Below are 72,089 nucleotides of genomic sequence, written 5' to 3'. Positions count from 1 at the left end.
TTAGTTACTGACATATTATTAGGGTTGGTCAACCTATTTAAGCCGTGTTCCATAACTTTTAAGGGCAGTACAACATTCATGTTTATTTGGATTCCTTAATTAATCCAATACATTTACTTATTCTAGGCTATAAGGATATTTTGGTCATTTTGGTGATCAATGTTATTCTAGTCATTCAAAGCTTGAGGATATCCAATCATTCCTGGAGTTGGTGATATTCTTGGGTCATTTTCATTCCATGGGTATTTTGGAAATTTTACAGATCCAAAGATATTCCAATCATTTCTTTTCGTCTGAATTATTTAATTCAAACTTCTAGTATCTTGTACAAGCCATATTGGGGTTAGAACTCAGTTATCCATATTTTCTAAGTAAAACTAGTATTTTCTATGCACATCAGTAGTTCCATCGGATCAATATGTCTTTTTAGAGTTATTATCCAACTTCTAGGGACAATTCTTATCTTTTTACAACATAAGGGTATTTTCGTAATTTTACCTAACTAAAGTATTCTTATAATTTCTCATCCAAGTACCTTTTAATGTGATAATTTATAATTTATAGATCCAGAGGCTGATTACTTTATCACTTAATCACAGAACTTAAAATTTAATTCTAACGGTCCCCCAATTTCTTATATTAGTCATTAAAGCTATATTCAGTTACTGAATTTTTACCGCATTTATATCGAGTGTAGAAATTAATTAACTACCCAGATGAGACCAAACATGCTCATTCATGCATTTACCAATACCAACATGTTCCATAAAGCATGAAAAGGTAGTAATGTATTACCTCTATTTTAGTGCCATATCGATCGACCAATAAATATCCATTTGATCACTTTCAAACTTGAAATCAACTTCCAATAATTCCTCAGATACATAACAAAAGAAATTTCATCAGAAACATAGCTTAATTGTGAAAACCGGATCGAATCGGGTGGTTAATCAGTGAAAAACATTTTTTCCGGGTTTGAATTTGGCGAAACGGGCTCAAAATATCAGAATAGGTGTACCAAAAAAGTCAACAACCAGTCAATGACGGTCAACGCCGGTCAGCTCGGTCGACATGATTGAGTGGCTTAGTCGGCTAGATCAACTCGACTTAGCTGGCTCGATCTAGCCGGTTAAGACCAGTCCAGTCGGTCAGCAGGTTCCCCAAGCTTCCAGACGAGGCCCAAACGCAGGGGGTGGCGCGTGCGGCGTATCTGGTCGGCGATTCGGCGTAAAATTTTCCAGATTGCTAGATCGGGACCTCAGGATTCTCATGCAAGTGTTATTTTTCAATGAAACATAACGGATTGCAGAATTTTAAACTTACAAACTTCTCTAACGGTGGACGATGAGTGACGACGACAAAGCAACAATGACGCAACGATTTCGGTCGGGTTTTGAGCGCATGATGACGGCGAGTCCAATGGTATAGAAGGTGTGATGAACGGTTGGTTGGATCGACCAATATCGACAAAAACAAATGACAGTCTAGTTAAAATCGATGAAGCTTTCGGTTGAGTTTTACGGCAAATGGCACCGATTCACGACGGGATAGAGGTCAGGTTTTGTTCACTGTTCGATGGTGAGTCTATTGGTGGTGTCAGAGCGACGAACGATGACCGGATGGTAGAGAATCAAGACGACAAATAGGGGTCGACGAAGAAGATAATTTTGGGGTTGTTTAGGGGGTTTAGTTTCTTTGTTTCTGGTTTGAAACCAAAAACCAAACTATAAGCATATATTTTTTTCTCTGTCGACACAAAATAGGAAAATTCAGGGCTAGGTCCATGCATTTTCTGTAACTTCTAAAACAACCTATAAGCTTCGATATTTTATAATTTAGTCCTCAATTTCTCCCTGGATACTGCTTTAATTCGATACTTTATATTTATTAAAATCTATACCTTAATTTGTGGTATGACAATTCTCCCCTCCTTAAAGAAATTTCGTCCTCAAAATTTACCCGAAGCACTAGCTGCAGAAATTGAGTCTTCATTGACTTCTATATCTCCTAGGTATCCTTTACGGGATTTTCTTCATTCTAATAAACTGTAACCAAATGAGTATGTTTTCCCATCATAACTCTTCTTTACCAAGTCTTCGGAACCTAAATATTATTCTTTTCATAAAACCAATCAGACCTTAATTACTAATCCTTAATCAAAATAACATTTGTTTACCTCTAGTGCAACATGCAGACATAATTGTTTTCTTTTATGCGAGAAGCAACACATCGAGATTTACACATTTACCAAGTATTCAAACACTTTTTTCCTGCACGGATTAAATTATTGAAGTACAAGCTCATCACTTATTGAGTTTCAAACTCATAAAATTGGAGCAAGAAAAATTCCAAAAATTCTTCAGTTCAGTACATTAGGGCAGAACCTTATGGGGAAAACACCTTATCGTAGCTTGGACCAGAATCATACTCTTCAGTACACACTTGGGTAGCAATTCTTAGTATCGGAACATCACTTATAAATTTTGGCTACAAATTTATCATCGCAAAATGTATCGAGGGTAGCAACTCAAATTTAGGTCGAGAGTCGGGTGAAAATCCTCGAACAAACAATCTACCATATTACTCGCGGGGTACTTTACAGAATTTAGAAAAATGCTACTGGTATTCCTTTATGAAAAGGTAGAGCCCTAACGTATATAAAACTTAGGTTCGCTCTTTACAGAGAGAGACTCAACCTTGGAGTTCATGCTTAACGAGGTACGATTGTAGTCTAGGGGCATGTACTGATGAGATATCTTTTGACATTCGGCAGGCCGGTCTATAAAAAAAAAGTGACTCAACCTAAGCTCTGATGCCACTAAATGTAAAATCCTCGATCCGATCCAGGTGACCCGATCCGATTCGGGTGACCCGATCCGATTCGGGTGACCCGATCCGATTCGGGTGACACAATAGGGCCACCAAAGCGACTCACCGTAAAAATCTCGAAAAATTAACGTTTTTATTAAAACATGTAAAATCATAAAATAATTTATAAATACAAAAGTAAAATTTTTTAATATTCAGAAATAACATAGATTTCCAGACTCAGATATAAAAACAAAATACAACCTACATGCCCCCTAGTTATATGTACCACACCCTACATGCAACGCCGGAATAACTCCGTTACTGATGTCGATAGATGCACTGGTACGATTCTTTTAACCTAAAAAGGTTAGTAAAAGAGTGAACTTTGGGAAGCTCAGTAATACAATACTACCAGTTGATGCTACAGGACATGCAGATAAATAGAAAGCCATAGAATTTGCTTATTAAATCAGACATATACCGATTTTCGGGATAATATAGGGTTCCATTGGTAGTTTATCGAGTAGAAGCTATGAAGATCTCAGTTCATAGGAAGCATTCATAGTATCATGTTTTCAGGAGGTCGAATAGGATGTCTAGTGTGTTTCAATCAAAACCAATGAAAATATATAAATCTTTTAAAACCATAGCGAAACCCTCAAACCAAACTTCATTATGCAGTTCCCTAGAACTGGGTCCGTAAGGCTTACACTAAACACATAGAAAAGGGAGCCAACCTAAGGGTATGCCTTGAGGCCTATGTGCCTACCCAAGGGTATACTTAGGTCCGTAAGGATTTACCAGCTGGATCAGGGTTGTACCTCCATACGCTAAAATCCTACCCATATAAAAAATCCAGTAGAAATCAGTTTTAGCCATAAAACGTAATATCTGGATCGTGATCTAGTAATATGTCATAATTGTGATAATGAAATAAATCGTATAACTGATCTCCACCTGTACACCGTAAATAGTTCAATGATTAACACAAGGGAGTGCCTTGGGGCCTACCTAAGGAGCACCTTAGGTTCGTAAGGATTTACTAGCTTGATCAGAGTTGTACCTCCAGTTTACCCATATAATATCCCAATAAAACAATTCGAGTATAACCAATGAAAACATAAAACCATAGTTCATAAACTAATAATATCCCTAATTTTATAAATCTGGAAAAATTCATATTTTTCGGTGAAAACCATAATCGGAGAATACATACCATGTTGCCATGGTTCATAAACCAATAAATCAATACTTTCGTTAAAACTCATTTCAAAACATATAAAACCATCAAGTAGTACATGTGGAACACACTAGAGGATCTAAGTATTTCTCAAAGACACTTGGTAGTTAACATAATGGATAACATGAAACTGATGTAATTGATCAGATTCCAGTAACAAGGTCCTATTGAAAGGAATCGATTACTAACCGATCTAATCAGACATTTAAGGTTGATACTTTAGAATCCCACTATGATTCATGTGCATCAGGAAAGTGTTCAAGAACATTTATACAGAATAATTCTATATTCAGATTTACTGAGAGTGATTCCATTACCCAAACAATCATGGGTATTCAGTAGTATACATTGAATTAATATGATTTCAGTGCAATTAAACCAAATGGGGTATTCAGAATCCTTTTCATATACTTGTGTGCTTAGTTATGACCGGAGTGATTTGAGCTGATAATAGAGAAACGAAGATTCATGACATTTACAATGCATGTCGATTGATTGGATTATCGAACAACTCATGCTGAATAACTCCCAGAACTAATGCTTGTTGTCTGTCAATTTATTACCTTTCAAGGGTATTCACTCTTTAATACAAAAAATTCTTGTCCATAGATCATCTTAAGAATCATCACTGAATAGATCTTAAGGAGACTAACAAATATTCCAATAATCTTTATTTTCTTTCCACATTGTAACAATATCAAGAATTGTCGATGTACTTAATTCTTGGTTTATAACCCATAGGAACAATGCATCATGAAAGTTCATTATTGTTCCCAGACTCATCCAAATCACTTACTAAATCCTCAGTCATTAAGGTTACCTAGTTCATTTAGTAGTCAATTCTATCTCGATTACTTTAGAGTTTTCCAGAGTAATTCAGACATTTCTGAATTTTGGAAACATATTATACTTCCGTTCAATTCAATTTGGTCATATAATAAAGTCATTTTGGTATTCGTGGTTGATTTGTCTAACGAATATCCACTTCTTAGTACTGAGTACACTCTATAGTTGAGTTGAGCTAATTAATTCCAGAATTATCATCGATCGAAACTTGAGGAGACGAACAAGCAATCAAGTGGTATCTATGTCATTCAGGTATTGGCATAATATTAGGGTTGGTTGACCTACTTACGTTGTGTTTCATAACTTTTAAGGGCAATACACATTCATGTTTATTTGGATTCCTAAATCAGTCCAATACATTTACTTATTCTAGATCATAAGGGTATATTGGTTATTTTGGTGATCAACATTATTCTAGTCATTTCAAAGCTTGAGGATATCCAATCATTCATGTGTTTGTTGATATTCTTGGGTCATTTGCATTCTAGTGGTATTTTGGAAATTTTATAGATCCAAAGATCTTTCAATTATTTTCTTCCGTCCGAATTATTTAATTAAAACTTCTAGTATCTTGTACAAGTCATATTGGGGTTAGAACTCGATTATCCATATTTTCTAAGCAAAACTACTATTTTCTATACACATCAGTAGTTTCATCGGATCAATATGTCTTTTCAGAGTTATTATCAAACTTCCAGGGATAATTATTGTCTTTTTACAACATAAGGGTATTTTCGTAATTTTACCTAACCGAAGTATTCTCATAATTTCTCATCCAAGTACCTTTTATTGAGATAATTTATAATTTACAGATCCAGAGGCTGATTGTTTTATCACTTAATCACAAAACTTGTAATTTAATTCTAACGGTCCCCCAATTTCTTATATTAGTCATCCGAGCCATATTCAGTTACCAAATTTTTACCGCATTCGTATTGAGTATAGGAATTAATTAACTACCCAGATGAGACCAAACATGTTCATTCATGCATTTACCAATAACAACATGTTCCATAAAGAATGAAAATGTAGTAATGTATTACCTCGGTTTTTGTGTCATATCGATCAACATTAAATATCCATTCGATCACTTTCGAACTTGAAATCCACTTCCAATAATTCCTCAGATACATAAGAACAGAAATTTCATCAGAAACAGAGCTTAATTGTGAAAATCGGATCGAATCATGTGGTTAATCAGTGAAAAACATCTTGTTGGGGTTTGAATTTGGCAAAACAGACCTCAAAACTGAACTCAGAACATCGAAAAATATTAGAATAGGTGTACCCCGGAAAAAGTCAACGAACGGTTAACGACGGTCAAGGTTAACGCGGGTCAGCTCAGTCGGACGGCTCGGTCGACACGATCGAGTGGCTCGGTCGGCTCGATCAAACGGTTCAATCGACTCGATCGGCTCAATCATACGGCTCAGTCGACTCAGCTCAGGCGGCTAGGTCCAGACTGATCCAGTCGGGTAAGATCGGTCTAGTCAGTCAGAAGGTTCCCCAGGCTTCCAGACGAGGCCCACGCGTAGGGGGTGGTGCGTGCGGCGTCTCCGATCATCAATTCGGCATGAAATTTTCCAGATTGCTAGATCAGGACCTTGGGATTCTCGTGCAAGTGTTATTTTTTTTTAATGAAACATAACAGATTGAAGAATTTTAAAACTTACGAACTTCTCCAACGGTGGTCGGCGAGTGAAGAAGATAGAACAACAACGACGCAATGATTTCGGTCAGGTTTTGATCGTACGGTGACAGTGAGTCTAATGGTGCAGAAGGTGTGATGAATGGTTGGTTGGATTGACCGGAATTGACAAAAATAAACGCACTATAAGAAATTTCTATTATTGTGACACATTTAATTTTCTCAAAATTAATTTTGTCACTATTAGTAACTTTTTTATGACAAAATAAATAATCGTCTCATTAGATTCAAAAAAGATATACAATTAAGACAAAAGCTAAAATCGTCATAATAATTTGTCACAATTAACAAACATGTGTAACATATGGTGACAAAATAAATTTTATTACTAATTTTTGTCACAAATGTTTCCCTCCAGTTTTTTGGCGCCAAATCGAAGGCATATAGTGACAACTTTTGTAAATAAAAGTTTTAGTAACTATGACAGAAAAATTTGTCACAACAAATAATGAGATTTAGATTTGTTGTGACAAATTTTGTTTGTAATTATATATTTTAATTATAGTGACAAAATGTATAGTCACAAATGATTATATCCAATTTTTGGTACAAAAATAAAATCATATAGTGATATGTTTTGTAACTATAAGATATAATTATTGTTACAAAAAATTGTCACAACAAATAATGAGATTCAAGTTTTTATTAAAAAAATAATATTTGTCGATATATGTTTTAATTATAGTGACAAAATATATTTTCAAAAATATTTTCCTCCATATTTTTTTACGCCAAAAAAGTCATATAGTGACAAATTTTATCACTATAAGTGTTAATAATTATTACAAAAAATATTACCTCAAAAAATAATGATATTCACGTTTTTGTAACAAATTATATTTGTAATTATAAATTTTAACTATAGTGATAGCATATATTAATTGTCATAAATATTTTTCTCCACTCTTTTGTTTCAAAAGTTATATTGAAAATTTTTATAATTATAATTTATAGTTATTGTTATAGAAAAAATTATCACATCAAATAATAAAATTCATTTTTTTTGTAATAATTTTTTTTTGTACTTATATATTTTAGTAATTATGAAAAATTTTATTATCAGAATCATTTCTCCCTATTTTTTAGTGTCAAAAATATTATATAGTAACAAAATATATTGTAATTAATAAAATTTAAGTTTTTTGTAGTTATATATTTTAATCATTATGAAAACTTATACTATTAGAAAATTTTCTTCCTATTTTTTGTGCAAAAATGTTATATAGTGACAAGTTTTGTAACTATATGTAATAGTCATTGTTATAGAAAAATTATCACAACAAAAATTTCTTTTTTTTAATTAATAAAAGATCCAAGTTTTTTTTATTAAAAAATTATGTTTGTAGTTATATATTTAATTATAATGATAAAATATAAAAATAGTAAAAATGAAAATTAAATTGCTAAAAAATTGAATTATATATATATATATATATATATATATATATATATATATATATATATATATATATATATATATATATATTGAGTTGGGAATGAACAAGCTAACTTAAGCCCTCAGGTAAGGCGGTCCATATAAGTCTTGAACAATATATATTAACCATAGTTGGGAAAATATCTTATTAAATTTTTTTACATTAAGTTTAGGTAAAGTTTACTTCCATTTATTATGTTATATTCACTACAATACTCTTCTTAGTTGTATAACTATTTTTAATATTTTTTATTATATAGTTTCAAAATGGTTAATAATAAAAGTTGTTGGTTAAAGGGTCATGTTAATTGTTTTTCCTTAAGTTTGAGGGTCGCATTGAATGCAATAGTAATTTGATGGCCAAATTGATTTTTTTTTGAAAAATGTACAAGAGCCTTAAGTATCTTTTTTTCTTCAAATTAATATAAATTAAATAAATATTAATCGGGTATCGATGACTCGAAAGTACTGGTACTTAGGTTTTATTTAGGAGGGAAATTTCTCTCTATTTTATTTTAAAGGAAATTGTTTATTTTAAAGGGAAACTGGTTTTTAGAGAAATTTATTTGTATTTATTTTATAAACATTTTTTTAAAACCCCCAGTTTAACTGTGTCAGGCCATTATTCCAACTCTATATTTCTTCTTTCATCGTGAAGGTAAAAAATAAAACGTGTTTTTTCTTTGATATTATGTCTAATTATTCTAGTAGGGATTTATTTAAAAGAAATCTAAACCTAAGGATTTGATCTAAAATTAAGATTCTATTACTACATTGAAAGGAATATAAATTATCCAACAAAATTAAATGCAAATAAAAAGAACAAAGGATTAAAATGTAATAAAATAAAAAGCAATAGTTAATTAAAAATAAAACATAATAGCGTAAAATGATGACTAAATTGTACTAAAACAAAACAGTTAGCCACAATCAGAAATAGTAAAGAAACATTCAGTGACTAAATTGGAAGAAAGGAACAAAGGGACAAGATATGAAAATATGTGATAATATAAGGACCTGTTTCCTAATTAGATCAAAACTTTTAGGAGAACACAAAAACCTAGCCTTTCACGCGTGTTGTTTTCACTTGGCCATTTCTTTTCTTTGTGCGTCGCATCTCTCTCCTCCCCTCTTTCTTTTCCTTTTTACCATTTGCATTGCATTTCAGATCATAAAGAATAATAATGCAGTGGTCAGCGCTGTCCATGAAGTCGGTGCCTTCTGATGATATCTGCTCGAAAAAGCCAACGACTAAGAACTTATAAAATCAACAGCTTTCATTCCGTAAACCGTGTGAATAAGTAACCAGTTTTGCACTCACCTACATATCATTGTATGCTTCCTGAACGGATCTCCTAAATCGAGCTTGCTTTCATACAACAGAGCCAAGTCACCACCTTGATCTTGGTGACCATACATGATTAGGTGATCAGAAGAGTTAGTAATGTCATATACATGCACTAGAATTGCTTGATTTCCAGCAAGTTGCCCAAGAAGATTCTCCACAAGAGACTCCACATCAAAGGCTCCACCAAGGTATCTGCTTCAGAACTTATTTTTTATGCGTAAGGAAAACAAAATTTGCTAATAAAGAAATGAACTAACAGAAACCATTAGCCCCATTTTTTAGTGCATAAGGTATATATGTTCGCCAAGACTATACTTTCGGATTTATTTATCTACGTTCAAATTACTAACATCATCGGCATTGATCACATTAACAAAAGTCTAAACCTTTTTTCCCATTTGAAGTGTCCATTCTAATACAACTCCATTAGACGTTTTGAAAGAACAACTATTTCAGACCTTTTGAAAGCCAAAGGTAAAGCTGCAGATGGCTCCCGACTTTGGTGCACTACAGATGACACTATTTACGATGCCGTGAAGTCGGTATGCAATGCATCTTTACAATTTTCGTAGATTCTCAGCTTCTTCATAGAATACTTGATTTACATGCTTATTGAGTTCAATCTTTTTCAGATGAATCAACACAATGTTGGTTCCCTGGTGGTGGTAAAACCTGGAGAGCTTAAATCAATTACCGGTATCATCACAGAACGAGGTAGTTAACTAGTACACCTTGATAAAATCAATTTGGACCCAAGGTTTTAAATGATGGATTTAGTATACTTATGCTAGGACTTTTGTGTTATTTGTCATGTATTTGTTGATCTGAATCAAGCAAAATTAAGTTATGTAAGATTGAAGTAGATTTTATAACCTATAAGCTAAAGCATGTTGATAGTTAGGTTGTTCCATCCCAATGTCACCCTTCACCTTTTCCATTGAATGCAGTTATCAACTTTGGTGTAGATTTTTCTTCTTGCTCTTTCATGTCAATCACATACTGCCCTTTTCTTGAGCATTGCATATACCAAATGTAGGGCGCCCATCAAATTCTTTCTGCTCTGCTAAGATTATAATTTGCTTCATTTTGCGTTTCTTAAATATCAAAGAAGAGATTTTGAAGGATTTTGTGGCGCGGTACAGTTTTGATTCTTAGTTTATTTCTGTTGTTTGATGTTATACTTGCAGTTTATCTTAGGAAGATAATAATACATGGAAGATCATCCAAGTCAACTAAAGTTGGGGACATCATGACTGAAGAAGTATTGGGGTTTTCAAGTGCATTCATAGGTTTACTTCCGTCATATATGGCTGTTTGTATTCCTTTCTTTTTTAATCAAGGGAGAGCCTACTCTTTTTGCATGCCCTTCGGAGGAGATTTTATAGAACCCTCAATATTACAAAAAATCAAATAATGAAATGAAAAATCTTTTTTTTCTTCCTTTGACTTGCTTCTCTTTGTTCTGCTCTTTTCTAGTTTGCTTGTGAAAAACTTGCTGACAGGTACGGCGAGAGCATGATCACCAGCAACAAAGGGCATGGGCACCAACATGGGATGCACCTACTATTAAGGCAGATAAAGACTGTTGTTGCATGCGTGGCAAGGAAAGGAAGATTGTTAGTGTGCTTCTCGGTTGTTAGGGTTGCTCATGAGTCATTGTTGGGACTATTACTAGGCATTAAATGTCCCAAATTTGTATTAAATTTCTTTTCTTTTTTAATGTATATATGGATAAAAAATGGTGATTTTAGTCACAATAACATATTAAATTTAATAAAAAAAATATATTAAATTTATTTCATCATAATATTTTCTCAAAATAATAATTATTTTATTTTTTGACATATTTGTTTAGTCATGATAACAATTTATAACAAATATTAATTTCTCAATATAAAAAATTATGACAAATAACATTATTTCACTATCACTATAATAAATTGTAACAAATTTATTTAGTTGCAATAACACGGTAAATTTAGTCAAAATAAAAATTTATGTCAAATTTATTTTGTCACAATATTTTGTTAAAATAAAAATTTTGACAAATTTATTTAATCAAAATAACAATTTATAACAAATATTAATTTCTCAATATAAAAAATTGTGACAAAGTAATATTATTTCATAATAATAAATTGCAACAAAATTATTTAGGCACAAAAAATTTAGTCACAAAAAAATTTATAGAAAATATTTATTGACGAAATAAAAGTAGTGAGAAATTAAATTTTGTTGTAACATGTCTTTTTGTCACGAAAACATTTTTTATTTGATATAATAATTTAAGTTAATTGTGACAAAATTTACTTTTTGTGATAAAATAAATATTTTATTTTAAAAAATATTTTGTCATTGTATTTTATATTTAGTGACGAAATAGCAACTGCGAAAAAATAATTTTTTTTGCCTTATGTATTTTAGTCACAAAAACTCTTTATATTTGATGTTAAAATATAAGTTAGTTATGATAAAATGTAGTCCTCTAGTGACGAAATGGTTAATTGATTGTGATAAATATTTTATTACGATAAGTTAATTATATTAACAAAATTTCATTGTTACAATAAATACTATAAAATTGTAACAAACATAATTTTGTCACAATATACTTTACATAACAAGGTTGTTCTAACAAACATGGTAACAAATAAAATTAGTCAGAATAAATATATCGTGACAAATTTAGTACGTTTAGTGATAAATAATTTTGTTGAAACAATCTAAATTTCTTGTAGTGACGGCAGTCGAGTTAAAATCGACGAAGCTTCCGGTTGAGTTTTACGGCGAACGACGATGTTTCACGACGGGATATAGGTCAGGTTTTGTTCACCATTCGATGGTGAGTCTATTGGTGGTGTCGGAGCGACGAACGGTGTCGGAGCGACGAACGGTGTCCGGATGGTGGAGAATCAAGCGACAAAGAGGGGTCGACGGGGAAGATAATTTTGGGGTTGTTTGGGGGTTTGCTTTCTTTGTTTCTGGTTTGAAACCAGAAACCAAACTATAAACATATTTTTTTATCTGTTGACACAAAATGTGAAAATTCAGGGCTAGGTCTATGCATTTCCTGCAACTTCTAAAATGACCTACAAGCTTTTAGATTTTACAATTTAGTCCTCAATTTCTCCATGGGTACTACTTTATTTCGATACTTTATATTTATTAAATTCTAGCCCCTAATTTGGAGTATGACAACCAGCCACCATCACACTTTACAACAATTAATATGGAAGCATTCAACGCTTCATAATTTTCCCACTTGTCACATATTGAGCAATATAATCAACGTAGTGATGGTGATCTCTATGTTGGAATGGATTTTAGGTAAATATAATGTTTTGATTTTTCATTATTTATTTTGATTTGTTTATTAGTAAGTTGACAATTTTATTTACTCTTTTTACGAATGACTTTTAGGACAAAAGAACAAGTTGTGGCTGCAATCAAGAACTACAACATACATCCCTCTGTCATGTCAACTGTGAAAAAAACTGATGTGAATAAGTACATCATTGAATGTTTCCACAAGAAGAAGGGATGTAATTGGAGGGTTCATGTATCACGGTTAAAGACGATGAACAACCTTTGGAAACTCACAAAATATGCCCAACCACATACATGCACCACCAACATCCTGAATCAAGATCATTGTAACTTGGATGTACATGTGCTTTCTGAAGCCTTCATTCCACTACTCAAATCAAATTCATGTGTTACAGTTGCGATCTGTATTGCTTCATTTACATCGCTATACGGGTACACAATTGACTACTACAAAGCATGGTATGCAGGGTATCGGGCACAACAAAAATTGTTCAGATAATGGGAGGAATCATACAATGAATTGCGGCCATGGCTTAAACTGAAGCAGAAACACATTCCGAGAACAATTGTGAAATTGGAAACAATCCCGATGTATGAAAATGATTGTGTTGTACAAGGTGTCTACCAATTTTACAGACTCTTTTGGAATTTTTTGCAATGCATTAATGTATTCTGACACTGCAAGCTGATTTTTCAAATCAATGACACTTGGTTATATGATCGATACACTCAAATAATGTTATTGTTGGTTGCACAAGACGACAACAGAAAAACTATTCCCATCGCCTTCGTAATTATCGAAAAAGAAGATATCGTCTCTTGGGAATTATTTCTTAGGAACTTACAAACATATTTTCTATCACATGTGATGCAGGATAGAGATGATGTGATTTGTCTTATTTCTGAAAAAGGCGCTGGTATCAAATACACACTCTGTCGTATGGGCCCGTTTTGCCAATCCCTCAATATTTATCACCAGTACTATTGAAGACATATTGCCACAAACTATTTGTAGAAGTTCAAGAGTTAAGATAAGCATCTAACAGTGCTTCGAATATGTATTTCTTTTACCCTTTTCGGTTTATCATATCTTTACAAAAATTATTTCAATTTAATTGTTCCACTTTTAATTAATAGGTTACACACAGTCCGTACGTGAGTTTGAGGATCTGATGCAGGAACTTCGACACATGAATTATGAGGGCTTCAACTACATTTCTAGAATCCCAAAGGATAAATGGCTTCGATCATTTGATGGGGTAGACTGTATGGTCACATGACAACGAACTTAGCTGGGGCAATAAATTCATCACTAAAGGGAGTGCGTCATTTGCCTATCATGTCCATTTTCAAAGAGACATATTATTGACTAACAACCCTTTTCACAACCTTGGAAAGGCAAACAATTTACTGGATGGTAGGTGGCCACCAAATACACCCAGATCTCATCAAAAAATTGCAAACATTTTATCAACATTCCAACGCAATGTGTACCATATGTTTTTCTTGCGAAATGTCATTATTTCGTGTATCAGAATTTACGAGGCCATTGGAAGACATACAAAACAACACATATGTGGTTAATTTAAGAGAAAAATGTGCAAGTGTGGATTCTTCCAAACTTTCAAATACCCATGTGCACACACCTTGTTGTTGTTTCTTCTGTCTGGATACCTTACATGAGATTCGTTGATCGGGTTTACTTACTTGAAACTATATTCAAGGTTTATGAATACGAGTTCCCTTATATTGAAAATGAATGAGATCCAAATGAAGCTGATGATGAACCTACAATATGACTAGATTATGCACTACAAAGAAAAAACACCCAATCGTCCACGGTCAACCCAGTTTTTTTTGTGAAGAGGATTTGGTCGAACATCAAGAAAGAACCAGATAACCAAAATTATGCTATATATGTAGGAATCCCGGACACACGAAAAACAAATGTCCCAATCGCTCAGGCCCACGTATCAATTAAATGAGCTTTTTGCATTATTTCTTTTTAATTAACAACACATATTTCTTAGTTTCAATTTCTTTTGATTTCTTCATGCACCAAATCATGCATTCCAACCTTTTCCAACACGATTTTTACCCCATTAAAATATCTCATTTGAGGCCAAATTAGCCTTAACATAAATATAAGGTGCAATACTATACCTCTAAGCGTATAAATTCTGAAATCACCCATATTTACAAGCCAGAAATAACACTCCAATATGTCTATCAAACCATTTTTTCTTCTTTCACAAAATCATGACTTCTAACAAATTTCAATGTCATTTCTACCCAAATCTCTTAAATATGATGATGATAATATAGCCACCTTAAAGATAAATGGCAACACTACAAGTTTATAATTAAAAATTAAAAATCAGTTTCCTACTCGAAAATAGTTTCCGAACAAGGTTATGGACACTAAAGGGGGTTAGGGAATCTGAAATAACCTCGTACTTTTTGGATCATAAAGGCTACCTATCTGCACAATGTGCGATGTCATTTTATCCAATTGTTTTATTGGCTTACCTAGAAAGTGCGCCCACGTCGGATGTATCTCGCGTGTTGGAGGGAGCGAGGACTTAACACTTGGTTTGTAGGCCCCGAGGTCTTCTTATGTGAATGATTTGGAGGTTATTCTTCCAAATAATCTTTGGAGAGCCCTATTTCTTTAAATAATTATTTGCCCAATATCTTTTTACTCTTTTATTTGCAAGTAAAAAAAAGTAAAATTACACCGCTAAATTTTAAGTTCTTTAGGCATCATGATTTGAACTCTAAAGTTCACTTAATGTTAAAGTTGGTTCATATAAACGAGTCGATAAACATTCTTGTAAACGAGATAATAAATGAGTTTGTTTATGAACATAAACGAACCAAACACACCTCTATTCATGTTCCCTCGTTTATTAAATGAATATATATTTTTTATACTTGTTTATCAGCTTCATAAATGAGCGATTCACGAATAATCCATCAAACAATATGTTCATTTGCGTTCTTATATATCTAGAGTGTTTTTTGATTAGTTATACAAACTAATATTAAAATTAATAATTTTCCAAATTGATATTTAATTTTTTAGGATACAAAATTTCATAAATTTAGAAGAATTCCAAAAACTTTATAAAGCTAAGAAGATTTGGTAAAATATAGTAGAAATAGGAAAAATTTATGAGAGGTTCATATACTTTTGAAAAAAATTCAATGTGGTTTATATATATTTTTTCTCTTAATGTAGTCCTTTGTCTCAGAAAATAAATCTAATTGACCAACATTTTTTTATTATTAGCTGTTACAATACTTGTTAGAGTATGCCCAAAGACCAATCATATGATGATTGTAATAATACTTTTATTTACCGATTTTATTGAATAAAGGCATTGCCGCTATTATTTTCATTTATATATATGTGTTTAACATAAACTGTAAGATAATAAAGTCCATATAATGACATAATTGTTATTATTAAAAGATCCCTAGTCAAGTTTTATTATGGGCATGGACAATAATAATACGCTTAAGACTAACATGTTATTGATTGATGACAATGAGTTGTCATTGACATATAGATGTCAGAATTGATACATGATTATATTGTTAGAGAACAATGTATTGGATTGACCGACCATGAGCATATGTCTTGTATTATTATGTGACAGTCATAACATTGCTCATGGTGATGACTATATGTATGATCATCAGACTTGAGATCAATACTATCCCAACATATATTGTTGTATGTTTTGATGCAACTAAACAAGCTCCGTAACTAGTTGCTCTATAAAGACTTCTAATAATTACTGCTAACGTTACAAGAACCTACAAGGTCACACCCTAGGATTGAAACGAGCAAAGATGTACAATTTGTTGTACGTTACTAAAATATATATCTAGAGTTAATTAAATATATGTTTTAATAATCTCGAATATTTAATTTCAATTAATTAAATATAGATTTAATTAATTTGAAATAATAAAATCCCTAATATGATTAGGGTAACTTGGATATAAAAGGATTATTAAATTCCAATTAATTAAATATAGATTTAATTAATTTGAAATAATAAAACCCTAATATGATTAGGGTAACTTGGCTATAAAAGGGTGTGTTAGGTCTAGCAGCCGTTTTAGAAGACACACACAAAAACCTTCAGCCGTTTTTCTCTCAAAACTGTTTTGGGGAAGAAAAATATTGCTCTTAATCGGGTGAACTGAGTAGAGGACGAGACATGATTTCGTGGAGGCTTACGATTCGAACCGATCTGCACCACTAGTATTCATTGTTGTCATTGCTGTTTTTCAAGGAACCCGCTGTAAGTATTCGCATCTCTTCCACCCGATTTCAGTTTTTCGTACTTGGATCGCTGGTGAGACCGTCGAGTTTTGTTTCCGCTGCGCCATGGGGTGTGTCGACGGTCCCAACAATACTGGCGTGTCAGTTCACGGCACCGACGTGGCAGTCAGTCTACTATGTTTGAGTTACCAATTTAGTTCATTTTCCTTGTCATCCGCCACATTAACCTATCAGCATGGATTACCACGCTAACTCCGTGAATTATTTATTAGTATCGTAATAGTCAACGACGAAAACACGTTGGTCAAAGGGTCACATTAAATTTATTTTTCGAGTTAGAAGATCACATTAAAAAAATAATAATACGAAAACCACATTAATTTTTCTAAAAGTTAAGAAACCTCTAATATTTTTTAACGTAAATATATAGTTTTAAGAGAGAAAATTCGAAAAAGATAACAATAATATAAAATCATATAATATTGTATTTTCTTGTTCTAAAAGAAAATAAGTGTTGGTTTCCTCCAAGCAGAAGGGAGGACTCTAAAGAGAGACCATTATAAGGAACGCAACTGTAAGGAAAGAATGTATACATGCATTTTTTTATATGACAATATTTATTGCGGTAATTAATTATATAGATATGACATTATTTAAAATCATGGTAATAATAATAAAAGAGAAGTAAATGTTTTCTTATTGATAAATCTGAAGTAAATATAAAATAATATATTTAAAAAATTTAATTATTTGTTAATGAATTCTTATATATATATTTTTTATATATGATAAATTCTTGTAGCCGAGTTTGAGCAGGAGAAACACATGTCCAAAGTCCAAAATCATGAACTCCACATATAACTAAATAAATGATAAATTATCTGTTTAATTACTTACCTATCATTTTATTTATGTCTTGGTCATCCAATTATTATTATTTCAAATCATATTTAAAGTTATATTTTCTTTCTTTATTTTGGTCACTCGTCATTAACAAATTAACGGTGATACTGGTGTGGTATTTTTTAAATTAATTTTTTTCTTTCCACTTAATTATTCTTTTACAATTTTTTTGACAATACGAAAAAGGTTAAAATCGAACTTACAACATGTAAATTTTGCGAAATGTAAGTAGGTTTCGTCAGATCTGTTGTTAGAGATATAATGACATTAATTAAACTGATTAAATTATAAAAGAAAATGATTTAGAGTAGGGATTTAAGGTAAGTTTGGTTTAAGTAAGAAGAAACTAAAAAAAGTGTTTTCCAATCGAATCGTGACCGAGAATGGAGGGGTTAATATAATCATTGAAGGGGATATCATATTTATCGTAAATCCATTAATCGATCTGTAATATGATATTTTGGTGATTAAATAGATATTCAATGAGTGTGAATATAGCTGGTACACCCTCAAAATTTCTACAATCTTTTTTCATTTAAATATGTAATATATGAAAAAGAAAAATTGACACCTCATAAAAAATTTGATCCTATATTTTTTAAAACTAGTTTATAAAATATTTAATAATAAAAAGATTTAAATTCTATTTTGACCCTATTAACACCTGTCCTTCCCGGAATATATTATTATTATTATTATTAATAATATATTAATTAATGTAAAACAAAAACGTAAAATCATCTCACAAATATAATCATATCATAAAATCTGTTTTTTTATAAATAAAATCGTTGTAAATATGTACAGTTAGATTAATGAGTTAAAACTCAAATAAAAATAGAGGAAGATATTATTTAAATATTTTTATAATAAAATATTATTAATAAATTAATTAATTTATAAACAAGTCAATAAAATAATTTTGTTCATGAACATAAACGAACTAAATACATCTTTTTTCATGTTCGTTCGTTTATTTAATGGATATAAAAATTTTATTCATAATTATTTATTTAGCTTAATAAACGAATATAAACAAATTGTTCACGAACAATTATTGAACGTTCTATTATTTTACATCCTTATTTTAATCATACAACAATAACAACAGTAATAAAACCCTGATTCCCATATGCAATGGGATAAAAGAGAAGTAAGGTAGTAGACTGACCCCAACATCAGATTGAGAGCAGTTTCCGTAGAAGATCTCCGGCAGTCAAATTATTTTAATCATAAAATACATTAATTTATGAGATATTACTATTGTGCATAATGTTTTAATTTCTTTAATTATGACATTGTAATTTACTCCGTCCCAAACATATGCTACTTACCAGATCTCCGGCTCTCAAAATTCACTACGTGAACAAGGGTAAACAAAACAGCACACGCTCACCGAGCTTTATGAAGGACCATTTTGATGAGCCAAAATATATTAAAAATGAAATAATTCTTCAATTAAAAAAATATAACAATTCATTATTTTTTTTAAATCATGATAGTTAAAATAATATAACAAATGATGAAAAATTCAAAGATAAATTTCAGATTTTTTAATAAGAAAATTAATTCATGTCTTTTAACTGATATTATAAATTTATTATATTTTTAACAAATTCTAAATTTAACTAATCTAGATTTAATCATAAGTAAAGAAAAATGGGACTTTAGGAGAAAGAAGGAATACTCCTGCCAATTGAGTGTTGTCACAAGTGGTTGAGATTCAGGAATTTAAGCTTGTAAGGCCAAGTTTGAATCCCACCACCGTCACTCTTGGTGGGCAATCTGTAAAGTCCTATGTAAATTCCAATTGGGTCTTAGGTATGCCAGAAGCCACCACTAACCTAAACTTTTTATGTACAAAAAAAAAAAGGAATACTCCTAGTAGGTCTAGAAACTATGATATAAAGAAATATTAGAAAACAAAGATGAGCAACTTAATCAACCAACAAAGCAAAAATGTTTGCTCATTAATATAATTCATGAATATATTATGACAAGGAATAGACATGTATAATATATATTGGATGAGTTTCAAGATCTACGTGGATGGTAGAAAAAGAATAATGTTAGTCTTGTGGGTGGCGGGACGAAAATTTTCCTACACCACCCGCCCAATCGACATGTCAGTTAAAATGGAATGCGGTAGCAGGGAACTCTCTACTCCTTGAAATGTCACCCTGACTAGGCCACACCTTAGGACGGTCAAACCATTCCAGCACCTGATAGCTCTAATACATGTCGAGTGATTCAATTATGTATTCCAACGAATAAAAGATAATTTGGAACCTATTGTTTATTTTTCACATACTAATAGTTTTCATATTTGGGCAAAGGACCAAAGAATCTATACAACAAACAATGTATGGAAAGCGTAATTGAATCCCTCGTACAACAACAAAGCTCTAAAATGAATTCAGATATACATAAAATACCATATGCCAAAACCATGACTTTCTTGGAATGCAACCACGATAAATGTAATTCTTCATGTTTAACTAAACATACTCTGATTTCCAGACACTGGAAGAGGTTGTTCTATGACCATGTCTCATGGAAGAAAAGCTGATATTTTACAGCATTTCAGTCTGCCAAAAATCAAATCCAAGTTAGGGTGCCATTGTACAAATATGACTACAGAAAAAGTATTTTCAAATTGACCATGAAGATACAATACCAAAAAAAGAATGAATGAATGAAAGTATTATTACACCATGTAAACTTATATGCTACAAAAGAACACATGTTAGTAGAACCACAAGATTATTCAAATTTCAAACAGATTAAAATGGAACAAAATTAAGATAGCAATATTGAATAATGTGTGACCATCGGAACTTGCTAGGAGTTTCTTCCACAGAAAATGATTTTAGCGTCACAAGTTATATATACCAGAAGTTTATAAATAAAATACATTTCTAGTGTTTTATTTCTAGCATTTACCACTACCTCTTTTCTCTTACAACTTATTTACATGATTTACTTTACCTTATTAGCTAAAGAGAAAGATAATATAGCTTCTTGTCTTATATTGGATGAACAAACTCCAAAATAGATAATCAGAATTCCATAAGAAAATCAAATGATCCTATAATCTCCTACAAAATATTTCTGAAAACAAATGTTGCTTCAGCCACCCATCTTTCCAAGCCCCTGCCCCCTGTGAGTTTCACTTTACTGAGCTTCAAATTAGTATTCAAATATATAACATTACTTCCAACCACTTCAAGCCTGAAAGATTGACCACCAAGCCATTCACAGTTAAAACTAGTTAACTACATAGTTGTAAGCATTAAGTTCAGAAAACAAACAACTTATAATACCGTCCAAAATCAATATGGCAAGTATCCACATAATGAAGAGAGTCCCCTTGAGAAAATTATTAGCAACTATATGTGGTAAATGTCGTGTGAAAAGTAAGTAAAAAAACCCTTTGTCATTACTGTAAAGTTTAGTTTCTATATTGGCAGCTAAAGCTACAATTCACTTATGAAGCTTAGCAGCTTAAACAAGTTCAGACTTCCCCCTTCCTTCAAACACTTGAGATAGGGATTCAACATGTCCAGTTCTCCACGGAGCAAAAAAATGCAAGAACCTTGATCTATACCTTTGTAATAACTATACTCCTATTATAGGGATGATGACCAAGCTGTATGTGTTAATAAGTGCACAAAGTGGTTAATCATCTCAAGTTTTTTCTCAAGCTCAGTGCCCCTAATTAGTATATTTTACAAATGTTTGGAAAACCAATTAATCACATCAAAAATAAACTCAAAGAAATAATATGAAAAAAATATTCAGGCATAACATTCGCCCACTTGGGACTATAAAAGAATGCATATATCTAATTACTTCGATCAATATTTTCTAATCAAAGTCACATAAATTATACATATAGTTTGTTAACAAATGTTGCAGAACCTACGACCCTCAAGGAGCATCATTATAGAGATGAAAATTTTGATGATATTTCATGCTTTAGAAGCGTTCTCATTCTATTCCCCACATTCCTGATTTCCTGTAGTCATGCTCTACAATGGACCGAAGGCCTATAACCAAAACTCAGATGACTGTCTTCATTGTGTATTTATGTAATTGTGTTAGCTACAAAACTAATTTGGTGAGCACGTTCACCATACATGGTACACTATAACCCAGATTTTCAGCACAAGCAAATTGAAAGCCACCTCAAAGAAAAGGATATAATGATTAACATAATTGTCAATAAAAAAAAAGGAACAAAGAATACTCACATTTCTCAATCCAAATCTTCTTGCCTGGTCTGCGCATTATCACCTGATCCTGAACCAGACCCACGGCCCCGAAACGGCCAAGGCAGCGATATCCTATAACTCCTCTCCACCGTCTGATTATCCTCAGACCTCTGGCCATTATCACCCTCGCTACTATTGTCGTCGTTACCTCCAGCAGTACTCTGTGCCCCATAAACCCTCCCCTCATAATCAGGATCATCAGTAGGCAACTCGTGACGACACACAGGGCACGAATTATGCATTTCCAGCCACGGCAATATGCAATCTTTGTGATAACGATGCTTACAGGGCATTTGCTTCGCTTCAGTCCATTCCTCGAACTCGTCCATACAAACCGCGCACTGGTTGAACTCTGAATTCAGGTTGTTCTTCGCTATCTTCACCGTAGGCAGCGCTTCAATGGCTGATTTAGATGCCGGTGGGGTCCCGTACCGGTTGGGATCGTTTTCGGCTAGCTGTTGAATCAGTTGCTCGAGCCCGGGTCCGATGAAATAATCCCCGAGGTTTGCTGGAAGCCGAAAGCCCGGATCGGAGGGATTATTCTGGATCACGAGCTCGATTTGGGCTCCTCTTGAATGGAGATCGTTAAGATGATTTTGGATGAAGGTAAACGGATCGAAAGAGAATGGGTCACCTCGGCCTGACCGGGTCGGTCCAAATAGGTTGGGGTTATGAAGGTCAATTGAAGCAGGGGATGGTGAAGAAGGAGTTGTGGAAGAAGAAGGAAAAAGGAGGGGGAGAAAGGCAGAGAACGGATCCGATACCGACAGTAAGGGATCGTTTGGGTTCGGATTCGGATTCGGGTTTTGGAAGGTGGAACCTGGATAAAGGCTAGGGTTTTCGTATTCTTCGAGGAATCCCTCGTTGCATATTGGACAAGACGGGTCAGCTGAAGGGGTGATTGTTATGGTCACCGTACGGTTACATTGGTAGCAAAAGAAATCCTTATTGGTCGCGCCGTCTGTGTTTGCACCGTCTGTGTTAGCGCCGCCACCGCCGCCGTCGAACGACATGTTTCAGGTCTAAGATGGTTTCAACGGGACAACCAGAGAAATGAATTTTGATTTTAATTTTTTCTTCTATATATATACACACACGCGACGGTTAAAAGAAGTGTATAAAATTTACTTTTTTATATATTTTTTATGAGTTAGTATTCATCTCAACTCATTAAATAATTTTAATATTCAAAAGATTATTTTTATTTAAAAAAAATTAAATTTAAATAATTACATCTACGAAAAATGTATTGTTTTCATTTTACATGTTGTTTGTGTATGTATATGTGTTTCTCCATATATTATGTAAGTATTATATGTGAAAATATAATTAAGGTTATGAATTCGACATTTATTTAAAACATTTATATAATTCATTTGTGTGTTATATGAATATTATGAAATTAAAAAGTTAAAGTCGTAGTTATCTTGTAAGAATAGTTGGCAACTAATCATAAGGTCATTAATGTTTATGGGTTGTATAGGGCGGGGCCGGCCCTGGGGCAGGAGAGGCGTCCGCCCAGGGCCCATAAAATTCAGTCGGCTTAGTATATATGTTTTTGACCTAAAAATTTTCAATCAATGCCTAATTTTCTCACTGAAAATTATATACACCAACCCATTTAATCAACATACAGACTGCATATATCTTTTATTTCATTTAAAATGATCAGATGATCTTGCTCAAGTATATCATCTGATAACTTTATTTGTAATATGAGAATCACCCATGTGATCAAATGGAAAAACATTTGGCATCAAATCACTATGAAAAGAAAAGGTATAATGTCAAATAAGTCTCTAACGTTCGATTAAATAATCATTTTAATCCTTTTTAATCATTTTAATTCAACGTTTTTTTTAAGATAAAAAACCTCTTAGATTTGACTAAATAATCACTTGATTTTTTTTAATATTTTGGTATCTACTGTTTCATTTTAGAAAGAAAATATGTATTTTAGAGCATTGATAATTTGTTGACTAACGGTTTTCATCTATGGAGTGATTTTTTTTATTCTAAAATAAACTATTAGATTAAAAAATGCTTAAACATGATGTTTAATATGAGAAATGCTTTTTCACGAGACAATCTTTTTACACTAAAATCAATGATTTTGCATTAGGAAATGCTAGAAGGCAATGCTTTTATAAGTATTTGTATACTTAAATATATTTTTAACATTGTATTAAATTTTATATTACATATTTTATTTTATTTTTGAATTAGGGGCTTATTTTTTAATTCGACTCGACCCAAAAAATAGTCAAGACTGGCCATACGGGTTCATTTTCTGAAATGAAAGTGTTTTTCTAAGTTAAAGATTATTTTTTCTCATAAGTTAGAGATTATGTTTTTCTCATAATAAATTAAGAGAAGCTTTTCTAAGATGAAATTGTTGAAAAATTACTTGAGGCTAACAATGTCACAAGAAATATTGAATGAGTTGCCTATGTTATGTAAAAAAAAAAAGATGTTGAAAAATATTGATGTTGACGCTATGATTTTGTTTCAAAAAATGCTCGGAGACAATATTTTCTATAAATTTTTGTGCTTTAATATTTTTTTGACATTTTTGAGATGATAATCAATTACTATTTGTTTATTTTAATAAAAAAAATTAATATCAATTTTATACTATATATTTTTTTAAAATTAGGGGTCTCTTTCATTTATTTCGCCCCAGGCCAGAGTCGGCCCTGGTATAGAGTATGGGTGTCATTAGGGTGCATTTTCCGGAAGTGAGAGTTGGGACTTTTGAACCAATGAATATGCGTATCATAAAAGTTACTATGTTTGAGATTCGGTAAATGAATCTGTTAACGTATGTACCATCCATAGATTATTGGGTTTTATACTCTGAAATCATAAAAAATGTTAAATATCCTATATAAATTAATTGTGAGAAATATCCTTATATTATGGTGACTATCATAAAAGTTACTATGTTTGAGATTCGGTAAATGAATCTGTTAACGTATGTACCATCCATAGATTATTGGTTTTTATACTCTGAAATCATATATAAATTAATTGTGAGAAATATCCTTATATTATGGTGACTATATATGTTATATTGTCTAATTTCTTTACTAAGTTTATAAAAAACTTTTTTTTATTAAGTCAAGGTGATTACAATTAGTATATGTTCTAAATATACTCTCAATCATTTCACAATGAATGCTCAATCACCTGCTGCAGTCGCTGGTGCTAGAAACGGTGACCTCTAGGAACATCAACAATTCTTTTAATCATTGAGGTAAGACGGTTCGTGCAAGTTTGTAAAAATTTATTTCGTGTGTGTTTCGACAATTTTTATATATTATAGAGAAATACATTTAGATCAAGATCACATCAAGATAAAGTCACAAGTTAACCTCTTTTTAAACTAATTTCTATTTTGTTGACTTATAGTGTTGGTGGCATACACTATATTGTGTTTTATTAGTTTTCTTTATTACATCCCATTGCTACATGATCATGTAAGTATAAGCTTCAAATGATTTTGTAGCTTTAATTGTGGGTGTGAGATTATTCACATGTGTGCATGCATATGATAAGCCACGTTTAAATGCATTTTAAGCCTTCTTCTAAATTAAGAAAAGGACTAGGTTTCGAAACCAAAAGTTTAATTTCAAAACCCAAGTATCAAAATGGTTATGAGGTATCAAAACCTAGGTCCCCTAACCATCAAAAAATAAAGTCCTTGTAATTACAAACAAACAATGTCTCAAATTCACCAATACAACATAAGTATAGAAGTTCTAGAAATCAATCGATACATATTATACAAATGTTATCATTTTTAAATGTGTTTATTATGAATATTAGTATGCAAGGATGATGCCTCACAAATGAGGATGGGGGCGGGGCGTGTGCTGTTAGAAAAGTGGCACATTAATCCGAGATAATATAGAAAATATTGATAAACAAATATCAAAGGAAACAAAGGGATAAAGAGATAGAACGGGATATTGTAATCCAAAGTAATAATTTGAGACAAAATGAATGATGAAAAAAACAACAATAAATGTTAAACTTCTCAGAAGATAAGATAAAATTAAATGGAAATAAAATATTCCTTTTTTTTGATCAATCGATCAGAATTAGTTGAGGCCTATTACTACACAGTTTCATTAAGACATATTTTCGGCAACTCTTTTGGTGCTCGAGTTCGTTGATCGTTTGTCTCCCCAGGATACAACAACTTGATGATCAACTACAATAACACAACAATAAAGATCACAAACGATCCTTGCCTTCGACTATCACCGGAAAACTAATGGAAGAGAAGTTTTTCTCAGATGAAAAACTTGTGAAAAACTCATGTAACTTATTGTGTTTAACCTAACAGGTTAACTCACTATTTATTGGGGATTTCCAAGAGAGATTTAATCCAACCATATATCTTTTAATAATTAAATGTAAATAGATAATAATATATTTTAATTTGAAATATTAAACATATATACACTCCTTTTATTATTCAAATAAACACATATTGTTTTAATTTGAAATATACAAAATTATATAATTTTTTTTAATATTCAAAGTTAAAAATGTAACACATACCGTTTTAAATTGACATAGTAAAAGAATAATTATCTTACTAATATTCAAATTAAATAATATCTTTTAATTTATAGTATTTAAAAAAATTAAAATTAATATAAATATTAAATCTATCAATTAAATTTATTTATTTATTTATTCTCCTATCTTCACACTATTGGGTATGAAGTGCGAATCCCCATAAAACTCACCTCACTGGCATCCTTAAATCTAACCATAAATTGTAGTTGCATTATCATTAGCATAAAGGAAAATCAAAACATTTAGAAACACACCAAAAGGGTATTTAATCTCGAGTTGAATGTAATTAACTTCAGAAATATGAAACAATAGCACACACCCTAACCCAAATATGTCTCTTTTAGGTTTTATAAGAACATCAAGTAATCAACGATCCATTCTTCATCCCTTCAATGCTCTATCTGCATGTTTTTAATCAAGACAGTAGTAGTGTCAAATTATGTTAAGAAAACTAAGATGATTGTTATATGTATGTATGCATGTATGTATGCGTGTATGTATGTATGTATGTATGTATGTATGTATATGACGAGTAAATGGTGATGATGATGTACCATGGCAGTTAAAACTAGACATTTGAATATTGAGGGTTGGGCTGAGCAAGCTGGAGCTGATAGGAGAATTGTTGAGGAATGATTGCAACCTGAAGCACACTACTAGGCTCTCCTCCTCCATAGAATCTGGGGAATTCATCAACAATTTGCTGATGCTCCACTGCCTTTGCTTCCATTCCTCCCTGTTGGTACTCCATTGCTGCTCGGTGTTCTTGAATCTGTGTGGTTCGTAAGAATTCTTTTCTCCATTTCATCACAAAACTATAATTTGAATTTGCTTACTTACCCAGCGGTACATGTTGTTTTCTTCCTCAAGAATTCGTTCCTACACCATAGAAAAAATCCAAGATTAATGGAATTAGCCTTTGATATCTTAAAGTGTATGTAATAATGTAAACTCGTATATTGTTCTAATTGGCATCACCTTTCTACCAAGGTTATCCAGTTGCAGGGCCGGTTTTGGGCCTGTGCGGGCAGCCCAACCGCACATGGCCCAATTTTTGTAAGGCCTTCAAAATTTTTTAAGTCTTTGTGTAATGTGTATTTAGGATGTTTGGCCCAATAATTTTCAAGTCCAAGCTCACATTAAATAATATTTGACGATCAATTTAAAAAACTCTAATAAGTAAAACTTAGATATATGCCTCTACTCTCCTCTACATAAACACCTTGCAAAGTAAAAAAAAACCACAAAATCTATGCGCTCTCCTCTCCTCTGCGATTGTGACTGCACTTTTCTCTTTTCCAAGGTTAGTAAATGTTTTTATTATTATTTTATTTTGTCAAGATTATTATTTTTTTATTTTTAGTTTATTAATAAAAATAAAAATAATTAATTATTTATGTGTGTGATGTTTCAGTGTTTGCCTCTCCTCTGCGATTGAGACTGCACTTTTATCTTTTTCAAGGTTAGTAAATGTTTTTTATTATTATTTAATTTCTTCAAGATTATTAGTTTTTATTTTTAGTTTATTAATAAAAATATAAAATAATTAATTATTTATGTATGCGTGATGTTTCAAGATTATTAGTGTTTGGCTATGCTCACTTTTCTCTAGCTTTATTTTTATATTTTAAATTATTTTAGGTGTTGTTATTTATGATTTATAATTCTATATATAATATTAGACTATTAGTTAACTAATAGTAGTGTAAAAGCCACATTTAATTAGTTAAACTCTATCAAACAAACTATAATGATTCATAACTTTATTATAAATCAAACAAAATAGTAATAGTAAAGTATTTGAGTTACACACATATCTTATGTTTGAAGTTTCTAATTGTATTTGTATTGGCTATTTATTGAACATGTTCAGAGATTATGCTTCCTAGGTTAAGAAATCATGAATCAGGACATGAAAAACGTAAAGAGAGAAAAAAGACTCGAAGAACTCATTAAGTCTCAGAGTGGAGCTCTAAATAAGTTTATTCAAAGAGAACCACAAATTTTTTTCTCGAGATCAAAATGTTGTTAATGATCATGTTAATGATGTTGATGTACATGGCGAAGATGTTGATGATGCTAATAATGCTAATGTCGATGATGGCGATATTGATGGTGAAGGTGCGAATGATGTTAATAATGACCATGTTGATGTTGCTAATGTTGATGTTAATCATGTTGATATATTTGATCCGAGACGTTGGGATGATCTTAGTTCTGACATGATTAAGGTTCTGGTATCAGAGGGTCCTAAAAGATATATGTCATTTGAGAAGGGTCCTAAAGATAAATTTTCAAGACAATTTTTTTGCCGCTTTATATACTAGAATCCTCCCAAACAATGAGAAGGTGGATAGAGAATGGATTATATATTCCAAAGAGCTTGACAGAGTTTTTTGTTTCTGTTGTAAAATATTTAGGAAAGGGCTTGCAAAAGGTCAGTTAGCTAATGACGGTTTTGCAGATTGGCAACATCTTAGCACCAGACTTAAAGAGCATGAAGTTGGCCTAGAACATGTCACAAACATGGCTACTTGGCTTGATATGCATCAGAGATTAAAAAAGAATGAAACAATTGATAAAGTGACACAAGAACAATTTGAAAAAGAGAGAGATCATTGGAAGAAAGTTCTTCAGAGAATTATTTCAATTGTAAAGTTCCTTGCTAAACATAATTTAGCTTTTCATGGATCGAATGAGAAGTTGTATCAAAAGAGCAACGGGAACTTTTTGGGTTTAATTGAAATGCTGGAAGAGTTTGACCCAATTTCTAAAGAGCACGTGAAACGTATCACAAGTGATAACATCCATGTTCACTATCTCGGTCATACAATCCAAAATGAGTTAATAACTTTACTTGCACATGCAATCAAATCAGATATCATAAAAAAAGTTAAGCAAGCAAAGTATTACTCAGTGATACTTGATTGTACCCTAGATTCCAGTTATCAGGAACAAATGACTTTGATATTGAGGTATGTAAATTTCTCATCCACAAGTGTCAGTGTTGAGGAATCCTTTTTAGGATTTTTAAATGTTAATGATACCACTGGTCAGGGACTTTTGGATACAACACAAGATGAATTGAAGTCACTTGGTCTTGATATTGATGATATGTGTGGTCAAGGCTATGACAATGGATCGAATATGAAAGGTAAACATCAGGGAGTACAAAAGAAATTTCTAGATATAAATCCTAGAGCATTTTATACTTCTTGTACTTTTCATAGTCTTAATCTAGCATTATGTGACATGGCTAACACTTGTGGAAAAACTAGAGATTTTTTTGGAGTAATACAACGCATATACACAATATTTTCCAATTCTTCTAAAAGGTGGCAAATTTTGAAGGATAATGTTCAAGGACTGACACTTAAGTCATTATCAACCACACGCTGGGAAAGTCGTGTTGATAGTGTCAAAGCTATTAGATTTCAGATTGTGGAAGTAATAGAAGCTTTACTTCAAGTTGCAGAGAATGATAATGATTCCAAAATAAAAAGTGAAGCTAAATCTTTAGCAACAAATGAGCTTGGAGATTTTGAGTTTTTAGTTTCGATTGTCATTTGGTTTGATATATTATACACCGTAAATTTAGTGAGCAAAAACTTACAATCCAAAGATATGCTTATTGATGTTGCTATTAAAGAGTGAAAGGTTTGATCTCTTTATTTGAGGAGTTTAGAAACACAGGGTTCTCAAAAGCTGTCGATATTGATAAGCAAATTGCAACTGAAATGGATGTTGATCCTGTCTTCCCTCAAAGACGTATAATTTGTAGGAAAAGACAATTTGACGAGAGTTCAATTAATCAATATGCTTCTTTTTCTGCAAAGGAGTAATTTAAAGTCAACTACTTCTTGTACATTGTTGATCATGCAATTGCTTCTCTTACAACAAGGTTTGAACAATACAAAGAGTACGAGAAAAACTTTGGTTTCGTGTTCTCTTGTGACATGTTGAAGTTCTTTGATGACAATCACCTTAAGTCATATTGTAGTCATCTTGAAGATGCACTTAAAAAAATTGACGATCAGTTATTGATGCAAATGAACTCTATGTGGAGCTAAGGTTACTTAACAATTTCTTGTCAGCTGAAAATATGAGACCTACTTATGTTTTAAAATTTATGAAAAAGGTCGATTGTTTTCCTAATGCACTAATTGCATTTAGAGTACTATTGACTATTCCAGTAACGGTGGCATCTACAGAAAGAAGTTTTTCAAAACTGAAGTTATTGAAGTCTTACTTGCGGTCCACAATGTCACAAGAGAGACTTAATGGATTGGTATTGATAGCTATTGAAAACGATCTATTGGAGAGTCTTGATTATAAAGAGCTAGTCAATAACTTTGCTTCCAAAAATGCTAGGAGAACGAATTTATTTAGAGAATAGCTTACTTTGTATTTTACTTTATTACATGAAGATATTTTTTTACCACTATTTAACGTTTTCTTATAGTTATAATAAGTTTTGAAATATTAGTGATCTTCTTTATATATCTAATATTTTAGTTTTAAAAGGCCTATTTTACTGTTATGGCATAGGGCCACCAAAATTTACAAGACGGTCCTGATCATTTCGAGTTACTCTTCAAATCAAATTTGGGTTGGGAAGTTCTATAATGCAACACTATTAATATACAACTAAAAAAGGCGTTATGGGTTTTGTTATTATTTAAATAACAAAACCGGTAAAAAATTACCTAAAACATCAATGTTTTTTTAACATTTTCGGTAAAGTGCCCAATAATAACAATACCGGTAGAAAAGTAACAAAATTGGTAGAAATAATAATGTTTCCGGTAATTTTTTTATCGGTTTTATTATTTAAATAATAACAAAAGCGGTAGTGCCTTTTTTAACCGTATATTAAGGATGCTACATGTGATCATTTCCCATTTGGGTTTAAATTGATTTGAATTTAGATTTGATTTTATGATCAAATTAAATTGAATAAAGTTGGATTGGAGTTTTTGAGTTTGAATTAGGCATAATAATAAAAATGTCTATAATATTTGACCAAATAATCATTTCGGGTCTTAACATTTTATTTTGGGGCAAAAAAGTCCCTCTGTAGATGGAAATCGTTGGTCAATAAATAGACAACACTCTAAATAAGATTTCCCCCCTAAAATGAAACATTCTGGTCTAAATACTCCAAAATGAAATAATAAGGGCTAAAGTAACTAATTAGTTAAATGTTAGGGTCTTTTATTTCTTAAAATAACACTTGAGATAAAAATGATTTAAAAAATATGTATCAAAATAACTAGTTATAAAATTTTCTTTATATAAGAAGCTATAAATATAACTAAGAGAAAATAACCTCAGTGACCGAAAATGCCTTATAATATACGATATTAACCAACTTTTTTTGGATTTTCCAAAATGACAACGCGATCTCAAATTTTCAACGCGAACTCCAATTTCGCAACCCAGTTTCCAGTTTTGCAACACGAATCTGTAAATCGCAACGCGAATTTGTAAATCGCAACACAGAAGTCAAATTCGCAACGCGATAATCAAATTCGCAACGCGATAGTCAAATTCGCAACACAGAAGTCAAATTCGTAACACAAAAGTCAAATTCACAACTCGGAATTTCAAATTCGCAATTGAATTTCAAAATCGCAACACGATTTTAATTTCGCAATAGGTTTTAGTTTCGTAACACAAATATTTTGGGTATATAACAACGCAACAACATCAACTCATAACCTAAATCCCTAAATCGCAACTCATTCCATCTCCATCTATCACTCTCTCCGGCGACATCCGTTCCTATATCCAACGACATCCTTCTCCATCTCTAATTTTTTTACATAATTTTATTTCTATATAATTTTTCAACGATTTCTTTCCCCAATTATCAACTATCAACTTAATAAAGGTATGTTTTTCTCTAAGTTAGTGATTATATCTAGTTTTGTAGAATGAAATCATCTAATGTTGATCATGTTTGGATATATTTGTGTTTTGGAGGGTCATGGGAGAATGTTCATGGTATTTTACAATATGTGCCTTTACCCATGAATCTTCAACTAAAACTGTCATTAAAAAAGTTAACTTATGAAACTCTAATGTTACGTGTTGTAAAGAAATTGAATTTAGAGCCTCTAAGTGGATTTAGGTTATCATATTAGAGAAAAGGTAAAGTTTATTTGTTAACCGACAATGAAGATGTTGAACGATTCATTGGTTAGGTTAGTGTTTCGCAAGAAGATGATGTTACATTGTATGTTGTTGAACCTATAAGTAGTGAAGTTGGGTCAGTAGCGGGTAGTAATCAACTAAGTTCTTCAACCCCAGTTTATGGTGCTCATAATGTACAATGTTGTTATCAACCTCAAAATTTAATGGTTCCACCACAATTTCATCACCAAGAAAATTTTATTTCACCAAATTTCCAATACTTAACACAATATCAAACACACAATCTCAAAACCCACAACCTTTTCCTCATCCAAATCCTAATCAACTTTCAGCACCAAATTCTGGTTTTCGTATTGACCAGTTAGACGATTATGAGCCAACAGGAAAAATTGTGAGTACTAGTCAGTATTCGAAATTTGATCTAGGTCAATACCTGGACTTTGATCTTGGTCAATACTCAGATTTTGATGATGTGATGGAAGAAGAAATAAACCCTGCATGTAATGATTTTGATATTGGTCAATACCCAAATTTTGATGATGAAACAGCCGCTGCCGAGGAAGATGTTGTTGATGATAATGAGGAGGAAGTGACGACTATGAATGAACATATTAAACATCCATTCTATAATTCATATAACCCTGAAGAAGAAAAAGAAGTCCCCGAAGAAAAGAAAAAGAAGAAAATGCCACGGGAGTATAACTGGAATATGCCAGAATTACTTCAGATACCAGAAGAAGAGTTGGTAAAGATAGCAGTTGATTGTTACACAAAAGTTATTCGTATCAAGAAAGATGATTGTTTTGATACAAAGGAAGACTTGAAGATAGTTTTGTATACAAAATGTGTGGAAGATGGCTATCAACTAAAAGTTAACAAATCAAGCAAATATCGTTTCGAAACAAGATGTATGATTGACAAAAACTGTACGTGGCGTATGATTGCAAAGAGGATAAAAGATTGTGAAATGTTTCAAGTTAGGACTTTTATTGATAAACATACATGTTCAAGAACCCAAGTTTTTCCTCACCATAGACAGACAAACAAAAAAGGTGGTGGGTGGTTTTCTGGCTGAGTTAATGTTTTTGAATGGAAGGGTATATCGGGGACATGAAATTATGACTGACTTGAATGCTCAGTTCAAGATTAGTATCTCATATTCTCAAGCTTGGAGAGCCAAATGTTATGCCTTGGAATTGTTGATGGGGTCGCCAGAAGCATCGTTTGCCCAACTGCCGGCTTATTGTCACAATTTAAAGCTGAAAAATCTTGGGTCGGTAACTCATATCAAAACAGATAGAGATGGATGCTTTGAGTTGCTGTTTATCGTCATTGGTGCTGCGGTTAGTAAATAATTATAATTTTGTAGACTCATTTTTGTTAGTTGCATGCATTTCACATTTAAATTATTATATTTCTTGTGTATATGATTTTGTAGATTCGTTCGTTTATTACTTGCATGCACCCAGTTATTATAGTTGACGGAGCACATTTAAAAGGTCGATACCTTAGAGTAAACTTATTAGTAGTAGCCATGGATGCTAACAATGGGATACTACCAATAGCTTACGGGGTTGGCAAATCTGAAACCTCTGATTCATAGACATGGTTTATGAGGCATCTTAGGGATTGCATAAGTCCTATTAGCAATCTGACAATCATATCCGATAGGGAAAACTCAATTGACAACGCTATTAGAAGGTGTTTCCCAGATGCTTTTTGTGGACTTTGTGGTGTTCATTTGTACAGAAATCTAAAATCAAGGTCTGCTGGTATAAAAAATCACAAATGGACATACTGGAAGGCTGTAAAAGCTTATCGGGAAGTGGATTTTAATAAGCATATAAATTGTTTAAGACGTGTTTTACCTCAATGTGCTCAAACACTAGAAGATATCGGGTTTGAAAGATGGTCAAGAGTATCAACTTGGAGCAAGATATGGTTTCATGACGTCAAATAGTGCAGAATCAATCAACGCTCTAAGTCGTCATTCCCAAAAATTACCATTACTATGTTAATGGAGTTTTTTCGAGCCTCTATTCAACAGTGATACTACAAGAAAAGAAACCATACAGGTATTATTTCTTTAAATTCGTAACTTATCATATAAATATATTAATGATTATTTATTTAAATTTACTGGAACATTGGAACGTCATGTTGCACCATGGACTGAAAAAAAGATAACGAAACGTGTTGTGAAGTCAACGTCATGGAGAGTTGAACCATGTTCAAACACTTTGTTTGAAGTATTAGATAATAACTTAAATGGGCTTGTCGATCTAAATGCAAAGACGTGTAGTTGTAAGAAATGACAAACATCTGGTTATCCGTGTGGCCATGTTATAAAAGTTTCTCTTCATCTAAACCAAGATGATTCAAGCGCATACGCTATGGATTGCTACACTACAAAAGTATATCCACAGACTTATGCCGAGATTCTCTACCCATGTCCACATCCTTCTGAGTGGGACATACCAGATGACTTAAAAACAGTTTTGCCACCAGTCATGGACAGCAAGCTACCTGGCCGACCAAAAAATCACGATCGTATATTGTCTAAGAGTGAAGAGAAGAGGATATCGACATGTAGTATGTGCAAGGAAAGTGGTCATACAAGGTTGACCTGTGGATCACCAGTGCCATCAAAATCATCTTTTCCTCTACCAAAAAAAGGATCCTCATCAAAATCCAAAGCTCATATGGTGTCAAGCAAAAGGAAATCTAAATCGCAATCAAAATCAAAATCTCAATCACAACCGGCTTCATCTTTTGGGACTTATTAACTTAGGTGATTTTTAAATGCAAACGTTGTATTATGTGTATTTTATGTATGAATGCATACATTTTCAGTTAGACATTCATTAGTAACTTGAGTTTGAACATTGCTATGATCTGTTCAGTTATTATCATGTTGGGATTTTCTCTTGTGTTTGATTGCTTGGATAGTTGTTTTCTTGCTTCTTCAAGTGTCCTTAGCTTGTATTTATAGCTTGGAATGTGTTTGATGTTGTATATAACTTGATGTTGTATGTTGCGATCAACGCGAAAGTAAAATTCGCAACGCGAATTTGACTTTCGCGTTGCAAATTTGACTATCGCAACGCTTATTTCGCGTTGCGAAAGTTTACCTTCAACATGTGTTTTTTACCTTCAACATAATGCAGATTGAAAATTAAACAACAAATCAATTAAACATTGTTGTGGGTACATTATTTGAACATTGTTATGGGTACATTATTTGGAAAATAATGTTCTGGACTTCGTTAGAAATAACCCTTTTTCATAGGATTAATTTCATTTTTGTGGGTACATTATTTGAACATTGTTATTTATAAATTTGTTGTGTATGTATGTTTTGGTTTGATTATATTGTATGTATATTTTCGTTCAGATGAGATGGGTTGTGCATAACAAAACAATCTATCTCTTCCATGTGAGTACTTTATTCCAACCATGTGACAAGTGTGACAACCTCATCAACACAACTCAACTTTGAACTCAATCAATATTGTTTTAGCTTGATGGTTCATAAAGCATGTTACTTGAACAGTATGAATCAATTATGCCTCATCAACTCCACAACTCAACTTTTGAACTCAATCAATATTGTCTTTAGCTTGATGGTTCATAAAGCATGTTACTTGAACAGTATGAATCAATTATGCAATTTTCATGTTCAATTTAACACTGCATTTCAAATTCATTTCATATGTAATTGGAGTTTGAATTTAAATTTCATATTGAGTTTGAATTTCAATATAAATTTCGGTTCCACTATAAATATTAGCCCAAGCATTTGTTCCATCCAAACAACAACTTACTCAATGGAATAACTTAGCCAATATGCATGTTATCATTGATTATTCCTAATTTCCATTATTTTTTTTTCAACTTTACTCAATGGTGATGCATTTGGTTCTCAAACAGTTAAAGCGTCAGAAACGTTTCGGGCGTATGATCTGGGTGGTATACGAGAAATGCAACAAATGGAAACTAAAAATCTCGAAAATTGAGGGCTACAACTTGTAATAATAACAAAAAAATAATAAGCCCGAAATGCTTCTGAGTACCACCCAAATCATAAGTTTGAAATGCTTCCGATGCTTTAAATGTTTGAGAACCAAATAGATCACCTTCGAGATTTTAAATATGCAAGCTGCTTCTACATCAGATATGTTTCTCTTAGACTGTTTCGGTTAATGATTATCCTATCTTCATGAGCTGGATGAAATGAATAATATTCGGAAGGCATTTTTATTTACATAATTTTATTTCTATATAATTTTTCAATGATTTCTCTCCCAAATTATCAACTATCAACTTAATAAAGGTATGTTATTCTCTAATTTAGACATTCATTAGTAACTTGAGTTTGAACATTGCTATGATCTGTTCAGTTGTTATCATGTTGGGATTTTCTGTTGTATTTGATTGCTTGGATAGTTGTTCTCTTGCTTCTTCAAGTGTCCTTAGCTTGTATTTATAGCTTGGAATGTGTTTGATGTTGTATATAACTTGATGTTTTATGTTGCGATCAACACGAATGTCAAATTCGCAACGCGAAATAAGCGTTGCGATAGTCAAATTCGCAACGCAAAATTGCAAACCGAAAATCACAACGCGAATTTGACTTTCGCGTTACGAATATGACTTTCTCAACGCTTATTTCGCGTTGCAAATTTGACTATCGCAACGCTTATTTCTCGTTGCGAATTTACCTTTCGCGTTGCGAATTTGACTTTCGCGTTGCGAATTTACCTTCAACAGGTCTTTTTTGCATTCAATATAATGCAGATTGAATTTAAAACAACAAATTAACTTTTACAAATCAATTAAACAAGCAAAAAAATAATTCTTATTTACACATCAAACTAAACAAATCAACTTTTACAAATCAATTAAACAAGAAAAAAATAATTCTTATTTCTTCATCAATTAAACAAATCAACTTTCAATGTAAAATTCAATTAAACAAGCAAAAAAAGTGTACCCCAGACTGTTGTTTATGCACAAATACATCAATTTCACGTAGCTCACGTCAAGAATAACCTGCAGAAACCAAACATTTGCCAAACAACACTTTCTACACATCTAAAACCAACACTTTCTACACATCTAAAACCAACAAACAACAAATTATTGAAATCTAGGTACTTGACCAAACATTTTCAAACCAACAAAGAGTATATATGTTAACAACACTTGCTCAAACTTACCAATTATTTATGCAAACTTTCAGCACGCGGCTGCAGGTAGGCAACGTCTCGCATATATCGCTCGAGCCATAAAATGCCGAAACCATAAGCCTACTGCACCTCTATCTCTATCTGTGGGAGGTAGAAGGTGTTTACTTCTTGTCGTCAAACGCTCCAAGCACAAGCATACAAGAGGACCACAATCCCCTCTGGCTCCCTCCGTTTATTGTGGCGTGGTATCGTCTCTGATCATTGTAACTTTGAACTTTTTTGGCTTCTTGTTTCTAGAATTAGTCCAATAATCAATCGCGTCCAAGTATTTCGCCAAATGAGCGCTCAATCCCTTACAAATAATATCTCTCAAATCAGACAATGGTATGTAATTCAACATGCTATCATATACCATTGTCTTCAGGGATGGGAGCTGAAGCTCGACGAGAAACCAATGACGACGTTCCAAAATAGGGATAAACACATGCAATCATAAATAATTGCGCACATCAAATAAATTTTATAAAAACATTTAAAATATTCAAAAAATAAATACTAACCTTATTGACCTCCCACCACGCAGGATAAAGTTTAGCTTTTCCATTACCCAACGTATATGAAGCATCTCTCGGATCCTTCAAGTGAGCTACGTGAAAAGACGTCGGCATAATAGTCCATCGAGTATTTCTTATTTTCCTCAATTTCCTTATTATTAGAAGACGTGACATCCACGCATCAATATACTATTTTATAAAAAAAATACATATATTAGTGAATATATTAATAATTTAAAAAAATTTAATCAAAACGCAATATAAGAAGAATATAAGACTTACCACCCTTTCGAGATAGCCATTATCTTCAACCCCTAATAAAATACCCCACCAAGACTGATCAAGAAACAAATGAATAACATCGTCGAGTTGGAATAGGTCAAAATAACACCCCTTGCTCCGCTCATGTAGATAAAAATCAACTGTGGTCTTAGCCCAAAGGGTATTATCCGTAATTATATCCGGTAGTGTTTCCCTCTCCTACTGAGGAATGGTAATGGCCGGTGACACATACGAAAGCCAACTCGCATCCATCATATTGGGCACGGGAGGGGGTTTATCAATATGTCGATATATGACCCCATGTGAATCGGGCTCTTGAACGGCAGACGAGACCTCTTGAACGATGACAGGGGCCTCTTGAACAGTGGGAGGGGCTTCTTCGATGATGAGAGGGGCCTCTTGAACGATAGGAGGCGCCTCTTGAATGATGATAGGTGCATCGGGCTTCTTCTTATGGAGTCTTGGCACTAGTGGGGTAAATGGAGACGTAATGGCACATGCACGACGTCTGATGCGTGAACCCCGTCATGCAAGAAAAACCCGACGTAAAACATCTACCTTATCGGGCCGTTGAAAATAAATTAATACATAAATCAGTAAATAAATAAATAAATAATACCGAAAAAAAGGTTATTTTCATTTTTAGTATAGTATTAAACAAATTTACCTCATTGCGTAGAGTATTAACCTCATTCTGTAACGATGAAATAATCTCGCGTAGAGCGGCAACATCATCACGTAAAGTAGATACCTCACCACGTAGCACACCATTGTCATCACGTAAAAAATCCACCTCACCACGTAAAGACCGAATCTCATCACGCCATGCACCATTATCTTCACGTAAAGTACCGACCTCATGACGCAAAGTACCGACCTCATCACGTAACTCCCTTAACTCATCTCGTGGAGGTGGAGAAAAGGGAGATAAATGTCGTGGCCTCTTTGTCGGTTGTCTATCATGAGGTAATGGTGGATAAGAGACTCGACGATGTGATGGAATAGGTGATGATGTAGGTGGAGAAGAGGCTCGATCAGGTGATGGCTCCGGGTGTCGAACTGTAGAATCGACCCGATCAGGTGATGGCTCTCGAAGTGGGAGGTGCTCATCATTCCGTCCCATAAAAAAACCGCTTACTAGCTTGCCACCAATCAGTGGCAATCTCAGCCTCTGTGGGTGTCAGCCTCTGTAATGGATAGTTGGCCTCCTAACAATATAAAAACTCAAACAAAGTTAAACTTGTACTAGTAATAACTTGTTTATATATGGTATTATTTGTGTGTTAACTTATATCATTCATCGTCGTATATGGGAGTAACTCTTCCCAATCCAACATGCAGATCCTCTTCAAGGTAATAGCCCTAGGAATATCATTTGATCTTTTTATCGCATATGTCCGCATACTGGGGAAAACCTCAAATATCCAAATCTACAAAACAATATAATACACAAACATTAGTAATTGTTAAATAATTAATTATAATTTTGGAAACATTATATAGAAATTCTTACCTTAAAAGCCCAAGTAAAGCCTATCAAAGTGTATTTAGAACCATCACCCCGCAAACTTTTTCGGTCCTCAAATACAGACGACAACTTCTTCCAAGTAGCTTTCCATAGATATGAACCCCACAGAAACAGATTCCATGTATTTAGGTCCTCTACCAATAATATTAGGTCCTCAGAGATAGGTTATCTGCCCTCTTTGCCTAAAAAGCTGGCATGTAAAAGTAATAAATGGCATACTCGGACAATATCAAGATCATTCATCCGTGTAAAACCATCTTTAACAAATAATCTCTTCAAGTCGTCGACGTGTAAACTCGGCTTCGACTTTGCCAGCTCAGGAAAAACCCGAGATAACCATGATGGGCGGGAGATATGACTAGTGTATCGGGTTATTTCATCATGTCCGAAGCGTAGACCAGTGATTAAGCAAAAACTCCTCCCGCCCAAAACAAGTATACGCCGGTGCCGGAGGAAAATGAAATCATATCTCGTCATCATCACGTTGTATCCTCTCGGGTAGATCGTTAGTCATGGTCTGAAGAAACAAATGTGTCAACATAGCATCTCCACCCGTATGTTGTACTTTCAGCCATGGCCCGAAGCAAGTATCCTCAAACAATTTTCTTTGTAGAGGTGTAAGCGTCAACGCAATTTTAGAGGCTATGCTTAATTTATTCCTTAAGGTCAATGCAGCCGAAAAAAATTTCTACAAAAACTACAAATTATGCACTATAAACAGACAAGATATTAAACAGTGAAAACAAAGCCAAATATGTTTCAAACTAGCACGATATTCACATGCTGTCATTATTCCATCATAGTTCACAAAATGCATCAAATGACATTCCAGAAGTAAGCACTTATATAAACATTTAAAAGGACAACATATAGGTTTAGTGCAGGTTCAAGGACAACATAAAGAGTAGTAGTTTATTCTTGAAACTTAAATTAGCAACACTGTGAAGTTAGTATTTGTCTTTGTTTTGTCTTTTTGTTGAAGTAATGTAATTCATTCAAGTTTCAATTTGCAGAATAAGAGTAGCTTCTGAAACTTAAATTCGCAACGCGAAAATGAAAATCGCAACGAGAAAATTGCAACGCGAAAATGAAAATCACAACGCGAAACTAAAATCACGTTGCGATTTTCATTTTCGCATTGCGATTTTGGTGTTGCGATTTTCATTTTCGTGTTGCGAATTTAAGTTTCAAAAACTATTCTTCTGCAAATTGAAACTTGAATGAATTGCATTTCTTCAACAAAAAGACAAAACAAAGACAAATACTAACTTCACAAGGTTAAAGACTAAACAGTTTAGCAGTATTGACAACAACCGAATGAATTTACTAAGCAATCTCATTGAAATGGTTAATCTTTATATATATTGAATTTACCAGAAAATTTATCATCAATATAAGAAAAATCTAATAATAATACAAAAATTTCAAAATAAAAATAAGAGATTAAAAAACTAACCCTCGGTGGTTGATTTTCCATTTCTGACCGTGAATGGTTGTGAGGGTTGCTCTGAGAGATGGAGATAGACGAATTTCGTCGGAGATGGGGACGGATTTCATCGGAGATGGGGACGGATGTCGCCGTAGAGAGTGAGAGATGGAGATGGGGCTGAGTTCTAATTTAGGGTTTTAGGTTATGATTTACGATAATATTGTTTACATTTGTGTTGTGAAATTAATATTGTGTTTCGCGTTGCGAATTTGACTATCGCGTTGCGAATTTGACTTTTGTGTTGCGAATTTGACTATGGCATTGCAAATTTGACTTCTGTGTTGCGAATTTGACTTCTATGTTGCGATTTACAAATTCGCATTACGAAATTGGAAACTGGGTTGCGAAATTGGAGTTCGCGTTGCGAATTTGTTGGTCATTTTGGCAAATCCAAAAAAAACTAGTTAAAATCGTATATTATAAGACATTTTCGGTCACTGAGGTTATTTTCTCTATAACTAAATATTAAAATGTTAGAATTTTATGTAAAATATATAATATTTTTAGATAGAATATATATATGAGTCTAATTAGGGGAAGTAGCAAACATTGCCTTGTTCCTACACGATTCGGTTTTTACGAGCAAGGAATAGGTAAACTTGCCGTCATCTCTCTCTCTCTCTCTTTCTAAATTTCTTTTCTTTCTTTCTTTCTATCTGTATATCTTCCATTCCTGTTTTTTTATGAACTACAAAACTATAAACAAAGTCGTTATTTTTAGGGTTGCAGAAGCTTTTAGTTTCCATTTTATCATCCCATTTCTTTGTGTCTACTTTCCCCATATTTGAACTTCATTATTATAGTTGTCTTCTATTTTCAAAACCCTTCTTTCTCCTTTTTTTTTCTCTCATTATTATAGTTACTTTCAAAATTCTGTTACTCGCACGCACCTTTTTTCAGTCTTTCCTTAACTGGAGATTGATAGATAAAAGTTGTTTTTAAGGCGTGGTTGGGTGATTATGGGCCGCGGAAAGGATCGAGAACCAGACGACTCATCAAGTCACGTTTTGCAAGCGCCGAGCTGGTCTTTTGAAGAAGGCACACGAGCTCTATGTGCTATGCGATGCTCAGATTGGCCTCATCATCTTCTCCAGCACCGGCAAGATGTGCCAATACTGTACTGAACCCTATAGGTCTCCACTCTCCTCTTCTTCCCCATTTTCTTTTTCATTTCATCCTTCTGTAGGATGCGTTTGCATGCTGGGATGGATAGAAGAGGCAGTCGGATCCACTTAATATATAGTTTAAATATTTTCTTTATATGTTTTATTGATAATTTGTATTTGTCCCTTAGAAATTTAGGATTCGTCTCTAACATTAAATTTTGCATCCTTCCCTATTTGCATGATCAGTTGATATTAGTTTACCCTCTCAACCTTGCCTATAAATGCATGAAAGTTCTGAAAATTTAGCTGCCTAGGTTTTCTAACTTTCAAAGAGAACTTTTTTCTAATGGTTAAGTTTCACGGCCTATATATTAGCAGAATGGAGCACATCATAGAAAGGTACCAGAAGGTCACTGGGACTCGCATTCCTGAGCATGACAATCGGGTAAGAACAAGATTTCATTAATTGGAAACTTTTTTATGGCCTACCCTTTGATTATATACAACATATGTGTGTATATATATATGTACAATGAATTGGTTGTGTTGAGGAAAGAAACCCGTAGTCTTGAACTAAGCATGAGACGCTACACTGGTGAGGACATGACCTCTATTCCATATGAACAGCTAGTTCATCTTGAACAGGAACTCGAACGCTCTGTCAACAAGGTCCGAGATCGAAAGGTGTTTCATTTATTTGATTCATAAAGTCACTTGTAATAAAAATATCAGAAGTTCGAATTTCAGTGTTGTTTACTTCACTGGTAACATTGGCAGAATGAGCTCTGGCAACAACAACTGGACAGGGCCGTCTTGTAAATTTTGGTGGCCCTATGCATAACAGTAAAATAGTTCTATTAAAACTAAAATATTAGATATATAAAGAAGTTCACTAATATTTCAAAATTTATTATAACTATAAGAAAACTTTAAATAGTGGTAAAAAATATCTTCATGTAATAAAGTGAAATACAAAGTAAGCTATTCTCTAAATAAATTCGTTCTCCTAGCATTTTTGGAAGCAAAGTTATTGACTAGCTCTTTATAATCAAGACTCTCCAATAGATCGTTTTCAATAGATATCAATGCCAATCCATTAAGTCTCTCTTGTGACATTGTGGACCGCAAGTAAGACTTCAATAACTTCAGTTTTGAAAAACTTCTTTTTGCAGATGTCACCGTTACTGTAATAGTCAATAGTACTCTAAATGCAATTAGTGCATTAGGGAAACAATCAACCTTTTTCATAAATTTTAAAACATCAGTAGGTTTCATATTTTCAGCTGGCAAGAAATTGTTAAGTAACCTTAGCTCCACATAGAGTTCATTTGCATCAATAACTGATCGTCCGTTTTTCTTGAGTGCATCTTCAAGATGACTACAATATGACTTAAGGTGGTTGTCATCAAAGAACTTCAACATGTCACAAGAGAACACAAAACCAAAATTTTTCTCGTACTCTTTGTATTGTTCAGACCTTGTTGTAAGAGAAGCAATTGCATGATCAACAATGTACAAGAAGTAGTCGACTTTAAATGATTCCTCTGCAGAAAAAGAAGCATCTTGATTAATTGAACTCTCGTCAAATTGTCTTTTCCTACGAATTACACTTCTTTGAGGGAAGACAGGATCAACATCCATTTCAGTTGCAATTTGCTTAGCAATATCGACAGCTTTTGAGAACCCCATGTTTCTAAACTCCTCAAATAAAGAGATCAAACCTTTCACTTCTTTAATAGAAACATCAATAAGCATATCTTTGGATTGTAAGTTTTTGCTCACTAAATTTACGGTGTATAATATATCGAACCAAATGACAATCGAAACTAAAAACTCAAAATCGCCAAGCTCATTTGTTGCTAAAGATTTAGCTTCACTTTTTATTTTGGAATCATTATCGTTCTCTGCAAGTTGAAGTAAAGCTTCTCTTACTTCCACAATCTGAAATCTAATAGCTTTGACACTATCAACACGACTTTCCCAGCGTGTGGTTGACAATGACTTAAGTGTCAGTCCTTGAACATTATCCTTCAAAATTTGCCACCTTTTAGAAGAATTGGAAAATGTTGTGTATATGCGTTGTATTACTCCAAAACAATCTCTAGCTTTTCCACAAGTGTTAGCCATGTCACATAATGTTAGATTAAGACTATGACAACTACAAGAAGTATAAAATGCTCTAGGATTTATATCTAGAAATTTCTTTTGTTCTTCCTGATGTTTACCTTTCATATTCGATCTATTGTCATATCCTTGACCACACATATCATCAATATCAAGACCAAGTGACTTCAATTCATCTTGTGTTGTATCCAAAAGTCCCTGACCAGTGGTATCATTAACATTTAAAAATCCTAAAAAGGATTCCTCAATACTGACACTTGTGGATGAGAAATTTACATACCTCAATATCAAAGTCATTTGTTCCTGATGACTGGAATCTGGGGTACAATCAAGTATCACTGAGTAATACTTTGCTTGCTTAACTTTTTTTATGATATCTGATTTGATTGCATGTGCAAGTAAAGTTATTAACTCATTTTGGATTGTATGACCGAGATAGTGAACATGGATGTTATCACTTGTGATACGTCTCACGTGCTCTTTAGAAACTGGGTCAAACTCTTCCAACATTTCAATTAAACCCAAAAAGTTCTCGTTGCTCTTTTGATACAACTTCTCGTTCGATCCACGAAAAGCTAAATTATGTTTAGCAAGGAACTTTACAATTGAAATAATTCTCTGAAGAACTTTCTTCCAATGATCTCTCTCTTTTTCAAATTGTTCTTGTGCCACTTTATCAATTGTTTCATTCTTTTTTAATCTCTAATGCATATCAAGCAAAGTAGCCATGTTTGTGACATGTTCTAGGCCAACTTCATGCTCTTTAAGTCTAGTGCTAAGATATTGCCAATCTACAAAACCATCATTAGCTAATTGACCTTTTGCAAGCCCTTTCCTAAATATTTTACAACAGAAACAAAAAACTATGTCAAGCTCTTTGGAATATACTATCCATTCTCTATCCACCTTCTTATTGTTTGGGAGGATTCTAGTATATAAAGCGGCAGAAAATCATCCTGAAAAATTTATCTTTAGGACCCTTCTCAAATGACATATATCTTTTAGGACCCTCTAATACCATAACCTTAATCACGTTAGAACTAAAATCATCCCAACGTCTCGGATCAAATATATCAACATGATTAACATAAACATTAGCATCATCAATATGGTCATTATTAACATCATTCGCACATTCACCATCAATATTGCCATCATCGACATTAGCATTATTAGCATCATCAACATCTTCGCCATGTACATCAACATCATTAACATGATCATTAAAAACATTTTGATCTCGAGAAAAAACTTGAGGTTCTCTTTGAATAAACTTATTTAGCGCTCCACTCTGAGACTTAATGAGTTCTTCGAGTCTTTTTCTCTTTTTATGTTTTTCATGTCCTGATTCATGTTTTCTTAACCTAGGAAGCATAATCTCTAAACATGTTCAATAAATAGCCAATACAAATACAATTAGAAACTTCAAACATAAGATATGTGTGTAACTCAAATACTTTACTATTACTATTTTGTTTGATTTATAATAACGTTATGAATCATTATAGTTTGTTTGATAGAGTTTAACTAATTAAATGTGGCTTTTACACTACTATTAGTTAACTAATAGTCTAATATTATATATAGAATTATAAATCATAAATAACAACACCTAAAATAATTTAAAATATAAAAAATAAATTAGAGAAAAGGGAGCATAGCCAAACACTAATAATCTTGAAACATCACACATACATAAATAATTAATTATTTTATATTTTTATTAATAAACTAAAAATAAAAACTAATAATCTTGAAGAAATTAATAATAATAAAAACATTTACTAACCTTGAAAAAGAGAAAAGTGCAGTCACAATCTCAGAGGGGAGGCAAACACTGAAACATCACACACATAAATAATTAATCATTTATATTTTTATTAATAAAATAAAAATAAAAAACTAATAATCTTGACAAAATAAAATAATAATAAAAACATTTACTAACCTTGAAAAAGAGAAAAGTGCAGTCACAATCGCAGAAGAGAGGAGAGCGCATAGATTTTTGTTTTTTTTACTTTGCAGGGTGTTTCTGCAGAGGAGAGAGGAGGCAGATATCTAGTTTTTACTTTTTAGAATTTTTTTAAATTGACCGTCAAATATTATTTAATGTGGGCTTGGACTTGAAAATTCTTGGGCCAAACATCCTAAATACACATATATACAAAAGACTTAAAAAAATTTGGAGGCTCTTACAAAAATTGGGCCATATACGGTTGGACTGCCTGCACAGGCCCAAAACCGGCCCTGGAAATGATCATACTCAAGATGATTAAATCTGAAAAACTTGAATCTCAAACTCAAATAATGACTAATAATTTGAACCTGAAATAATCTAAACCCAAAATTGACTTGACTTAATAACCCAAAAATGATTTATACTTGAAATGATTAAATAAAAAAACTACTTAAACATGACTAGAATGATTCAAAAAGTTCAAAAATCAAATTTATTTGAAATCAATGTTTGGGATGAGAAAGATAAAAATTGATGGTGTCCATCTAGCCACCATTAACAAAGGCTTGACCTAATGGAATGGTATTGGGCGGAGCAAGGAGTGGCATTATCAGCAATTTAATAGCAATAAGTATCCTTTTTATTGTCCTATGCGGAAACATAGACAAAAGGGTGCTGTGACTAGGGGTGTGAAAAAATATCTGATTCGGTTAATCCGACTCGCCGACCCGAACCTAAAAAATCGGGTAATTTTTTTTAAAAAAATTATCTGACCGGGTCGGGTATCCAGTCTGACATTTTTCGGGTCGGGCCCGAGTCACAAAATTGAGTTTTTCCGGGTACCCGGTTAGTTATATATAATCCAATTACTAAACCATTAACATGATAATTTGTATAAATATTGATATTATTTGTAATTGGATTATAATTGGATTAAATTTTGATAGTTTAGTAATTGGATTATGACTATCAAATATGATATTAATTTAATTGGATTAATTTTTAATTAGATTATAATTGGATTAAGTTTTGATAGTCTAGGTAATTAAAGTCTAGGTAATTAAATTATATAAATGGGTTGTTATTATAATTTAATATCATAATTGGATTAAGTTTTGATAATTTAGTAATCGGATGTTAATGACTATCATAATTCATATTTACCCTAGTTAGCTATGAATTTTTATGTTTTATTTATATTATGAATTATTATATTTTATATTTCGAACTTTTAAATTTTATGTTCGGATGTTGGAGTATGTAATTCGAAGTTTTGAACATTTAAATTTGTGTATATATATTTTTTAAATTAATAATTTGAAAATAAAAAAAAAGGTACCAGGTACCCGATTACCGGGTACATGCAACATCTGGATGGGGGGACACGAACCTACAAATCAACTACCCAAAGACCCCCGAATTTGAACACCCATAGTTGTGACTCTTAACCACTCCTCTGCTCTCATCTGCCAAGCAACCTGAAATTTACCAAATCCATAAATCCAATACAAATTACAAAACTATGGCCATCTACCAAAGGAAATTTTGGAATATTCAAAGCCAAAACCATTAGACCCCTAATGGGAAACGACAAACTGTAACAATCCCATGACTTAGATTTATATTGTAACACCCCAACCCGTATCCAAACCGAATACGAATTTGAGGTGTCATATTGACTTTTCAAAACCTTTACTTTTAAAAAAAGAGTAAAATTCAAACATACATTTGAAATAAAATGATGGAACCTTTGATCAAAAGTAAATAAACATAATGTAACTTATATTGAAATTTAAAACTTAATAATTTACATAAATATAGTAATGTATGTTTACAAAAATGATCAGAGCATACGTGGTTCAAAACTTTAATTACATGCCAACACATTAATATCAAAAAATAACATATTGTATCAGTTGTTTCTGATCTGATCTTCTCGTATGAGTATGTTGTCTTGTTTGATCCTAACTTTACTCGTCCTGCTTCTTTGAACCTACGTGTGAAATACTCACATGCTAAGTCACAGACTTAGTGAGGCATATATTGCATAGATAAAAATTAAAAGATGAAATCATATACTTAACAATTATAAGTATCATGTAATACGGAGACAATCATGCATTACACCAAACAAGATCATATAACATCCATCAATGTTTATTCATATTATTTCTTTAATAGCCCATAGTACATTTCTGAGAACTGAAGGTATGTGAGTGCATTGAGGGGTTGCACAAATGTTGTCACTAGAATTGTCCTGAAGGACCGCGTAGAATTATCCCGAAAGACCACGTAGAATTGTCCCGAAGGACAGCGTAGAACCCTCGAATCTTGGCATGCCAATTATACCTTTAGCTCTCATAACACACTTATGGACTTTACCATTTTTTAACAGTTCACATAACTTATATCACATAGGCATGTAATCACATAGATAATTTAAAACAACGTAGTTTTGTGGAATTAGGGTTCTTGATTTCAACGCATGGATTAATCAAGCTTCAACCATCCATATTTTGTAAAATTTTATTTTAGTCATTAAATAGAAAATTTTTATGTTTACGTTCTAAGCTTTAAATTTTGATACTTTACATTTTAGCCTTTATTTTTCTAATTATGCATTATGGTTTAATTGTTTATTTTCCCCGGTTAATTGGAGGTTATTTCATTTTAATCCTTTTGTTTGCTACATGCTCAAAGTTTTGTATTTATGCTTTTATGTCCTTTTAATTTATTGTTGTTTCCTTTAAGTCATTTATTCCTTAATTTTTACTATGTTTCTGTTTTTTGTATTTTTACTTATCAGGTTTACATTTGTTGTATTTAAGTCCTTATAACTCATATACACGTACCTATATCTATATGCAGTTTTATTGAGTCTGCTATGGTTTTATCTAGTCATATATATTAAACGTGTTTTGTTTACTATTTTACATACATGTGTCTTACCATATATATTTCATAATTAATATATTTTAATTTGACATTTAAGTACTATATATATATATATAATATATATTATATATATATATATATATATATATATTATATATAGTATATATATTTTTTATGTTTATTAAATATTTAAAGTAAATGTATGATATAATAATATATATTTTTCTTATAAATATAATTTTAAGACTTTTTTACGGTTATTTATATATGTATATTTTATTTTTAATATATAAAATATTATTTTTAACATTTAATTAATACAATATCTTTTTTCTATTCGACTAACCAATGGAAGTACTCCAAATACCTAGGGTGCTCTTCCAATGGTTATTCGAATAAAATAATTTTCAATATTATTTATTAGATATTAGATATATCTTATTTCATTTTAAGTGAATGTGTCAATTCAGATATTTTCGTATTTTATATAATAAAATCATTTTGATAAATAGATATTCACTGTGTTTTTTTTATTTATTTTAGTATTTCGTTAGTCTATTTATTCATGTGTCTTGTTATGTTGATACTTCATACATCTTTTTTTGTCATTTTATTATTGTTGCATTCATACGTTAGGTATTTGTTTTCTTGTTTTCAAAAATTATCAAAGATAGTGTTGTCTTGCATCGTGGATTAAAGAAATTACGTCCAATGTGACTGGATTGCAATTTCTGTTAATTCACGTAGTAAGGGAATATCCTTTTTAATAAAAACCGAGTGAATTAAACCACATTTATTGAGTCAAGTATTTTATAAAATAAATTTACGCATTTTTTAAATTCATCAAAATAAAAGGATCATAACTTAAATATTGAATTCAAATTTGTAAGAGTATTACAAAAAATTTCAGAATGACATATTTGGGTCTGATTACTCATACATAAGTGATTTAGATTCGAGTTCATCTTCAGATGAGGAGTGGGAAAATAAGGCTATAAAGTCGATACTTGATCAACATAAGGAGACAAGAAAAATTGAAGAAGAAAAAAAGGAGGAGGAGAAGAAGTAGGAAGAGTTATTGATCCGACGTATAAAACGTCTTATAGAGAAGAATTAAAAAAATTGTGTAGAAATTGAGAAGAATGAGAGAAAAGTTGTTTTTTATGTTGATGAAATGTTTTAAATATATGTATTAAATTATGTTTAGTTAAAAGTTATTTATCAGTAATATGCAATTATGTATGAAAAATAAAAAATATAGATGTATAATGATGTTTATAAATAAATTATCTAATGATTGATACAACAAAACAACATGAGAATATAATTACGCAGGTTTTATCGGCCATCTCGATATTTAGGAAGATGTGAACAATGCTTCCTGTTGTGACCTTTACTTATGCAGTGACCACAAAGCTTTGGCAGACCTTGCTATTGTTGAGGATCATCTATATCAATATGAATTCGAGTATATTCAGATCGACCCTTCAACTTCCTTCGTAATTGTGGATTTTGCAACAATTCTTTAGAAATTTTTGGTGACCAATAAGCATCGTTTGGGAGATACTTAAGCTCACAGTTGTATATGTTGCATATAGTATAGTATGCAAGCTATAACAATCATCAACATATAAGTATGGATCAAAATTACCATGCATATATGCATTAACAGCGCGAGCGCATGTGTACCTGAAAGCTTGAAATCATCCACAATCACACAATCTTCTGCTCAAATTACCTGTGTAGGTGGTAGAATTACTGCGCTCATGTGGACAAACAAGTGCTTGGATAACATAATCAAAATCAAGTCTGACGAAATTATGGACAAACATTGATGGTGCATGTGTTTGATTTTTTTCATTGCCTTCTCCAAATATGGATCCCAAGTCCTACCATCATTGATCATTACCTCTATTTGTGCATCTTTGTCCGCCCAAACTTTACCCAATCAGAAGTAAGTCTCCTTAACAATACTTGCAACCAAAATATGTTTAGTCCCTTTAAGTATTGAATTTATACATTCGGTGAGATTAGTGGTCATATGATCGTAACGTCAACCCTGATCATCATATGCATATGACCATCTTTCCCGAGATATTTCAGCTACAAAGTTGTAAACATCTTCTCCGTATTTCTTTAAATTTTCCAGCCTTGCACGAAAGTTCAGTTTCAGTAAAGCATATCCTGAAAAAGTTGGATTTTAGAATAATAATAAGTGAAGAACATAAATTATGCAAAAATCATGAACGAAAAAAAAAATAATAAGTTACCCATATTGATAATCTCTTTTTTGATCTTTTTGTTCTTAAACCTCATCATAGCATTGAAAGCAATATGACGTATTCAATATGCTAAGTATGCATGGAGAGACAATCACCTACTTTTCGGTCTATCAATCGTGGCCAACAATCCATTTGAACGGTATAATATCATACAAACCCCATCTTGAGTGACAAAATATATGGGAGCACAAGTTGGGAGACAGAAATTCCATGTTTCCTCCGACTCATTCTTAACAATGGGGAAAATGTTTTTGTCACCATCTTGTGCAACATCTACAATCAGGACGTGTTTGTATACATCATAAAGAAAAGTCTCATCCACTTGAACCATTTGTTTATAATAGTGAAAACCTTCAATCTGTGACTTGAAAACCTAGAACAAGTCTCCAAAAACTCTTTTCCCTAGAATAACTTCTCCATCGATAGTCCTCACAAGATGAATATAAGATCGTACAATGATTCCAGGGATGAAAAATTCCATGATGTGCAACAGATGTGAAAGATCATTATAGGACTGATCCCAATCACCTTGCAATAGTGTCCTTGTCTTCCTTTTTGCCATCCACAACTTGTAGTAAGATGAAATATAACCAAAATCATTTTGGATGGATATAAGTATCATTGAATATGGGATCCTTGGATTTTTCTCCACCAAAAGCTTCATGTATGAGCATATGACATCATACTCTAAGTGTTTGTGGTCCTAAGTTAATGAACTCAATGTATAATTATGTGTGCCATGGAACCTTATTACCTCCCACAACATATTACGATGCAAGTATGAAACCCGTATCTTCTGCGTATATCTTGATCATTTTATTATTTAAAGATTGATGCATCCTCAAGCTGGATCGCTCCATATGTGAGTGGAGTCCCTAAAATTATGTATGGAAAATGCAAACATGGAACAAAAGCTCTAAGTTTTCTTTTCATTTTCTGCTTCATCTAGCGATAAGATACATCCACCGAGAATATCATGTTTACATGCCTATGTGAAGTTAGCCACATCAGTTTGTATAATTTGACCATTCGAATTGTCAACTATGAAAAATTAGTTAGCCTTTGCTTGAAAAAAGTTTATGGTGGTTCAATGAAGTTGTAGAGAGCTGAAGTTTTGTGCAGATTCACATAACATAAGCAAATTTAAAAGAAAAATTACCTTATCTCATATTATCAATGACCACTCAATTTGGGTACATAAACTTTTCAGTGATATATCACTTAATTCAGAAACTTTTTTGTGATATATCATTTCATTCAGAAACTTTCAGTGGCCAATCAATACACTTTTCAGCGGCCAATAACTTTTCAGTGGCCAACTAATTCACTTCAGACATTTTTCATTTATATATCATTTCATTTAATAAAATTTTCAGTGATAAATAAATTCGTTTCAGAAAAACGTTTTTTTCATACAACAATTAATTCACTTGAGACACTTTTCATTCATATATCACTTCACTATAAAAACTTTTCAATGCTCAATCACTTCATTCAAAAACCCAATTAATACACTTTTCAATGGCCAATTAATTCAAAGTGGTCAATTAATTCACTTCAGACATTTTTCATTCATATATCACTTCATTAATTTTCAATGCTCAATCACTTCACTACATAAACTTATTTTTATATAACCCTATTTTTTTATATCAGCTCGTCCTACAGGAAGCATTTCCTGGGGGTTTATAAATATGTGTGCGATGAAACAAAAAACATCTTAGCAAAATTGAGTCTTTCACTTCCAAAACTAAACTTTTTTCCTAACATGGCTACTACTCTTGCAACTATTTTTTATGATTGCAAATCTTTAACCATGTCTTTCAAAAAAATTCAACTAAACGAATTGAAGTTCAAAATTGAAAAAAGGGTTCAACTTAAAAACAATAGAATAATATCTTCATGATATTATAGATTTCCACTATCATGCATGAGGTTTCATATATGTGATGATGTCGACCTTGCTAGCATGATTGAGACATACTACTATCATTCTATGTTTAATGTCAATTTGTTTGTAGAGTTCACTGATGTCGACCTTGCTCATATAGTTGAGGATGTCATTTTTAGCTTGAATATCCCACCAACAAAGAATAATGATGAAGAAACAGAGGTAGATGATGAAGACCCGAAAGTATGGTTTCAATTTATACGTGAACGCCAACAAGAAAAAGCATGGAGAGTTGAAGAACTTAGCATTACTTCTGACAAGTCTACTGATTATGATGATTAAAACATCATAAAGAATAATCGTATGTTTATGATTTTATTTTTCTGTTTTAGTTGTATGTAAGGTTTGTTGTATTTTATTTCATTAATGTAATGTGTTAATTTTTTTTTGTTTTTATCTTCTTAATGTAATGTTGTTTTTATCTATTAAAAAATCTATTTCAGTACCCAATCACATCATTTAATACTTCGAACTAAATAAAACCTCAAAGCATTTGATACTTTGAACTAAATAAAACCTCAAAGCATTTTAATACTTTTTAGGGATAAACCATAATAAAAATAATAATATTTTAAAGGAACTCGTCACCTCAATATGATGAGTTCCACTTTTTTAATTTTTTTGTTGTAAAAAACAAAATACTCAAAAAAATAAAAAAAATATTTTAAAAGAACTCGTTAACTCAGCATGACGAGTTCCACTTTTTTTAATTTTTGTAAAAATAAAATACTTGAAAAATAAAAAAAATATTATTTTATTAGAACTCGTCACCTTGAGGTGACGAGTTTTATGAAAAATAATTAAATATTCCTTCATCGAATTAAATTTTATTTCCAATGTAACAAGTTCCAGGTATACTGTAGCAAATGTTGTAAATCCCAAAATAAACTTGTATATGCCCTATTAAGCTAAATAATTATTTTTTTAGTCTTATTGAGACAATAAAACCGTTTAATTTTTGTTCTATTACATGTTTTTTTCAGGCTTCAGCTCTATTAATAAAGGATTGGGCTTATCCGGTGCCAATATCTTCTTTTACAGGGCTAGTTATATTTGTTTGAGAAATTAATCAGTTTGGGTAATGAGGTGATAATGTTTGACTAAATTTTAAGGAATTTTGATATTGAGGATTTGATATCAATATCAGGTTAATTTTAAATAATTTTGAGATTTAATTTGGTATCAATAGTTAAGAAGTGTCAAAATATTAGAAGTTGATATCAATGTCCAATAAATAATATTGATACTAAGGGTGCGTTTGGTTCACGGAATGTAATATTACTGGCGGGAATAAGATTACTGGGAATGTTGTATTTTGTGTTTGGTTCGTTTAGCAGGAATGTAAGATTACAGTGTTTGGTTAAAAGAATAAAAGATTATTGGAATGTATATTTTACCAAATTGTCCTTATTATATATTTGTTTTTTTAACAAGTTGAATTCTACTATAATATTACTATAATTAATTTAAATATTTTCTTTAAAAATTTTAAATTCATAAATTTATATAATTTTTTTTACAAAATTGAAAAGATAAATAGATTTAATGAAAGGGTAAAATTTTATTTTAACCCCTAAACTTCATATAGAATTTTAATTATGGATTTTTTTTTGTAAATCTAAAATAGTTTAAGGATAAATTTGTAAATTAACCTTCGTAGAATTTTTTTTATTCAACGACAGAATATGATATTTTTGGAAAAAAAATTAAAGGCATTTTAGTCTAAAACGTCGGGAATGTAACAATACCTAAGAGAAGGGGTAACCACATTACTGGTAATATACCCCTAAAATACCACTATTGGGAATAACTTATTATCGGGGGCTGGAAATGTTTGCTAACCAAACAGGGGAATGACATTTCATTCTCTCGGTAATGTGAGATACCTTGAACCAAACGCCCCCTAATGGTTATAAGTTGTCTTTGAGGGCATTTTTATAATGATACTTAATGAGAATTTTGATACGATTAATGATGATTGATTAGTGATATTAAATAGGACTCGAGAGTGATGAATCTAATAGCAAGCGAGGCCGATTAGTAAGCTAAAAAGTGAAAACTTACTACCGAGAAGTAGACAACAAGAACTTGATGTTATATGATTGATTACTGAACCTTGAGATCAATGACAATAATAATATAAATAGGTAATAATGTGTGATTGAACGTTTTGTTCTAAAGTGAGAATTTGATTAATAATGTGATGATTTATGACTTATGTATGATAAATATAAGATAAATATAAGAATATTATAAGGTAACATTTCATAAGACTTATGCATTTTTTTATCTTGAGAAACGACGAAGACACTCAATTAATTGTGTATAATGATCATTTATGGATGTGTTTGATCGGTTATTTAGATATCTTAAAAGTCGTGTCAAGATATTGAAAGTATACTAATTGAGTGTTGATTTAACGCTTTTATGACCTAGACTCATATGTATACTCTAGCAGAGTAGGTTAGTCGAGTGTACGTTCGTAATGCATATGTGACCTAGATATCACCTAAGCAGGGCCGGTTTTGGACCTGTGCGGGCTGCCCAACCGCACAGGGCCCAATATTTATAAGGGCCTCCAAAAAAAAATTAAGTCAAGGCCTACATTAAATAATATTTGACAAATTATAAAAAGTAAAACCTAGATATTTGGCTATTTGCCTCCTCTCCTCTGTAGAAACAGAAACACACTGCAAAGTAAAAAAAATACAAAAATCTCTGTGCTCTCCTCTCCTCTGTGACTATTTTCCAAGGTTAGTAAATGCTTTTATTATTATTTTATTTTGTCAAGACTATTTGTGTTTTATTTTTAGTTTATTAATAAAAATATAAAATAATTAATTATTTATGTATATGTGATGTTTCAGATTTCAGTGTTTGCCTCTCCCCTCATCTCCTCTGCGATTGCACTTTTCTCTTTTTCAAGGTTAGTAAATATTTTTTATTATTACTTAATTTCTTTAAGATTATTAGTTTTTTATTTTTAGTTTATTAATAAAAATATAAAATAATTAATTATTTATGTATGTGTGATGTTCAAGATTTAGTGTTTGATTATGCTCACTTTTCTGTAGCTTATTTTTTATTTTTAAATTATTTAGGTGTTATTTATGATTTTTAATTCTATATATAATATTAGACTAATAGTTAACTAATAGAAGTGTAAAAGCCACATTTAATTAGTTAAACTCTATCAAACAAACTATAATGATTCATAATTTTATATAATCAAACAAAATAGTAATAGTAAAGTATTTGAGTTACACACATATCTTATGTTTGAAGTTTCTAATTGTATTGTATTGGCTATTATTGAACATGTTCAGAGATTATGCCTCCTAGGTTAAGAAAACATGAATCAGGACATGAAAAATGTCAAAAGAAAAAGACTCGAAGAACTCATTAAGTCTCAGAGTGGAGCTCTAATTAAGTTTATTCAAAGAGAACCACAAGTTTTTTCTCGAGATCAAAATGTTGTTAATGATCATGTTAATGATGTTGTACATGGCGAAGATGTTGATGATGCTAATAATGCTAATGTCGATGATGGCGATATTGATGGTGAAGGTGCGGATGATGTTAATAATGACCATGTTGATGTTAATCATGTTGATATATTTGATCCGAGACGTTGGGAGATCTTAGTTCTGACATGATTAAGGTTCTAGTATCAGAGGGTCCTAAAGAGAGAGGGTCCTAAAGACAAGACGATTTTCTGCCGCTTTATATACTAGAATCCTCCCAAACAATGAGATAGAGAATGGCTAGTATATTCCAAAGAGATTGACAGAGTTTTTTGTTTCTGTTGTAAAATATTTAGGAAAGGGCTTGCAAAAGGTCAGTTAGCTAATGACGGTTTTGCAGATTGGCAACATCTTAGCACCAGACTTAAAGAGCATGAAGTTGGCCTAGAACATGTCACAAACATGGCTACTTGGCTTGATATGCATCAGAGATTAAAAAAGAATGAAACAATTGATAAAGTGGCACAAGAACAATTTGAAAAAGAGAGAGATTGGAAGAAAGTTCTTCAGAGAATTATTTCAATTGTAAAGTTCCTTGCTAAACATAATTTAGCTTTCCGTGGATCGAACGAGAAGTTGTATCAAAAGAGCAACGGGAACTTTTTTGGTTTAATTGAAATGTTGGAAGAGTTTGACCCATTTATTAAAGAGCACGTGAGACGTATCACAAGTGATAACATCCATGTTCACTATCTCGGTCATACAATCCAAAATGAGTTAATAACTTTACTTGCACATGCAATCAAATCATATATCATAAAAAAAGTTAAGCAAGCAAAGTATTACTCAGTGATACTTGATTGTACCCCAGATTCCAGTCATCAGGAACAAATGACTTTGATATTAAGGTATGTAAATTTCTCATCCACAAGTGTCAGTGTTGAGGAATCTTTTTTAGGATTTTTAAATGTTAATGATACCACTGGTCAGGGACTTTTTGATACAACACAAGATGAATTGAAGTCACTTGGTCTTGATATTGATGATATGCGTGGTCAAGGCTATGACAATGGATCGAATATGAAAGGTAAACATCAGGGAGTACAAAAGAAATTTCTAGATATAAATCCTAGAGCATTTTATACTTGTGGTTGTCAGTCTTAATCTAGCATTATGTGACATGGCTAATTTGTGGAAAAGCTAGAGATTTTTTTAGAGTAATACAACGCATATACACCATATTTTCCAATTCTTCTAAAGGTGGCAAATTTGAAGGATAATGTTCAAGGACTGACACTTAATTCATTGTCAAATTCTTCTAAAAGGTGGCAATTTTGAAGGATAATGTTCAAGGACTGACCTAATTCATTGTCAACCACACGCTGGGAAAAGCCGTGTTGATAGTGTCAAGCTATTAGATTTCAGATTGTGGAAGTAAGAGAAGCTTACTTCAAGTTGCAGAGAACGGTAATGATTCCAAAATAAAAAGTGAAGCTAAATCTTTAGCAACAAATGAGCTTGCGATTTTGAGTTTTTAATTTCGATTGTCATTTGGTTCGATATATTATACACCGTAAATTTAGTGAGCAAAAACTTACAATCCAAGATATGATTATTGATGTTGCTATTAAGAAGTGAAAGGTTTGATCTTCTTCTTTGAGGAGTTTAGAAACACGGAGTTCTCAAAAGCTGTCGATATTGCTAAGCAAATTGCAACTGAAAGGATGTTGATCCTGTCTTCCCTCAAAGACGTGTAATTCGTAGGAAAAGACAATTTGACGAGATTTAAATTAATCAAGATGCTTTTCTACAGAGGAGTCATTTAAAGTCAACTACTTCTTGGTATATTGTTGATCAGGCAATTGCTTCTCTTACAACAAGGTTTGAACAATACAAAGAGTACGAGAAAAATTTTGGTTTCTTGTTCTCTTGTGACAAGTTGAAGTTCTTTGTGTCACAAGAGAGACTTAATGGATGGCATTGAGCTATTGAAAACGATCTATTGGAGAGTCTTTATTATAAAGAGCTAGTCAATAACTTTGCTTCCAAAAATGCTAGGAGAATTTTATTTAGAGAATAGCTTACTTTGTATTTCACTTATTATATGAAGATATTTTTACCACTATTTAACGTTCTTATAGTTATAATAAATTTTGAAATATTAGTGAACTTCTTTATATATCTAATATTTTAGTTTTAAAAGGCCTATTATAAAGTTATGGCATAGGGCCACCAAAATTTACAAGACGGCCCTGCACCTAAGGTACTTGGTTATTAAGGGGCTACTGGATGTGCAATCCTGATGCGAGATTGACACGGGCCTCATCCAAAGTACTTATGTCATAAGCTATAGATGGGTGTAAGTCTCGTGATACATGTGTGATCTTTTGCTTGTGTGTTGTGGAGGGTTGTTTGAGCTTTATGACTTTAACCTATCCTTGATTGTTATATTGTGATTGTGGATATGCATTGGGTAGACAACATTGATTTTCTGACTATACTTATCAAAAAACATATGTTATAAATAAATGTAATGTAGTAGAGTTATTACATGGTACTAAGCTTATTAGCTTAGCTTTCATAATTCATTTTTATTTGCATATTACAAGTTTTGTGAAGCATGATAGAACAACGATATCATCCAAGGAACAAAAATACCAAAGTACAATTATGATGACTTATTGGACATGTAGAGATTATGATTTGTAATTAGGTCAAGTTGTAGTATCTTATTTATGTATTTATGTATTGAGTTTTTAAATAAGAAGTTTCATTTTTGTAAAAATGCTACTCCCTATGTCCCATTAAATCTATCTAGTATTGACTTTTTACAAGTCAATATTTTTAAATTTTGACCATGATTATTTTAAATATTTTAAACAATTAAATTTTATAAAAAAATATATTTAAAAATTACTTGATTGAAGGTTTTTTAAATATATTTTTTTATATTTTATCGATAATATATTTTAAATAATAATAAGTTAAAGTAAACAAAATTGACAAAAAAATCGATAATAGACAATTTTAATGAGACATATGGAATATATTTTTTTATAACTTGTATAACTTTTTTTTTTAAAATTAAATATATAATTTAAAAAAATTAGTCACTTGACTCACTTCATTAATTCTTGTAATATTCCAATCATTAGAATTAAGGTATTACATTACTTATTCCATGAAAAAACTTTTTGTATTCATGATATTTTTTATTTGTGAAATGTTATAAACGTATATGAAATTTACAGGTTGATAAATTATTATTATTATTATTATTATTATAAATGTTATGTATAATGAATAAAACATTTTAGACTCTTAAAAATAGAACTTAAATTCAAACCAGTAGGTGCAATCCTGAATTTTTCACCTCTCTCTATGGTTCTTCCAATGTCGAACCAGCAAGTGCAATCTTGGTATTTGGGTGTAGCGGCAGGAGGAGGTCTTTGATGTTGCCACTGAGTTTTTCACCTCTCTCTATCGTTCTTCCAATGTTGAACCGGCAAGTGCAATCCTGAATGCCATCGAGAAGTGCATTTCACCATAAGCGAATGACAAGCTTTGCGAGGATTTCACGGCCGATAAACTTCTTTTAGCTTTTGCTCAAATCAACCCAAACAAAGTCCCTGGTCTTGATGGTTTGTCTGGTAATTTTTCCTCTCTTTTGGAATGTTATTAGTAATGATGTTACGTAACTTATTGTAATACCCATTTTTCGTATCTGTACTCGAATATAAGTCAGAGATGTCACATAACATTTGTAAAATATTTCTTATTTGAATATGATAAAATTTTGTTTCTTTTAAAATCGTTAAATTTAACATTAATCATGAAAAATATTTAATCACGTTAAAAATAAAAATATAATATTTTAACGTTTAATTCAAGTTCGGTTCCAGACAACAACTTGGTAATTCAATACTATTTTACATAAATAGTAAAAATGCCTAATTTAAATTTCATTATTATATTCATAAAAATATAACTTTACTATAATATACATTAAAATTCATCATTTTAACTATATATTTTGCTCACTAAAATCCACATATAAATTTCTAGGATTTGTTTAAAACCTTATACTCATATTAGAGCGTTTTTAATTTAACTTAAAAACATGACATATTAATAATTTACATGTACTTCTTATTCATATACATGCCAGCTAGAAAATCAAAGTACAGTAGGATGTTATTACTGATACTTGTAATTATTCTTTGATGATTGATGAGAAGCTCAGCTCCTTACTCCACTTGCTCTCTTTTACCTAAGCGTGAAAATCATCACACACTAAGTATAAACTTAGTGAAACATTTATAACTTCAAAATAGATATGTTAGAACATATGTATATAACAAAGTATAAAACATACTACAAATATCATATAATGGTAGATAATATAAAACTAACTTTCAAACCATTTACTTATAATGTAACATGCAAATCAGCAGTTCAGATATAAAGCATTTTATGTCAAATCAAAGTATTCGATGAAAATTTTACTTTCAAAGAACCAATCAAAACTGCACTTTTCAATTTCATATAAACCATAGCTCAATATATGATAAAAGATAATGCAAGGTACGTGAGTCAGATAAGTGCTAACAGGAGTATAGTTAATGTAAAACACATCATCACTATACTAGTAATCTGGATGGTAGTTCATAACGTCAACACACCATGAACCCCATAATTGCACAAATACTGTCAGGAGTACACAAATGTACTAAATACAAGAGTACACAATGGTATTATACGTGAGTGTACGAATTCACTAATACAGGAGTGCATAAAGGCACTAATACATGATCAATCGATAAACACTCCGCCTCATGGCATGCCAATTGTACCAACAATTCTTAATACACATACAATGTACTTTTAGAACAAGATCGTATATCATTCACTTATCAGGAGTATACACAAATACTAATATATCCAAATATTATAGAAAAGTACATTGGACATTGCATACATGGAATCATTCATAAAATCATTTAATAAAAAGTATCATATAAATGTATTGGGTAATTTATACCCAAAATTATCTAAATAACATTTTGGTAAAACAATATGAAAATAAATCGAAATACAATTTAAATACATTTTCTTTCGAAACATTCGAGGTTGACTCATCGCTAGTCTTCTTCATATTATGTATAATAATATAATTAATAATTCACCCACCTGGTATACTTAGCTTGCACACTTTATTTAACGATATAATCCTTATTTTTGTACTTTTTCCTTAGCTTTTAGCCTTTTTTAATCTCGATTTCGATCACAATTTTGAATATGACTCACAGAAACAAGGGGATTTGGAGAAGATGAAATCTTGAAATTTCTAATAAAATATCTAATAACACTTGTCTTTTAACTACTTCAAATGAATTAAAATTTCATTTAACGCTAAAAGACCTTTCTACCCTTTAAAAAGCACGATAATTACTAAATTACCATGATACATCATGCTTCCATCATCCTTACATCCTCAAAGTCAAATATATACAAAACATTTCTCATCTTCCAACTTTTCCCTTGCATTTTTTCAAAAATTACAATCTTACCATTTTAATCCAACGGTCCCAATTTAATATGAAAAATAAACCTTAAATCCAATGATCCGTGTTAAATTCTACTAAAATAAAATATGGAAATGAAATTATTAACCTTATACTATCATTATTCAAATTTTCCTAAATTTTGTATACGATCCGATTATCCAAATATTTATAGGACTTTATTGCTTTATAACTTCTAATATAAATTCCGGATAACAAAATTTGAAACCCACAAAAACGTCATTCTTGGGGTGAAATATTCATTTAGGAGATAAAACTTATTTTTGGGAAAATTACCACTATGGTCACTAAACTTTTCTTAAGTTTACACTTTAGTCACTAAACTTTCAGAAATTGCATTTTGGTAACTAGCCAAAATTTTGATATTACATGTTATCTCTCTTTGTTTAGGTCTTTTGAATGGTCATTACGAGTTTGAGCATGTAAATCGCATTGTCATTGTTCTCATTCCTAAAATTGAGAATCATCTGTTAATGAAAAATTTTCGATCGATTAGCTTATGCTCGGTCATTTATAAAGTGGTGTCAAAAGATATCATCAATCGAATTAAATGTTTTATGGCCTTTTGCATCTCGAAAAACCAATGTGCCTTTGTTCTAGGTTGCCAAATCTCTTATAATTTTCTTGTTGCACATGAGCTCATTTATTATTTAAAAAGCTAAAAAAAAGGTCCTAATAAAGGGGATGCGTTAAAAATTGACATGGAGAAAGCTTATGATCGAGTGGAGTGGAACTTTGTTTATACTGTGTTGATTAAAATGGGTTTCGATCTGAAGTTCACCCAACTTATCATGAAATGCATTACTACCATGTCTTATTGCATTCGAATTAATGGATAGCTGACAATTTATTTCAACTCGAGGATAGGTCTTAGACAAGGTGACCCCCCTCTCCTAATATCTCTACCTTTTTTGTTCACAGGGTTTGTCAGATGCGCTTCTAGCTGAGCAACGCATTGGAAATATCAAAGCTGTACGTGCAAGCATGAAAGGTCCGAGAGTCTCGCATCTTTTCTATGCGGACGATAGTCTTCTCTTTTTGAAGAATTTCGTTAAGGAAGCTCAATGCATGAAAGAAATTTTGAACTTATATGAATTCTCTTCGGGACAGAGGATTAATTATGACAAGTCACTTATCTACTTCAGCCCAAACACTACATCTACAGATCAACAAGCTATTAGCAAGGCTTTTGGAGTTCAGGAAGATAACACCCCGGGTACTTATCTTGGTCTTCCTCTGATAGTGGGGCGAAATAAAATCGGAGATTTTGGCTTTCTCAAGAACAAAGTTGACAAGCGGATCAACGGTTGGACAAAAAATATGTTATCATTTGGTGGTCGGGAGGTTTTTCTAAAGTCAGTGGCTCAAGCTCTTCCTACTTACGCTATGCCTTGTTACCTTTTATCGGATGGAGTCATCGATGCAATTACATCAAGCATGCATACCTACTGATGGTCGGGGAGATTTGCTAAAAGAGGTTGGGCCCTTGTTGCATGGGATGAAGTGTGTCGAGCTAAACGAGATAGAGATATAGATTTTAGAGATCTTAAATTGTTCAACCTCGCCCTTCTTGAAAACCAAGTTTGGAGGTTTGTGCATAGCCCTTCGTCACTCCTTTTCAGAGTGTTCAAAGCAAAGTACTTTCCACGTTCACATTTTTTGGATGCCAAATTAGGGGAGAGGGCTTTCTATGCTTGGACTAGCATTTTCAAAGCAAATGAGGCTCTCAAGGACGGTTACTTTTGGAGAATTGGTTTCAATGGGGGAAGTTCGCATCCACTTTGATAGGTGGGGAGGAACCAAGCCGGTTCGCTTCATATCTTCCTTCATATGTGGATAACCTTACTTCCCCAATTCGATGTAAAGATTTTATGCTTAAAGGAAGACAATCTTGGGATTCTCCAAAAATTCGGTCGGTATTCCTTAAAGCCGATGCAAAGAATATTCTTGGCTCCCTCATCTCCCCCATTGAAGAATGATACTCTTGTTTGGGAGCATCATAACTCAGGGTGCTACTCGGCTAAATCAGGCTACAATTGACTTTTAATGATGAAGGGTACTGTTAGAGATCGATAAAAAAAATATAGAAACAGTTGACTCATCTGCCCACCCTCCCAAAAATAAAAATTTTGGTTGGCGGGTTTGTCACAACGCTCTTCAAACCGGGGATAAACTTGTTGCTGCAAATCTTGACAGTGAAGCTTTCCTAATGTGTAATATGGAACCTGAAACTTTCCTTCATGCTCTTAAAAATTGTCCAAAGTCCCTCTCCGTCCTTTCCATGTCTGGCCTCAACAACTCAATTGTGAATTGGACAACATCAACTTGCAAGGAATGGCTAGAAAAAGTTGCGACTTCTGTGGATCAACATGGTTTTACTTGTTGCGGAAGACGGCTATCGGATAGAGCAAAATCGCAACTGATAATTTGAGAAAATAAAAATGAAGATAAAAGAGACACAAAATTTACGTGGAAAACCCCTAAAAAATTTAGGGTAAAAACCACGGGCAACGGTAGAAGAATTTCACTATGAGAAAATAGGAATTACAACCTCTCTCGATCTACCGAGGAGAAAACAATGATAATTCTCTCTTGATAAAAAGGAGAAAACAACTCTCAAGAAACTCTCTAAAATTCTCTCTAGTATTGGAAGAAAGCTAGAATGCTTTGGGATAATTTTGAAGCTAAATGAGCTAGGGTATTTATAGTTGAAACATAAGGACTAATTTATAAATACCCTAAAGTTTAGTGACTAAATTGAATTATCCCATTTAATATTTAAACAAAAATTTCCATCCCTTTTTGACTAAAATATGCCGGTGGATTATTTTAATTCACCTTTCAGTGGATTTGCTTATTTTTCAACAATCTCCCACTTGAAGATTTGATTGGAACAATCATATCTTCACACCATTCTTTCTACCTTGTACCTTCATGTTGCTTATGTCTCTGACAGACCACAGGAGGATCCACATCAAGTAAATTTATCAGTGTTGATCGCATTCGTCATGAAATCTGCTATGTTGTCTTTGGTATGGATCTTCTGCATATCTACTGTCCTTTCTTCCACCTTTTCACGAATGAAATGGTATTGAACTCGTATGTGTTTTGTCCTTGAATGAAATGTTGGATTCCTTGCTAGATGCAAGGCGCTTTGACTGTCACAAAACAGAGAGACAAACTCTTGATTGTGCCCAAGCTCCTCCAATAGCATCTTCAACCAAATTACTTCTTTACTGGCTTGTGTAGCTGCTACATATTCTGCCTCTGTTGTGGATGTAGCCACAACTGACTGCAATTTTGAAACCTAGCTTACAGCTCTACCAGCAACTTTGAACACATATCCTGTAGTAGATTTGCTTTTATCCAAATCCCCTGCATAGTCAGAATCGACATACCCATTTATAAGTAAGTTTGATCCTCCGTAACATAATGCAACATTTGAGGTCCCTTTGATGTATCTTAGGATCCTCTTTACAATATTCCAATGCTCTTTGCCTGGATTCGCCATGTACCGACTAACCACTCCCACTGCTTGTGCAATGTCTGGTCTTGTGCATATCATAGTGAACATTAAACTTCCCATTGTTGATGCATACGGTACTCGAGACATCTCTATCCTCTCTTCTTCACTGCTAGGACTCATACTGGAGGATAATTTGAAGTTAATAGGAAGAGGGGTAGAAATTGGCTTACAATCTTGCATACTGAATCGTGACAAGATCTTCTTCAAGTAATTCTTTTGTGAAAGCCAAATCTTCTTATTACTTCTGTCTCGGTGAATTTGCATCCCTAGAATCTTGTTTGCTGATCCCAAGTCCTTCATTTCAAATTCCCTAGCCAGATGTGCCTTCAATTCTTCAATATGATCTTTGTTGGGTCCTGCAACCAACATGTCATCTACATACAACAACAATATAACAAAATCATTATCACTAGACCTCTTGAAATAAGCACAAGGGTCTGCGTTAAGTCTGTTGTATCCAAGGCACATAATGAAGGAATCAAATCTCTTATACCAACACCTCGGCGCCTGCTTTAGACCGTATAGAGATTTGTTCAACCTGCAAACCAAGTTCTTCTTTTCTTTTTCTTCAAAACCTTCAGGCTGGAGCATGTAAATATCTTCTTCAAGATTTCCATGAAGAAAAGTTGTTTTAACATCTAGCTGCTCTAGATGTAAGTTCAATGTAGCACACATTGCCAAAACTACTCGAACTGTTGTTAGTCGAACCACAGGAGAAAATATTTCATTGAAATCAATACCTTCTTTTTGAGCATATCCTTTGACCACCAGTCTTGGACGATACCTCTCAACTTGATCGTCACCATTTCGCTTGATTTTTAAGACCCATTTGTTACCAATTGGCTTCCTTCCTTGTGGTAGTGGCACAAGGTCCCATGTATTATTTTTATGAAGGGCTTCAATTTCTTCTTGCATCGCCATCATCCATAGTGAAACATCTGAGCTGTTTATTGCCTCCTCGTATGTTGATGGCTCACCGTCCTCTGTTAAAAGGCAGTATGCAATATTTGCTTCTATAACATAATCTGAGTACCAATTGGAACGTCTTCTCACACGATCTGATTGACGAGTTGTTGGAGCTTCAGAACTCTCTGGTTCTTGGTCATCATGTGCTGGTTTTGCTTCAGAAGAATCTCCTTCCTCAACCTCCTTTTCCACATGTATCTGTGTAGTCTCTAACTTTTCAGTGCTATCATCGTCTTCTTTTCTCTGTAGTTTATCTTCTACAAAGATAACATCCCTGTTGATGATCACTTTGCGGGCAGTGGGATCCCACAAGCGATACCCCTTGACTCCATCAGCATACCCCAAGAATTTGCATTTCCTAGATTTTGGATCCAGCTTTGAGATTTCTTGGGAGTTGTACATCACGTACACAATACTTCCAAATATATGGAGGTTTGAATAATCAGTTGGTTTACCAGTCCACATCTCCATTGGTGTCTTCAGCTCTATTGCAGTTGATGGAGCTCGATTCACCAAATAACAGGCGGTATTGACTGCTTCTGCCCAGAATGATTTTTCTAGGCCTGCATCCCTCAACATTGCTCTTGTTCTTTCTAATAAGGTTATGTTCATCCGCTCTGCCACTCCATTTGTTGAGGAGTGTTTGCCACTGTGAATTGTCTTTTGATGCATTCTTTCCTGCAAAAGTCATCAAATTCTTCACTTGTGTATTCTCCTCCATTATCTGTTCTGAAACACTTGATCTTATTCCCAGAATCAAGTTCCACCCGCGCTTTAAAGTTTTTGAAAGTTGAAAACACGTCTGGCTTCTTCTTAATAGGGTACACCCAACATCTCCTGGAGTAGTCATCAATAAATGAGACAAAGTACTTTGCTCCGCCTAAGGATGTAACTGGTGCTTGCCATACGTCAGAGTGAACTAATTCTAGAACACTTTTACCTCTAGAATTTGATTTGTTGAATTTCAACCGGTGCTGCTTACTTGTTATGCAATGGTCACACAAAGGAAGTGTTACCTTTGTTAAGCCTGGAAGTAGGTTTTGTTCCACAAGGACTTTCATTCCTTGTTCTGACATGTGTCCAAGTTTCTGATGCCATAACATTACAAAATCTGAACTACATGAGGCAATAGAGGCTTCTGCTTCTAGGAATGTCTCTCCCTTCAGTATGTACAAGTTTGCAGCTATCTTTTCACCTTTCAGCACCACAAGCGCTCCACGGAACACCTTCATGATTCCTTTCCGTGTTTTAATCTTGCTTGCATTATTATCCAACAATCCGTAGGATAATAAATTTTTCTTTAGGCCTTTCACGTGCCGCACATCTCGAACAAATTTAATTGTTCCATCATACATCTTCAATTTGATGGTTCCCACGCCAATGATCTCTAAGGCATGATCATTGTAACTATACACAGATCCTCCTGAGACAGGTTCATATTGATCGAACCATTCTCTTCTTGAGGTCATGTGATATGTTGCTCCTGAATCAATGAGCCATATATCTGCAAATCTTTTTCTTCCTTCCACGGTGGTTGAGGCTTCACAGCATAGAGCATCTCCATCATCTGAAGTGTTTGCGGTATTACCTTGTGGATTGGAGTTTTTATTTAGACTCCAACAATCCTTCTTCAAGTGACCCTTCTTTCCACAGTGGTAGCACTTTAAATTCTTCTTGCTCCTCGACTTCGATCTACCATGTTTATGACTGCTGCTTTGGCCACGTTCTGTTGATCTCCCTCTCATCATTGTCAACGCTTCTGCTTGTTGCATATTTACTTGTCTGTCTTCTTTGTTCTTGCGTCGATTTTCTTCTTGTAGGACAGCAGCTGCAACGTCATCGAAGACTAGACTGGTGACATTACTGTTTGTCAAGTTGATGATGAGTTGATCATACGAATCCGATAGACTTTGAAGTAGAAGTTCAACACGTTCTTGTTCTCCTATTTTACAACTTAAGGATGTAAGTTGAGAAAATAAGGTGTTCAGTGTATTTAAGTGCTCCGTCACTGAAGTAGATTCTGGCATACGGAGAGTGTACAATTTCCTCTTAAGGAAAATTTTATTGTGCAACGATGTGGCCTCGTACAATTTGGTGAGATGATCTCATATCTCCTTAGCTGTCTTTTTCTCCTCGATGCTTGACAATACTTCATCTACTAATGCTAGATGAAAGTTTGCCATAGCATTCCCATCCATCTCGTTCCATTTGATGTCATCTGCGAAATCCATCGACCTTTCATTGATAGCCGCTAGACACCCGTCTTTCCTTAGGATGGCCTTTATCTTCAATTTCTACAATGAGAAATTTCTCCCATTGAACTTTTCAATGTCAAATTTTGTTGCCATAGCTTCTATTATTGATAGCTTCCACTATTTCACTATCGTGAATAGTTCTCTAGAACCTCAAAGAATGGGTAATACCTTCTTATTTTCTTATGTTGGAGGATCCACCTTTTTGTGACAACCACAAAGACAATAAGCAGATATTACACACTCAAATCTGGCTCGGATACCAATTGTTGCGGAAGACGGCTATCGGATAGAGCAAAATCGCAACTGATAATTTGAGAAAATAAAAATGAAGATAAAAGAGACACAAAAATTTACGTGGAAAACCCCTAAAAAATTTAGGGTAAAAACCACGGGCAACGGTAGAAGAATTTCACTATGAGAAAATAGGAATTACAACCTCTCTTGATCTACCAAGGAGAAAACAATGATAATTCTCTCTTGATAAAAAGGAGAAAACAACTCTCAAGAAACTCTCTAAATTCTCTCTAGTATTGGAAGAAAGCTAGAATGCTTTGGGATAATTTTGAAGCTAAATGAGCTAGGGTATTTATAGTTGAAACATAAGGACTAATTTATAAATACCCTAAAGTTTAGTGACTAAATTAAATTATCCCATTTAATATTTAAACAAAAATTTCCATCCCTTTTTGACTAAAATATGCCGGGTGGATTATTTTAATTCACCTTTCGGTGGATTTGCTTATTTTTCAACATTACTCTCTTGATTCTTCTTCTTTGGAATATATGGAACAGGAGAAACAAATGGCTGCATGAAAAAGAATTTCTTACTGACCAGGATATCATCAACAACACATGGATGCTTGCTTCTGATTTTGCGGAGGCAACTGGTAGTTTGCGCCAGACGATTTCCACACTTCATACCACTCCAAGACGTAAATGGAATCGACCGATGGTTGGCCGCATAAAGAATAATGTTGATGGAGCTTTTGTTGAGAGCACCTGAGTCGCGACTATCAAAGTTTTGGCTCGTGATCACAATGACATGGTGGTCGGGGATTTCTCTTGCAAAATTGAAGGAACTCAAACACCAGAATCGCAAAAACGATGGCGTTCACATATGGCTTAAGTGTAGCAATCGAGAATGAGTGGTGACAGACAATAGTGGAAATAGATGCCATCACTATCGTTAATCACTTAACCAATTCTAAAGAAGACATTTCAGACGTCGTTGGATTATTGCTCAATGAGGCTCGCAAATCACTCGCGAATAATCCAAATCTTTCAAGTATTTTATGTGAACCGTGAGGCTAATAGGGTAGCACACTCCTTGGCTCAATGGGTGTTGTCGAAAGTTAATCCATTTTGGTTCTACTTTGATGAACAAGATTATATTAAAAACGATGTTCTTCTTGAAGCTATTGATATTTAAATGAATCGACTTTACTTTAAAAAAAACTAAATTCAATCCAGAACAATAGTTAGTGTCAAATTAATGTTATTTTGATTTTATGTTACGCGATGTGTTAATTGTTCATATGTATTTGTACTTTAATAAACTAATAAAATTTTTAAAAAATAATTAGAAGATATTCATGTGTTTTATTATATATTACATTATGAAATAGGAAGTCTAAATGTTCAAATGAAATGAAAATGGTTAAATATCCCTTCCTTTACGAAATTGTTTTGTCAGTTACTATTAGATCGTTTCTTACATTTCCTATTACTTGCACTTTTTTTTGCCTTTTGTTTCAACTCTTCTTTTAAAGAAACCAAACCAAGTTTTTATAATGGGCAAACAAAGTCCCATGTGCTTCAGCCTAACTCCACTCCATTCGTTAAAGGATGGTTAACTGGTTTAAAATATCGAAATTTGAACGATAGTATGAACTAATTAAGTTTCGGGATTAAATCATATTTATTGATTTGGGGTATGTTTTCCAATTTGATCGTATGATAAGGAGGGATAGAGCGAGAGTGAGATGTGATCTTGCCCCTCCC

At 32.6% G+C, this 72,089-nt stretch overlaps 2 protein-coding genes and 2 pseudogenes across 4 annotated transcripts; 2 read left to right on the top strand and 2 right to left on the bottom strand.

The window, feature by feature from the left end:
* Positions 1-20,227: 20,227 nt before the first annotated feature.
* On the bottom strand, positions 20,228-23,241 carry LOC120144441 (E3 ubiquitin-protein ligase RING1-like). Of its 3 annotated transcripts, none has more exons than XM_039158490.1 (2): positions 22,169-23,241; positions 20,228-20,503 (listed from the first exon to the last, which is right to left on the bottom strand). In XM_039158490.1, the coding sequence occupies exon 1, from the start codon at positions 23,200-23,202 to the stop codon at positions 22,174-22,176; it is 1,029 nt and encodes a 342-aa protein (XP_039014421.1). In that variant the 5' UTR covers positions 23,203-23,241; the 3' UTR covers positions 20,228-20,503; positions 22,169-22,173. The 3 variants fall into 3 exon arrangements, with proteins under 3 accessions (XP_039014421.1, XP_039014422.1, XP_039014423.1); XM_039158491.1 differs by lacking the exon at positions 20,228-20,503 and adding an exon at positions 20,910-21,146; XM_039158492.1 differs by lacking the exon at positions 20,228-20,503 and adding an exon at positions 21,374-21,541.
* Positions 23,242-28,679: 5,438 nt separating this feature from the next.
* LOC120144758 lies at positions 28,680-31,175 on the top strand (annotated as a pseudogene).
* Positions 31,176-42,497: 11,322 nt separating this feature from the next.
* LOC120144757 (MADS-box protein FBP24-like) lies at positions 42,498-43,902 on the top strand. Its single transcript, XM_039158743.1, has 5 exons — positions 42,498-42,585; positions 42,948-43,110; positions 43,462-43,529; positions 43,604-43,767; positions 43,861-43,902. The coding sequence occupies exons 1-5, from the start codon at positions 42,498-42,500 to the stop codon at positions 43,900-43,902; spliced, it is 525 nt and encodes a 174-aa protein (XP_039014674.1).
* Positions 43,903-44,064: 162 nt separating this feature from the next.
* Positions 44,065-46,582, bottom strand: LOC120144756 (annotated as a pseudogene).
* Between the last annotated feature and the right edge of the window lie 25,507 nt (positions 46,583-72,089).

This window comes from Hibiscus syriacus, unplaced genomic scaffold (genome assembly GCF_006381635.1).
Source record: "Hibiscus syriacus cultivar Baekdansim isolate YM2019G1 unplaced genomic scaffold, ASM638163v2 tig00110890_pilon, whole genome shotgun sequence".
Taxonomy (NCBI): domain Eukaryota; kingdom Viridiplantae; phylum Streptophyta; class Magnoliopsida; order Malvales; family Malvaceae; genus Hibiscus; species Hibiscus syriacus.
The sequence above is the reverse complement of the archived record's forward strand: the minus strand, read 5'-3'. Positions and strand labels throughout refer to the sequence as shown.

Bases quoted from the DNA above. Each gene is read 5' to 3' on its own strand.
- LOC120144441 (XM_039158490.1), bottom strand. From the start codon at position 23,202: ATGTCGTTCGACGGCGGCGGTGGCGGCGCTAACACAGACGGTGCAAAC.
- LOC120144757 (XM_039158743.1), top strand. From the start codon at position 42,498: ATGAGTCTAATTAGGGGAAGTAGCAAACATTGCCTTGTTCCTACACGA. The intron at 42,586-42,947 runs TCTCTCTCTCTC...TATGGGCCGCGG, and splicing joins AATAGGTAAACTTGCCGTCA to AAAGGATCGAGAACCAGACG. The intron at 43,111-43,461 runs GTCTCCACTCTC...ATATATTAGCAG, and splicing joins TACTGTACTGAACCCTATAG to AATGGAGCACATCATAGAAA.